This window comes from Arachis ipaensis, chromosome B5 (assembly GCF_059453495.1).
Source record: "Arachis ipaensis isolate K30076 ecotype BB chromosome B5, ASM5945349v1, whole genome shotgun sequence".
In the NCBI taxonomy this organism is placed as follows: Eukaryota; Viridiplantae; Streptophyta; class Magnoliopsida; order Fabales; family Fabaceae; genus Arachis; species Arachis ipaensis.
In genome coordinates this window covers 129,900,652-129,972,740 of record NC_142440.1, presented here as the reverse complement: position 1 = coordinate 129,972,740, position 72,089 = coordinate 129,900,652, and the positions used below count along the sequence as shown (strand labels likewise).

Here is a 72,089-nt window from a genome sequence, read left to right as displayed (position 1 = left end):
ATGACCTAGTTTGTTTGCCTTTGCATGGTCTAGATATTATTTTAGGATTAGAGTGATTTTCCAAAAACCATGTTTTCCTTGACTGTTTTGAGAGGACTACTATTATTCTGTCTAATAATGTACATACTGGACCAGTCTTATCCCATCCTTTCTATTTAATTATGTGAAAGTTACCTACAATAGGAGTGAGTGTAAGAGGTACGTTTTGTTAATGGCTAGCTCGAACAACAACAAACAAATTTTGGAACGGAACGAGTAGTGAAGGAATTTTTTGATGTTTTTCCTAAAAATATACTAGAGTTTTCTCCTCAACAAAAGATAGGGTTTAGTATTGATTTGATACCTAGTGTTGGACCGATTTCGATAGCACCTTATCGTATTCGCCACTGAAACTAGTAGAGCTGAAGAAGTAGTTGGACGAGTTACTTGGGAAGAAATTTATTCGTCCAAGTGTGTCACCTTGGGGAGCTCCAGTGTTATTAGTAAAGAAGAAAGATGAAGGAATGACGTTGTGTGTAGACTATCTGCAGTTGAATAAGGTTACCATCGTAAACAAGTATCCACTTCTCTGGATAAATGGTTTGATGGCTAGTTGAAAGGCGCAACGGTATTCTCAAAGATTGAATTACGATTAGGTTATCATCCAGGAAAGGCGAATGTAGTTGCGGACGCTTTGAGTCAGAAGAGTTTAAGTATTTTTTGGATGATAATAAAGGAAGAGGAGTTGATTTCAGCTTTTGAGAATTTGAAATTGGGAATAAAGGAAACATTAGGAGTTGCTATGGCCCAATTATACTTGACATCTGATTTCAAGACAGCTATTCAACAATCACAAACTCAAGAAACGGAAATGTCAGTGCTATTAACGTGACTAAAAGCAAATCAGCCAAAGAAAATATATCAAGATCGAGATGGTTTGTGGAGATACAAAAGTAGAATCTGTGTACCTGACGGAAGCCCGTCAAAGTAGATTTTTTGTGTATCCCGGTGTATCTAAGATGTACTAGGACTTGAAACATATGTTTTAGTGACCAGAATTGAAGAAGAATGTGGCTGAGTATGTTCGAAGTGTCTAACTTTTTAAAAGATAAAAGTGGAATATCAAAGACCCTCAAGAACCTTACAACCTTTGGATACACCTCAGGTTAAATGGAAAAAGATTACCATGAATTTTGTAACTGGATTACTAAGAACATCGGTAGGACATGACGCTATCTAGGTAATAGTGGGCAGATTGACTAAGTCAGCGCATTTTCTCCCAATACGAGTTGATTATAATTTGGAAGGACTTGCCCGATTGTATATTCAAGAGATAGTACGACTTCATGGAGTACCTTCATCGATTGTTTTCGATCGAGACCCAAGATTTACGTCTAGATTTTGGGGAACCTTTCAGAAATCGTTTAGAACATATCTGCACATGAGTACGGCGTATCATTCCCAAACAGATAGACACTCAGAATGGACAATCGAAACCTTGAAAGATATGTTGAGATCTTGCATGATGGAACATCAAGGGAGATGGGACAAGTATCTACCAATGATTGAGTTTGTCTACAACAACAGTTTTCAGCAAAGTATCAGAATAGTGCCATATGAAGCTCTTTATGGACAGAGGTGTCAATCGCCATTATACTGGTATGACGGAGGAGAAACTAGTATATTGGGACCAGACTTGGTATAGGAAACAACTGAGTAGATTAAGGAGATCCGTGGAAAGATTTAAGTAGGGCAAAGCCGACGGAAGAGCTATGCCGATAATAGACGTAAGCCTTTAAAGTTTAGTGAGAATGACCATGTTTTTCTGAGAGTAACATGTAACAACACTAATTTTTACACTAACGCGAGTTTTTTTGAAAATAATATTTTAAAGCGATTAGTTTTATTTCGACAAGTCGACTTCGAACCCCGAAGTAAAATAAATGGTAATATAATTTTATTATTATGTTATTTATTTATTTTACTTGCTCTAATTATAATAGAGCCTAGATAATTTATCAAGTCCGATATTTGCCGATATGAGTAATTATCGGTATTTCTTGATGAACTTAGAGTTGTTAATGCTTCATCAAAATAACTTTTATCCTTAAGTTACTAATGTCATCTATATTAATAACTCATATATATATATATATATATTACCTGTGTTTTATGATGCGGATTTTACAAACCACAAACTATCGACAAGTGCATCGGATCGTATCAAATAATACCACGAGAGTGGGTTATCGTTCCCATAAGGATTAACGGATTAAGAAAGCAATAGTCATTTGATTATTCTAGTCAGACAATCAAAATTTAGAGTTTCAAAAACAATTGCATAAAAAGACAGTAAATTGAATAAAAGCAAGTCGTAAGTAATTGAGAGGGAAATATGATTCAAAAAAGTTATGGTTTTAGAGATGCTAAAACTTCCGAAAAAACGTTTTCACTCTCCACCTTGATCAAGCAATGAAGTATCCATGGCAAATGATAAGTAATTAAACTCCAATTCTCGGTAATTCAATTTCTCTAATCCTAATCAATTATCAATTTCTTGATTAATTAATTGTGACAAGAGGTTAAGAATGTTCACTGATTTAAAAATCACACAATTCTCAAGAACCAAAGTTGGTTGATTTGATGTCACTTATCAAGTCCAAATTCAAAACCTAAGAACCATGAGAAGAAGTTTTCAAGTTTAATTCAATTAATTTAGTTTTTCAAGATATTAAGAGAATTCAAGTTAGAAGAGAATTGTTTTTCAACGCATTCAAAACCTTTGGAAGAAGAACGAATTTTTTTTTTAATAAAACATCAATGCATTAATCAAGATAGAAAAACTATAACATTAGTTTATAGGAATCAACAGAGCTCCTAACATTGACCAAGGAGATTAGTGGCTTATGCTTCAAAATAAAAAACAGAGTATCAAAAACGGCAAAAGGTCCGAAAGCCCCCCATCAAGGTTTTTTAAGAGCCTTATATAATAAACCTAAAACACAACCTAATCATTAAATTCAAACAAAAAACAAATCAAATCTTCTATATTAAATCCTCAGCTTTCAATTGTGTCTTCTGTTTAAGGCTTCAGTGGTCCAATCTTTGGCATTTTAGTATGCCTGGTGAGTTGTGATGTGACTTATAGAGGCTGGGTCAAGGGGCGTGTGAAACGCCACTTTACAATGTGTAAAATGCTACACTTTTTCTTCACCTGGAAGTGCCATTATTTGGCATCTAAAACGCCCTCTAGGTGGTGTGTAAAACGCCACTTCTTGGTGTCTCTGGAACTGTCATTTTTCTTGGCGTGTGACACGCTTTTGGTGCAGCGTGTGGAACGCCCAAATGGTGCCTTGAAGTAGTCTTCTAGAAAGTTGGCCTGGCGTGTAACGCCGTATCTCGGCGTGTGAGACCCCACAAACAAATCAAGTCCTGGGAGGTGTTATATTGGCGAGTGACATGCCCCATGTGTAGTGTGTAAAACGCCAAAGAAATTCACTCAAAGACGTCTCGAAGGCATTTAAATTTTGCATGCCCATAATCTTTGGTGTGTAAAATTCCAACAATTCAAAGGGGTTGTGCATACGCTTGGAGGATGCGTACACATGACATGCAAAAATCTTCACCTGTGCGTACGCTTGGGGGTATGCGTACGCATAAATCCACAATTTTCCAGGTTTTGTGTGTACGAATGGGTGATGCGTATGCATGATTTAGAAAACCTCAAGTATGATGCGTACGCATGAATGCCTTTTCGAAGGCGTGCCATTTTCACACGCCCATTCATCCTGGCTTGTAAAATGCCACATTTCTCGGCCTCCTAGAGCATGCTTTTTGGGCGTGTGACATGCCCTGCATTTGGCATGTGGCACGATCATTGTTTTGCACAAACACCATGGACTATGATCTATCGTTAGAAAGCTCTGAATGTCAGCTTTCTAACGCTGCTGAAAATACTCTATTTGGACCTCTATAGCTCAAGTTATCTATGTTGGAGTATGAAGAGGTCAATTTGCACGCCAATTGTACACAAAAATCATCCTTAGACTTTTGGCCAAGCGTGTCACGCCCACATGTTGGCGTGTGGCACGCCAAGGCTCCATTTTGGCTTTTTCAGGTATGTGGCATGCCTCCTTTTTGGCGTGTTGCACGCTCTCTCCTCTGCTTCCTTGGAAGTGCTTTCCTGATTGTGCTCCTTTGCTTATGCTTTTCTGTTCTTTTGCTATTATTTACCTACAATTAACAAAAAATCCAAAAATTCAAAGTATTAATAGAATATCATATAGAAGCACATAGTTATCAAGTAAAAACTAAAAAGTCATCAATTTCACCTAAGAAACACCCAAGAAAAGTACATAAGATACTCATGCATCATTTTAACATATTCAGTTTTCATAATTATCCGTTTAAAATATTTATAACTTGAATTGCTGAATCAGAAACTCTAGGCCTTGACATCCAACCCCCTTTATTAATGAATCATGACACCTAGCCAATAATCATTATCTAATGTCATCACCCTTTGATTAGTATATATATATATATATATATATATATATATATATATATATATATATATATATATATATATACACTAATCATCATTCTTCATCATCACCAAACTGAACTTGAAAAAGAGAGAGAGAGAGACCGAGAGTGTTCTTGAGAGAACCGTGAAACCTCTATGACTTCCGGCTTCGATTTCTTGTGATCCGCAAGTCCAATAAAAAATTTAATCCAATTAAAGTGTTTGTATCTTCCTTCTCTACATGTTGACATCACTTTTGTTCAAGAGAAGTTGACGGTGAAGTTGCTCCCCCTCCCTTGTGATTCGGCCAAAGGTGCAACTAGGCGGAGTAGCCGATTTCTGACGTTTTCTTCTTCAGTTGTTCAGTTAGAAAGCTTCTTTGAAGTGTCCGTTATTTTGGTTTCATATGGAGATAGGGTTTTGGTAAATTTTTACTGATTAAATCTGTATTGGATAAGTGAATTGATGTTGTGATTCATTATTGATTGAGTGTGATTGAATTTTGTTGAATTTTTGTGATATATTGTTTATTTGATGATGATGATGGTTCGGCCAATGTTAGTGCAGCCAAGAATCGAATTATTTTGAAGAATTTGGGGCTGAGATTATGTTGAAAAATTGAGTAAAATTTGTGTGGTTAAAGGACAGAGAGATTAAATTAAAAGCTGTGCAAAATCGGTAACTGTGAAACTCCAAAACGGATTAATTTTCAATATTTTTGGAGGAAAAGGAATAAGGGTTTTGGTCTTGGGGAGAGGAGAGATCAGTGTTAGAGTTTTAGTTTGAAGGATAAAATTGTATTTTAATAAAAAGATCGAGGTAAAATTTATAATTATATAAGTTTTTGGGTGTTTTGGGTAATAAATAAAGTATAGGAATAAAATGGATATTTTATAAAAGTTTAGGGTTACTTTAGAAATATTTAAAGAAGTGAGGTTTCAAATACAATTTTATGAAATGTTGGGTTATGTAAATCCTGTAAAATTAACAAATAATTAGACAATAAATTAATTTTTTAATAAAAAAATTAGAAATATAAATTTTATAGTTTTATGAGATAGAGCTAATTAAAATAAGAATGTTGACACTAATTTTAAAGAATTTGGCTTAAGATTGAGCCAAATGGGCCGAACTAAACCCAAACCAGGCCCATGGGCCCAACCAACCCACTCAACTTAATGAGCTTCGGCTCATTCTCCTTCTTCCCCATTGAGAACCCGTGGAGCATGCAAGAAAGGGGAAGGAAAAGCTCCATAACCTAACCTTCCACTTCAATCTCATATAACTTCTCACTCCGAGCTCCGATCACCGCATCGTTTGTGGTCACGTGTCCGCAGTGACGAGCTCTACGAAGCTCGATACTTAATTTGGTAAGGAAGCCACATTTCCAGCTTCAATTCTCTCTTTTCCAATTCGAAAATTATATGTTTTGGGTATTGAGATTTTTTGTTAATTTGATGTTTTAATGTCAAATTGACTTGAGAAATTAGCGGGCTTTTGTTTGATTAAGGTACATACAAGGTAAGGATCCTGTACAGGATGGGGGTGTCTGGGTCCATCAGGAAACAGATGGTGCGGAGCATCTGGGTGAAGCCAAGATAAAAGAAATTCGTAGGGGCATCAGGGTCGAAGAAAGGAGTCGATCGAATGCTGGAAGGGATGGTCATTGGTGCGGAATTCACAATCCACAAACTAACCGGCAAGTGCACCGGGTTGTACCAAGTAATACCTCAAGTGAGTGATGGTCGATCCCATGAGGATTGATGTTCCAAGAAATAATAGTTGAATGATTCACTTAGTCACACAAGCAGAAATTGGTGTTTTGAGGTTCAAAAGCATTAAACAATAATTTAGAGATTTAGAAAGCAAATAATGAAATTAGTGTGAAAAGTATGTGAGAGAGTAGATAAGGTTTTAAAGATGTTTATTTTTCCAGATTTATATTTCTTACCAACTATTTTAATCATGCAAGATTCAATTCATGGCAAACTGTAATTGACTAAATCCTAATTCTTTAGTGATTTAGTCTCTTTTAACCTAATCAACCGCCAATTCCTTAGTTACTTGATATCAATTAGAGGGTTTGGTTCAATTCTAGTTTATTAGCTACAAAAACTCTAACTACCCAAATATAAGAGGATTATATGTCACGTATCCCGTTAAGTCCAAGCGATTAGTGGTTTAGGAGGAATTTACTTTTAAGCTAGTATTCAAGTGAGATAACTTTTCCAAGAATCAACAAGAATTTATGTAGAACAAGAGTTATTTTCTAATACACTCAGATTCATAGGATGAAGAACGAAAGTAATTCTTGAAATTAAATTAATACATTAATCAAAATAGAATGGCAGTAGTATCAATCTATAGAATAAACAGAGCTCTTAACCTTAACAAGGAGGTTTAGTTATTCATGACTCAGAGAGAAAACTAGGGTTTAAAACTATGTGAAAATTAGAATCCAGTAGAAGAAAAGAGAGGACCCCGAAGGGCTAAATCTTTTTCCTTTTATATCTAACCTAATTTGATTTAAAAATAAAATAAAACAATAATTACTGAAGCCCAAAAGATTGTGTTTGGGGATAGAAATAACTAGAATAAAATAAAATACAATAATTATAATCCAAATCTAACTAATAAAGCCTCTTTGTTGAAGTTGGATCCACGCTACTAGCGCTAAACGCTAGAATCGGCGTTTAGCTCCCAAGTGGCAGAAAGCTTCCAAACTTTGCTGTCTTCTTGGTGCTAAATGCCAGACTCGGCGTTTAGCGCCCTTCGAGGCAAAGAGCTCGCATGCGTTATGAGGCACCTGGCGCTAAATGCCCAGGTCCGCGTTTAGTGCCAGATTGACAAAATGGCTGCACTCAATCCAAAGTGCTTGGGCGCGCCAGCTCAACAGAATCAAAATTCTTTTCTTTTCTTCTTCATAGACTCTGTCAAACCGATCCAAACTTTGCCTGAAATAGTCAAAATAATAGAACGACTCAAAGTAGCATCCAAGTAGGCTTCAAACACTAAAATCTCAATAAAACTTAATATATTCATATCTAAAATAATAGGAAAATAAGGAAAAGATGCTCATGCATCAGTCATGCAACACATACCGTCGTACTCGAGGCCTGGCGGCTACTATGTAAAAACTGTGGTGCATCGGGTCCTCGCATATATAGGGATGGTCCAACTCAAAGAAGAATACTCCCGTCTCCATCTAAAGGGGGAAAGAAGGGGGGGTAAGAATTGGGAAGTCCTTAGTAGGGTCGGGGTAGCTAGTTAGGTTCATTTTATTAAGTACTCAGTCACAACAACAGTCAATAAGCACAACCAAGCATAATAACTAAAGAACATAGAAATCAAACACAATACACACATAATCACAGAAAACACAATTCACAGATATATGCGCAAACAATCATGACGCATGTTTATTCCTAGTGAAGGTAATGAGCTCAATTGTCGGTTTCTACCCACTCCTAATGTAACCCAGCAACCTTTGTCTGAGTATGGCTTTCCAATTGGCATAACCTCTGTAAGCAACCTCTGTCTTACAGGTTTGTAACTCTCTTTAGTCGATATATGCCGGACATAACTTCTGTAAGAAGGACGTCGTTTAATTACGCTAAAAAATTAAAACATCGTTTAATTATGAAAAAAATAGGACGTTACATTCTACCCTCCTAAAAAAAAAAATTTGCCCTCAAAATTTTCTTTACTTGTAAACAGGTGCGGATAATCGGCTCTCATCTTATCTTCTAACTCCCAGGTGTGTTTCACTTCTTTGTCGCATCCCCAAGCTTCCTTAACCAAAGAAACCGTATTGCCCTTCAGATGTTTGTCACTTTTATTGACGATCCTGACCAGTGATGTCGGATATGTCAAGTCACTTTGAAATTGTACCGATTCCGGTTGCAAAACATAGCCTTCGTCGGGATTATACTTCTTAAGTTATGAAAAATGAAAAATATCACGGAGGTTTGACAAAGCAGGGGGAAGGGCTATTTGATAAGCTACTGGACCGACTCTTTTAAGTATTTTGAAGGGTCCTACGTACCAAGGGTTAAGTTTCTTAGTCCTAAGGGCTCGACCTATTCCGATAGTAGGGGTTATATAACGACCCAATTTTCAATATGTCTTGGGTACCATAAATGATGATAAGAAAATAGCGCAGCGCCTAACACTAAACTTAGAACTTTTGCTCGTTCCCGAGCAAAAAGAGAGAAAATAGATAATAGAAGTAAGGAGGAAGATAAATGGTGACTAATAGAAAAGTAAGTGGGAGAAAAGAATAAGAGAGAATGGATAAAGAAAAATAAAAGGGGAAGAGGAAGAGGGTTGGTAAAAAGAGGGAAGGAAGGAGGATATGTAATTGAGAAAGAAGGGAATAGGGGGTTATAGAAAGAAAGGAAGGTGGAAAATAATTGTTGTTGTGGGTGTGGTTAAAAGATGAAAAAGTGGGGTATATATAGAGGGGGAAGGGGGGTTCGGTTAGGGGGAGGTAAAAGGGTGGGGAAGGTAGGTGGGGTGGTATATGGAAAAAGAGGAGAAGTTAATGGGGGGAGAGGGGCGAGAGTAACGGTAAAAAGGGGGAGGGGATTGTGAGTGGAGAGAGAGAGAAACTGAATGGGGGTAGTGGGGTGTGGGCCCCATGGAGATTCCATGTCAAATTTCAAATCCCCCTTTCGTATTGACCGTTTCTGCACTGCTTCGGCGTTTAGCGCCACAACATTTGCAAACTTTTTTTTTTTGGGAATGAGGGCTCAATGCTAAACGCCTAAGTCCGCATTTAGCGCCGAGCACATAGAAAGCTTTTTGAAGTTGGTGCCATTTCTGGCACTAAACGCCCACCCTAGCGTTTAGTGCCACTGTCGACGTAAAAACTCCTAGGATTGTATGCCATTTCTGGTGCTAAACGCCCACCCGGGCATTTAGTGTCACTGTCGACGTAAAAACTGCTAGGATATTGTGCTATTTCTGATGCTAAACGCCCACCTGGCATTTAGCGCCACCTAAACATAGAGCTCCCTTGAAATTTGTGCCATTTTTGGCACTGAATGCCCAGCCTGACATTTAGTGCCAGAGCACCTGAGCTAATTCCTCTCCAGGATGTTCTGCTTTCCCTTTTGATTCCTTCTGTTCTTGTTTTAAACCTTTTACATGACTAAAACACATGTAAAACAATGAAAAACTACAGAAAACTATAACAAATAAAATTTAACCAAATTGAATGTAAAATCAAAGGATATGAACGGTTGGGTTGCCTCCCAACAAGCGCTTCTTTATCGTCAATAGCTTGACGGTGCTCTGCCAAGTTAGCATATGAACGGACCTCTAACGATCAATTTCACCTCCAAGATAGTGATTTAACCCCTGACCATTGACTGTGAACTTTCTATCTGAGTTGTCTTCCTGAAGTTCCACATGACCATACGGTGACACTCTGGTTACCACAAAAGGTCCTAACCACCGCGACTTCAGCTTCTCGAAAAAGAGCTTGAGCCTTGAGTTGAATAGTAGAACTTGCTGGCGTGGCTGAAAAGCTCTAGTGGCTATCTTCTTGTCATGCCACATCTTGGTCTTTTATTTGTAGAGCTTGGCATTCTCATAAGCTGAATATCCAAACTCTTCAAGCTCATTCAGTTGGAGCAACCTCTTTTCTCCAGCAGCCTTGGCATCAAAGTTTAGGAAATTTGTTGCCCAATATGCTCCGTGCTCCAACTCTGCTGGCAAGTGACAGGCCTTACCATAAACCAACTGATAGGGGGACACACCAATAGGAGTCTTAAATGCCATCCAGTATACCCAGAGAGCATCATCAAGCTTCCTTGCCCAGTCCTTTCTTGAAGTACTGATGGTCTTTTCTAAAATTCTCTTAAGTTCTCTATTTGATATCTCAACCTGTCCACTTGTCTGAAGGTGATAAGGGATTGCCACCTTATGACGGACTTCATATCTCTGAAGAAGTGAGTCCAATTGTTTGTTGCAGAAGTGGCTTCCTCCATCACTGATTAGTGTCCTTGGGACACCAAATCGGCTAAAGATATATCTCTAAAGAAAGCTCATCACCACTTTGGCATCATTAGTGAGTAAAGCCACTGCTTCCACCCTCTTGGACACTATCTTCACACTATTCTCTAGCCTTCTACTAAATATTTTATGGATAGAAAATCATAAGATTCTTAAATTAACTTTATGTCTCTAAATATTTTAAAAGGGTACTTCTATTTATTCTATTCTATCTTACCATTAATAATATCGATAATAATATCTTTACTAAATAATATTCTTAATAAATTAATAATAATAATAATTATTGTTATTATTATTTTCTTTAATACAAATAAAATTATTTAAGTAATAAATAAATAGTGTTTACAAATTTCTTGAAAACTTAACTCTTTTAAACTTTACTTCTAAACTTTTATCAATTATGTTTTAAACCTCAAACTTTTAATTATTTTACTTGTAATACCCTACCACACAGAGCTTTACGCTTAAGTCGTGGAACAGAGGTAGTGTGGTATTGATGGGTAATTTGGTGGAAAAGTGAATTTCTCCCAAAACACACAAATCTAACCGGCAAGTGTACCGGGTCGTATCAAGTAATAAAAACTCACGGGAGTGAGGTCGATCCCACAGGGATTGAAGGATTGAGCAATTTTTGCTTAGTGGTTGATTTAGTCAAGCGAATCAAGATTTGGTTGAGTGTTTTGTGATTTGCAGAAATTAAATTGCATGGAATTAAAGAGAACAGGGAATTAAAGTGCTGAATCTTAAAGAACAAGAAATTAAATAGCAGAAACTTAGAATGCAAGAAATGTAAATTGCGGAATCTTAAAGTGCAAGAAATGTAAACGGCTGGAATTGTAAAGGGAATTGGGGATTGGATTTGCAGAATTTAAACAAAGAAAAGTAAATTGCATCAAACAGAAGAGTAAAAGAGGATTTGGATCAAATCGGATCTCAGAGCAGAAAAGTAAATGAATATTGAAAATAGTAAACAGAGAATGTAAAATTGGGAAATCAGATCTCAGGACCCAGAGACTAGAAAACCAAGTCTAGATCTCAATGCCTTCCTAGATCCAACAAGAACAATTGCAAGGGAATTGTAAATTGCAAGGAAAGTAGATGAAGAACAATTAACCGAAACTGAAATTCAATTAAGCAGTAAATAAACAGAGAGATCCAAGGATGAGATTGAAACAGAATTCCTTCAATTCTCCAACCCAAGATCCAAGACAATTGCAATTGAAATTGAAAGCAATAAAATGAAGAGGAAGATAGTGGAATTCTCCTTCCCCCAAACTAAGAAATTAAAGATCACTCAATATCCAAAGCTCTCCGAAAACTATTATGAAAACTCAAAAGGAAAGCTCCCCGAAGAACTTGAATTCTATCCTATTTATACACTTTCTTCAAATGATCTTCAAGCCTTGAGTTGGGCCTTTGCTCTTGGTGGAATTGGGTTGAAAGAGGCCTTGGTTGATTGCTCTTGAAGTTTGGAGAAGAACCAAAGTGAATCAATTGAACCGGGTTGGAGTTTTGCAAAAGTTGGACCAAAAGTTGGAGCAAAAGTTAGGGTCTAACTTTTGGTCCAACTTTTCATATCAGCCAACAAAACTTGCTGATACTCACGTTGGTGCAAAAGTTAGGGGTCTAACTTTTGCACCAACGTTGGCCTTCCTTGGTGCACTTGAGGCGCCAACGTTAGCCCAAAAGTTAGGGGCTAACGTTGGCGCAAACTTTTGCTCCTCCCCTTGTAGTTTTCATGTGCCAACGTTAGCCTCAAAGTTAGGAGCTAACGTTGGCGCAAACTTTTGGTGCCCAGGGAGTGTTTTTCTCATGCCAACGTTAGCCTCAAAGTTAGGGGCTAACGTTGGCACAAACTTTTGGTGCCCAGGGGTGATTTTCATGTGCCAACGTTAGCCTCAAAGTTAGGGGCTAACGTTGGCGCAAACTTTTGGTACCCAGGGAGTGATTTTCAAGTTCCAACGTTAGCCCAAAAGTTAGGGGCTAACGTTGGGGCTAACTTTTCACCCAAAAGTTTGTGCAAAAGTTTGAGACTAACTTTAGGTCCAGCTTTTTGCTTCCTGGTTCAATTTCACTTATTCCATTGTCTTCTCTTTACTCCTAGCTATTCCTTCTTGCTTCAACCTTTCTCCAAGCTTTCTTCACCTATCATTAATCAACCAAACACATCAAAGCTATGCTTAAAATCATGAGATATTCATTCTTTCATAATATGTCACAATTATAGTATAAAACCTCATGAAATAGCATGAATTCATACATGGTTGATTAAATCAAAGGAAACATGAAAATATACCCAATTGACTTGCTTGTAGCTCAAGAAAGTGCATAATTCTAATGAAAACAAAAGAAAAAGACTAGTTAAAATAGGCTAAGATGACTTGTCATCAGGTATTACGACCTCTAAAATAATATATATATATATAACAATTGAAAGAATGTAATATACGAGGAGCCTTGAAGGATAGGTAAAGCAAAATCTTAAAATTAAAGCGCCATGCTCAGCCGAAACGTTTACTTGCATATGAAGAAAGCATAAGCATATGTAAAAATATGTAAACAATAAGATTAGGAGGTCAAGGGTACAAAATAATCAAGCTCCAAACTCAACCTGCGAAACTAAGGCTAGCTGGAGAATATTTACATACATACATATAAAGTCCATAACCCAAAAGTCAAACAAGTTTATAAGGAGAGTTCTATATACATGGATATATCTAAACAAAACAAAATGTAATATCCCAAAAGTCCCACTTTGCTGCAGAAAACTCTAGACACCTAGAGAGGTACCTCTCGACCTGCATCTGAAAAACACAAATATCTGTATGGAATGAGAACCGAGGGTTTTTAGCAATGGTAATGGTGCCACATACATAAGATATAAGGTCCCAGGAAAGCCAGAGGAAATCCTAGAACTCTGACACTTAGATTATGAAACTTAAAGATTTAAAACGGTAAACCATAAACGGAGTGGTTCTCTAAGGTTCTTAACTTAACCAGAACTTTATCCCAACCCTCCATCATCTACTTTCCTCCAAAGCCTCCAACTCCGGTGGAACCACACAGACAAATAAGTAAACAATGGCAAACACAATTAGAATACAAGTAATACAGATAGCAAGTATAGTAATTAAGCATATTAAATTCACATAGGCATTCCCAATTAAAGCACAAACAAGCAATTCAAACATATGCATGTGATGTATGCCTGTCCTATGGCTGATGAGTCTCATCTGTCGGTTATCAAGCCAACCCGACATGTCCAGCTGCTAAACCCTGGACAGTCCCTTGACACGCATCCCCAAGAGTCTATGCATAGCTTTTTCTTATTCATATATAAATTCAGCTCATTGGGGGAACCTTCCCAGGAATTTATAAGTGCCCGATCAACCTTGCGACGTAGGGTCAACAGAGTATCGAATCAACCTGGAGCACGTGGTAGCAAGCCACTGCTCTTTACTCAGGGAAACTCATATCTTAGATAAAAGAAGTGCATAAGCCACATTGTCATTCATATTCATTCGTAATCATTCATTATAGCCATAAACATCACATATACATCATATCTTTGTACTTCTCATACATAATTCATCATTTTTCAAGCTTACTTCACCTCCAAGATGCCATTCCTTCCTAGTTTCATCTCATCACTAAGTATACAACTAAGGTTTAAGAGTAAAAAGAGTAAAAACAGAGGTTTAGATGTTCAAAATCAGGTTTTAAAACATAAAATTCACTTTGCTGGAAACAGGAGTTCCGCGTACGCATGGACAGTCTCACATACGCGGGGGTGCATTTTGCCTTGCTCGCGTACGCGAGACACCAAACCCGAAGGAAATGGTCGCGTCACGTGCGAGTATTTGCGTATGCAACCCCTCAAAAACTCAGTTCTCGCGTACGCATACATCTGCTCGTGTACGCAAGACACCAAACCCGAAAGGAATAGCCACGTCGCGTGCAGGTGGTCGCGTATGCGGATGCTGCACAGTAAGCAAAAATGTTAAGTGTTGCAGAATTTCAGTTTTACGCACCAAACTTTCAACACGCATAACTCTCTCGTTTTAAAATATTTTTCATCCATTCTTTAAACGATGTAAACTCCACAGACCCAATTTTCATATGAAATAAGTTTGAAAAAGTTTGGGAATCTAGAAGCTGGGTTATGGCTCACCGAAGTTCAGCCAAAAATCAGATTTTCACAAAGTTTATCAAACCTCTATTTTTACCAATCTCATCTCTCAATACCAAAACTCTAAGATTTTTGACAACATCTAAACACATCAATTTATATTTCAATGCTCAATTCATTTCATAATACCCCAATACACAACTCCAATAAGCTTAACATCTCCAACTCACAATTAATCAACTCAACTTTAAAGTTCACACTAAATTCACAATCATATACTCAACTATCATCGTCATGGTTCATCATTATCAACAATTCACTAATTTCAATATTATCAACACATTCTCAATCAATAGTGCAATTCGACAATTACCATAACATTTATAACACAAGTCCTCAATCTCATCAATCATCATTACACATTATAACAAGTTCAACCTTTCACCAAAACCATTAAACATGCATCAAACACACAGTTCAACTTATCCTAAGTCGTCTAGCCTAAGTTTTCACAAGACATTATATACTAAATACGAGAAACCAAAACTATACCTTACCTGATTTTCTCGTATAATCTAAAGACAACTCAATTAGGCAAGGTCCAAGTCTCCACCACCAAAAATTTAGCAACCAAAGCTCCCATTCAAGCTTCCAATCTTTTCAATTGTGTTCCAAATCCACTTATAAACTACCTAACACATATTATCACATCCATACACATAAAATCAATACTCAATCGCAATTAACTAAGGGATTCACCCAAGGACTATGTTGTTCCCCTGCTAGACCCCGTTGAGCAGCACGTGCCTGAGCCTATACCTGAGTGGGATCTTTCTCTAGCGTTGGTTTCATTACCTTCGTCTGGCACAAACTAGAGAATTGTCTGGACCTTCTGTAGATACTTCGGATACGACACCTATGAATGGACCTGTGTTCGCTGATGGGCCTATGCATATGGATCTGAGCAGTGATAGCAGCATCAGAGATATTTCAAAAGTTATAGAGATTTCTAACGATGACAATGGGAATCCTGAGGAGCAGTCTGATGTCATAGAGATTTCATCTTCTGATAGCGACGAATGACAGTCCGAGGTTGACGGTATATTTTAGGAGCGTTTCAACTTAGTATAGATTTTTGTCGTAGTCTCTCACTTTTGGATAGGTCCACCTGTGAAATTAGGAATTGTATAACTGTGTTGAGGTGGTACACTAACTAATTTCTTTTGTATGACGCTTTATGTATCGTGTACTTGATGTGCTAACTCAACTACAAGCTTAATAATAAATATTAGTTAAGTTTTAGGAAAACAATTTAGTAGCACTTGGTTTTCAATATGGTCGTGACATATTAGAAATTGGGTCATTACACATAAATTTTTTAGCATGCTAAATTTCATTTTTTGGAGGTAATACATCTCAATAAAAAGGATATTCATCTAGATTTTGAGGACAAAGAGTGAGTACACATTGGATAATTTTTAGCATTCTAATTCTTTTTTTTCCTTCATTTTATTCATAATTTCATGATTTTCTAGTTTAACTTTCTGTAATTTAAGGGAAAAAAGCTAATATGTGAGAAATTAGTAAAAGTCAAAGAAAAAAAAAGGCAAAAGAGATAGATTTAAAAAAAAATCATATTATATCAAATTTTGATGTACTTTTTTATTTTGTTTCAAAAATTTTAAAGATTTTTTTTGGTAAATTAAAAGAACACTTAGTGTGAATCTAAAGTAAGTTAATTTAGTAGTTAAAAGCTTTGTGAGAAACTTAAATGATTTCTAGATAAAACTAGGTTGAATATTTTAAAATTGATGAATGTATATAATTTTTCTGAAATTATAGTAAAAAATTCTATTATTATTGTGATGGAGAATAAATGCATGTCATATTATACATAAAGTAACTGAACTAAAATACATAACAATACAAACTGTTCTTCGACTCTATTTTAGTTACTATTGATATGAAACAAAACAAAAATGTCACATGAATTTTCATTTATTATAATTTCTTTCTAAATCTATCTTGATATTTCAATTAAAAAATGACTCTAGTTTCAATCTCCTTTTTCTGAATTATCTAAAACTTTCATGAAAGTTAAAATAGGAATTCCTGTTTTCAAATTGTACGGGGGTGTTGTTTATTATAATTTTTTCTTTCCTATTTTTCTCTATCAATATATCTTAATGAAATTAAATTTTAAAGTTGTGGTTTTTTATTTTAAAAAAAGAAGAATAATTAATTAATAGTAGCATAAGCTTTATATGTGATCCAGCCAACTCTTAAAAATCATTGTATGAGAGACTAGGTAGAAAAGGAACTTTGCCACCACTATAACTTTTTTCTTATCTTCCTTATTGTTCCTTTGTCATCATATTAACAACCAAATAAAGATGCAATAAAGTGATTTTTTTTTTATTCCTTTGGCTTTTCGTTTGAGTTAAAAAACAAGATATTGTTGCATCTTACTATGATATTCTCATCATGATTCGTAAGTAGTAAGAGAAACATTTTAAGTATTTTGGTATTTGATGTGTATAATAATTTTAGTCATTAATTTTAACTATATATTTTTAATTGAAATTAATAATTAAAATCAATAGAATACTAGTATTTTTATCTATAATAACATTAGAGAAATATACATTTTTTAAAATTACGGTCCACTTTGTTTTGATAGTATAGATTATGCATGGCACAAAAGATTTATAAAATCAAATTAATTTTACAAAAAAAGTCGTAGATTGACAAAAATCTCTGGCTAAAAGGACCAAAGTATCTATAGATAAAAAATCAAATAATAAAATTTTTAGTTATTAATTTTATATGAAAAAGTCTAATTTTTTATTAATAATTAATTTTAACATTCGTTATCTAAAATTTGAAATAATTTAACGTGTATGCTTTTACATTTAATTAGGTATTAAACCTATTGCACAAATAAAAATAATTAATTTTTATACTTGTTATTTAAAAATAATATTTTTTCTCTCTATGTATATAAAAATATAATTAGATATTAGCATAAAAAAATTATACTGGTAGTTATAAAATTAACTCAAAATTAATTTTTTTAAAACAATTGAATATTAATTCTAACTTTTAATTATAACATTAGTATTCTCTTCAAATTATATGTAATAAATATTTGAAAGAAGAGAAACGAAAATATAGATTAGAAAGATAAACGGTGAAAATTTAAAACTAAATAAAAAATTAAAAAATATATATAATAATAATAATAATTTTTTATTTAAATTATATTATTTTGTTAATTTTATTTTCTGTAGAACAGAAAAGTAGAAAAAAAATAGAAAATGAGAGAAAAAAGAAAAAAAGATAAAGATAAAAAAAAGAGTGAGAGTGAAAGTTTGTTAATTTTGGAAGAAAAAATTTTATTTTAATTGTAATAAAAAAATATCGGATGACATATTTTAATTTGTCAAATTACTAATATGAAATATAAATTATATATAGAGTAAAAATGGTTGAGAAAAATAGAAAAAAATTGAGAGATGTAGATGAGAGAATTTATGAAGGGAGTTTATTAATTTTTAAAAAAAATATATTTTCTCTCAATTTTAATAAGAGTGTCATGTGACACATTTGATTATTAAATTAGATAGTAATATAGGATACATAATATAAGTATTTCAATTTCAATTTTAATATTTTAATTTTAATGCAATTAAAAATATCATGTTGCACATTTTGATTGTCAAATTAGTAATTAGTCATTAATATTAATATTAATAATTAATAATGATATACAAAATAGATAGAGTGGTTGAAAGAATGAGAGAAATAGAGAAAGGAAGAGGAAGGAGGGGAGAACTCTTTAATTTTTGAGGAAAAAATTTTATTTTAATTACAATGAGGGAGTGACATGTGGCACATTTTGATTATAAAATTAGTATCGAAGAGAGAAGAATTCATTAATTTTGGAGAAAAGATTTAATTTCAATTACAATGAGGAAGTGACATATGACACATGTTGGTTGTAAAATTAGTAAAGAGGAGAGGAGAATTCCTTAATTTTGGAGGGAAAGATTTGATTTCAATTGTAATAAGAAAGTGACATGTGGCACATTTTGGTTGTAAAATTAGAAATATATAATAGAATATAATAGATAATAGAATATATAATAGATAATAGATTTAGAATATTAGAATACTTAAATCGGTAATATTTTATGTATAAGTATTTTTGGTAATCAAGTCCAATTAAATTGATACAAATCCAAAAAAAAAAAGAAGCGTGCGACCATGATGTGATTCTTTGTTTTTGCGTTTTTTCAGTATAGAAATTTTGTTACAAAGCACACAAATTTTATTACAAAGAGCACATAAATTTTTACACCCAGTACTAAAAATTTTGTACATAGTACATAACTTTTTTTACATGACATAAAAATTTATTAATATAGTACATAATTTTTCTATGTTGTGTATTAATATCTTTCTTAAACATATATAGAAGAAGAAGGAAAAGATGATGATGATGACGATGATAACAAAAGAGATTGAGAGAAAAAAAAAATAAAAAAATTAAACAAAAAACTAAGAAAGAAGATGAAGAATGAAAAAGAAAAAAAAAGTAAAAGAAATTAAATAACAACAATAACAAAGTAGTGGCGACAATAACAACGATGACGACAGAATTGTTGAAGAAAGAAGCGCAAAAAAAAAGAAAAAAGAAGTGCGAAGAAAAACAATGGCAATAATAACAAAAGAAAAGAGAAAAAAGGAAGAGGATGAGAAAAAAGAAGCTACAGAAACAAATGTACATATATTTACAGAAAAAGTGCACACTATAACTTAATTAAAAATTTAATTTAAAAATAATTGTGTAAGTGTGACTTTCTTGTAATGAAAGTGCATTTTGTAATTAAAAATATTAGTAATAATATTATTATCTGATGAGGAGGTTATTTAGGAGATTCAAATTCAGTCATATAGTGACAGGAACTAAGATTATGAAAAGGATAAGGGATCGGATGATACTTTAGTCTTAAACTTGTGAATAAAGATAAAGATGATACCCTAGTTACTACGCGCAAGCTGGAACTAAACTAATCTCTGCTTCTCATCACATAGTAACTTTCCTGTTTATTTGCTAGATTCATTTGCAACTTAATATATATGAATTCATTAGCAATATAATTTAATGTATTTAGACACAACTTGCATCCAAATATCTTAAACTACAAATAAATTTAAAGAGTAAAAGACACAATTAGTATCAAAGGATAAGAAGTATTATCTTGAGACAATTCTTATACATATACCTTATTTAACAGTTAAATTTTACATAGACAAAATGCTTTACTTAGGTGAATAGTAAAATAAATGTGCTAGTATTCAATTTAGTTCTCGTAAATATATAATATATAACTAATTTTATAATAAAAATATATCACGTGTTATTCTCTCATTATAATTGGAATAAAATATTTTTTAAAATTAAAGAGTTTTCTCTTTTTCTCTTTGTAAAATCCGGTTAATTAATGACTAATTAGCCCATAAATGAGAATTTATTTTAGAATGTCAAAAAATGTTATTTTTATGGCTTAATATGATAGAGGAGATTGAGACGAGAATTTCGATACCAATTTTGTAGAAATCGGACCAAGACTGGACCGAACGGGCCAAACCGGGCCAACCGGACCCATATTGGGCCCTTGACCCAACCAAACTAAACCTAAAACCCTAATTTTCAGTGCTCTCTCTCCTCACAAAGCACTTATTCAAGCTGAAAATGGAGGCACAAGGGGGAAGAATACTCTCTCAAGTTCTAACCCTTAGTTGATCTTCAAACCACCATAACTTTTTATCTAGAGTTTCGATTGTCGCATCGTTTGCGGTCATGCGTTCACCGCGAAGAGCTCTACAAAATCCACTACATTGTTCTTGAGGTAAGCCATGATTTTGGTTCAGTTCTTCATCCCTTAATTTCGAATTTTATGGAGAAAAGTGTTGAGATTTTGGACTCTTTGATGTTATAGGACCCAACTCTCTTGAAGAAGAAGATTAATCTTGTCTCCTTGAACATTGGGTATGGTAAGATTCTCAACCTTAGTGTAATTTATTGTTCTATGATGTTTGGGTATTGAGATATTGTGTTTGGATATGATGATTGTGGCTTAGGTAGTGTGTATGTGAATATTGGAGCTTGATTGAGATTTTGAAAAGTTTGAAAAGGGGCTTTGGTGTGCAAAAATCTGTTCTTGGAGGTGTTGAGACCTTGAGAGCTTGTGGAAAAGTGGTTTGGAAATGCTCCGGTTAGCAGGAGAAATCGACTAAGGTATGGTCTCGGTTTCTTATATCTAAAATGTAATGTGGTGTGAAAACTTAGGCTAGAGGCCCTAAGATAGAATTTGAATGGTTGATGTTGTTGAATGGTTGAAATAAATTGTGTGGTCATATATGTGATTATGAATAATGATGTTTTGATGGTGTGATGCATGAGAGATATGCATGTTTTGATATATGACTAATGATTGATTGAGGTTGAATTGTGGGTGAAGCCATATTGATGGTGAGGGTGGTATTGATTGTGTATATTGATGGTTGATTGGAAATGGTAATATTGGAATTGGGATGAGAAATTACGTATTATATAGTATTGTGTTTAAAGTTGGATTTCTTGAGTGAAATCGGTTAAAATAATGAATTTGGTGGGTTGTGATTTGATAGAAATGTCAATGTATGTATTGAGGAGGCTTGAAGTAATTTTTGGTATGTTTTGGTTGATTTTGAAAAAGGTTGGAATTGGCTTGTTTTGAAAATGGCACTTTGTGGTTTTGTATGAAAATGTGGTTTTTGGGCATACTTTGACAAGGCATAACTTGGACTCCCGATCCCCGATTTGTGCAAACTTTGTTTAGAAATGAAATTAGATCCGGGATGTTTATGCCATTCAAAAAATGGGCGAAAAATGATTTGAAACGAAGAAGTTATTCCCGTCGGAAGATTGGGGTTTGAAACTGTGAATTATGCAGCTTTTAACTTAGAAACATTTTTAGCAGAAAGCACTCCCACGCGTAGGCGTGGCCGATGCGTACGCATCGTTTTCAAAGTTTCACTACCCACGCGTGCGCGTGGCCCACGCGTGCGCGTGGCCCACGCGTACGCGTCGATGCGCCAAATTGGTTGTCCATCCAAAATTCCCGAGAGTTGTGCCTGAGTTGGGCTAGTTTTGTGCCTGGGGCGCAAAGCGCACCAACGCGTACGCGTGCGTGTGGAGGGACGCGTACGCGTCGATGTGTTTTGAGGCATTCCACGCGTGCACGTGGGCGACGCGCACGCGTGACCCTATTTTCATCCCAAATTTGATTTTTGAGTTTCTAAAGCCAAATTTCATACTTCTGAGCTTCCGATCTCACGCCTTATGTCTTAAATCATTATGATAAGCCTAGCAATGGTAAGAAGCTAGGGGATGCGGTAACTTGTGAATGAAGAAAGGGGAAAATTTATAATCAACGATGGTCAAAGATGATTATACGAGATACGGAGGATGGCGGTGGAAGTGCTGTATGTGCCATGAGCCGAAGGGCTGTATTTATTAATAAATTGGCTGGTTCTGGATTGAACTAAGAGCCGGATAGCTGAGTTATTGCCGAGTTACGGCGGAGCCATTATTGATTATGGCCGAGTATGATTGCATATATGCGTATTGAATGAAATGTGAATGTTGCACTTCCACTATCTGAGATACGAGTTTCCCTGGGTGAAAGCAATGACTAGCCACCATGTGCTTTAGGTGGAGACTCGATACTCTGCTGATCCTATGTCGTTAGTGTGGCCAGACACTGTGAAAGTTCCGGATGAACTCGCCCCCGTAAATATACACCAGTGAGGGTGTTGGATATGAATTATGATTTATGATTGAATATAACTCGAGTTGGGGATACACGACAGAGGGACAGTCCAATGATTAGCTACCAGGACTTGTCGAGTTGGCTATATAACCGACAGATGATATCATCAGTCATTAGGGACAGGCATTCATCATATGCATATTATGTGAATTGTTTGGAATTACCTAATTGACTGCATATTACTTGCTAATTGTCTAAATGTCGTATCTGCTCCTAATTGTATATATCCTTGTTTGATATAACTGTGTTTGCCATATTATATACTACTGCTGGCAGTTGGGAGGTCTGCAGGAATTGGAAAGAGAAGTATTAGTTAGACTGAAGATCTTTAGTCAGTTGCCCTTTATGGTTTAGCCTGTTTATAAGCTTTGATTTTATATGGTGGAAGTTCTAGGATTGCCTTCGGCTTTCCCAGGACATTACATGTTAGATATGTGGGCACTGTTACCATACTGAGAACCTCTAGTTCTCATCCATGCGGATTTTGTGATTTTCATATGCAAGACGTGAGGCTTCTCGCTGAGGCATGCTGGAGACTTCTGGACTTAGTGAAGATCCTTGTTCTCGGGACTTTATTTTTGGTCTTATGTTTTTACTTAGATACTTTTATCTCCACTAAATAATGTATATAAATATACTGTTTTGACTCCTCTTAGAGGTTGTTTTGGGGAATAGGTTTTGTATTTTGTCCTTTGGGTTTCCTTTGGGTTTCTTGCTTAATACATATTTGTATATACTTCTATGCTCGGACCGGTTTTTTTCATAACCGGATTTTGAGTTTTGGATATTTGTGTTTTTGGCACTCTTGTGATATATTCTTGCGTTTGCTTATTCTTTATCTATTTCGTTACGCTAGCGCGGAGTGTTGTGCTTTTCGAGTTGCAGTTTTGATTTACCCCTTTTTCCTTCAAAGGCTCCTAGTTATAAACATTCTTCACAATACTATGTGTACTAAATTTTATTTTTAGAGGTCTTAATACCTCGCCACCTCTGTCTTATGACTTAAGCATAAGACTTTGTGTGGTAGGGTGTTACATTATGGTATCAGAGCAGTTCGTTTCTGTAGAGCCTGAGGGACGGACTGACTATGCTTCTGTGCATTCTCTGTATGTGTGTTATGTGCTATTAGGATATCTAATTGATATAACTGGCATAAACGTTCATGAGCATGCATTTGGGACTTTGAAGCACTAGACTTCCGATATTGAGAATGATCAACTTAATATCGATTGTTTGATGTGTATAGGAACCAGATGGTGCCTCGTGGATGCAGTCGATGTCACGGGAGAGGTCGTACTATTACTCAGGGACCGGGAGCTAACCCGAATAACCCGGTAGATTTCATGGCGGCGTTGGAGAATATGGCTGCTGCTATGCAGGCCACTGCTGCGGCCCTTGGACAATAGATGAACAACCATGGCAATGACGGAAGTGGAGCTCAGGGCCCGATGACACTGGCAACCTTCTTGAAGGTTAATCCACCTAAATTCAAGGGAACCACTAGCCCGACTGAAGCTGATACCTGGTTTCAGGCGATGGAGCGAGCATTGCAAGCGCAGACTGTACCTGAAGGACAGTATTTTGAATTTGCTACCTATCTGCTCACTGGTGAAGCATCGCATTGGTGGCAACGAGTCCAATGTCTCCTACAGCAGGGTGATGACCCTATCACCTGGGATGCCTTCCAGGATGAGTTCTATAAGAAGTACTTTCCGAATTCGGCCAGGACGGCCAAGGAACTCGAGCTACTGCAGCTGAAGCAGGGTGCCATATCCGTATCTGAGTATACTGACAAGTTTGAGGAGCTATTCAGGTTTTTCCGTATGTGTCAGGGAGCTCTGGGAGACTTTAAGGAATGGAAGTGTATTAAGTATGAGGGAGGACTCCAGAGCGATATCTTTAGCTCAGTGGGACCAATGGAGATCAGAACTTTCTCAGAGTTGGTAAACAAGTGTAGGGTTGCTGAAGAGTGTGTGAAAAAGGCAGCTGCTAAGAGAGGAAGCCATAAGGGACCATTCCCACAGAACCGAGGGAAGAACTTTGCACCTAGAGGTCCGCCTTTCAAGCGGGGAGGCTCTTCAGGAGGCCCAACAACAACAACTCCCAAGGAAAGAGATTTGGAAAACAGCCACAGAATGAGCCGGCTTGTGCTAGGTGTGGAAGTCACCATCCGGGAGCCCCGTGCAAGGCCAGATGGGGTTTGTGCTATTCTTGTGGTAAGGCGGGCATAAAGCCGCCAACTGTCCAGAGAAGCAGAAGCAAGGTGCAGGAAAAGCACAGCAGTCTGGTCGGGTGTTCACCACCTCAGATATAGGTGCCGAGGGATCCGAGACACTTATCCAAGGTAACTGTGAAATGGCTGGTCAAGTTTTAAATACTTTATTTGATTCGAGAGCAACACATTCATTCATTGCATTCGAAAAAGCTCATGAGTTAGGATTGAAGATTGTAGTTTTAGGTTATGACCTAAAGGTGTATAATGCCACCCATGAAGCCATGATAACTAGGCTAGGATGCCCACAAGTTTCATTTAGGGTCCAGCAACATGATTTTGTTCATGATATAATCTGTTTGCCGATGACCGGTCTTGATCTTATCTTGGGTTTGGACTGGTTATCTAAGAACCATGTTCTGCTCGACTGTTCTGCAAAATCGGTGTACTTTATACCGGAAGATAAAGAAGGTCCAGTTGTGTTGAATAGTTATTACTTGAACTCTATGATGGTGAATTGTTCTAGAACCGAATGTCAGGATATTTTGTTGTTAACTGTGGGTGTTTCGGGTGATGATCAAAGATTGGAGCAGATTCCGATTGTGTGTGAGTTTCCGGAGGTGTTTCCTGACAATATTGATGAGTTTCCACCTAACCAAGAGGTTGAGTTTGCTATTGAGCTGGTGCCAGGGGCAGGGCCAATCTCGAGTGCTCCTTATAGGATGTCATCACTGGAAATGGCCGAGCTAAAGTCTCAATTAGAGGATCTGTTGGGTAAGAACTTCATCCGACCAAGTGTTTCTCTGTGGAGAGCACCAGTGTTGCTGGTGAAGAAGAAAGACGGGAGTATGCGACTCTGTATGGATTATAGGCAGCTGTACAAGGTCACAATAAAGAATAAGTATCCACTGCCGAGGATTGACGATCTCATGGATCAGTTACAAGGAGCTGGGATTTTCTCCAAGATCGATTTGCGATCCGGTTATCACCAGATAAGGGTGAGAGGTGAGGACATCCCTAAGACCGCTTTCAAGACTAGTTATGGTCATTACGAGTACACTGTAATGTCTTTTGGGTTGACAAACGCTCATGCAGTGTTTATGGATTATATAAACAAAGTTTTCCATCCGTTTCTGGATAAATTCGTTGTTGTCTTCATTGACGACATACTGATTTATTCCAAGACTGAAGAAGAGCATGTGGAACACTTGAGGACCGTGTTGTAGATACTGAAGGAAAAGAAAATTTATGCGAAGCTGTCTAAATGTGAATTCTTGACGAGTGAGGTGAAGTTTCTGGGTCACGTGGTGAGTAAACAGGGGATAGCTGTAGATCCTTCTAAGGTGGAGGCAGTGATGGAGTGGAGGCAACTAACTTCAATTACTGAGATAAGGAGTTTTCTGGGCTTAGCTGGCTACTACCGAAGATTCATTAAGGGATTTTCACAAATAGCCTTGCCATTGACAAAGTTAACCCGCAAGGATGCGCCGTTTGTTTGGACTCCTGAGTGTGAGGAAAGTTTTCAAACGTTAAAGTGAAAGTTGACCACTGCACCTGTGTTGGTGTTACCTGAGCCGAACGAACCATTTGAGGTGTACTGTGATGCCTCACTAAAGGGGCTAGGGTGCGTGTTGATGCAGCATCATAATGTGGTGGCCTATGCCTCACGACAGTTGAGACCTCATGAAGCTAATTACCCTATGCACGATTTGGAACTTGCTGCAGTTGTGTTTGCCTTGAAGGTGTGGAGGCATTATCTCTATGGGGTTAAGTTCTAAGTTTTCTCTGATCACAAGAGTTTGAAATATCTCTTTGATCAGAAAGAACTTAATATGCGGCAGAGGAGGTGGATGGAATTTCTGAAGGACTACGACTATGAGTTGAATTACCATCCGGGGAAAGCTAATGTAGTGGCGGATGCGTTAAGTCGGAAGTCGTTGTATGCGACTTGGATGATGCTTCAAGAAGAGAAGTTACTCAAGGAATTCGAGAGTCTGAAGATTGGTGTTCAAGAAGTGTCTGGAACTCTATGTCTGAGTCGATTGCAGATCTCAAGCGACTTTAAATCCGAACTCCTAAAGGCTCATGAAAACGATGACGTGTTACCGAAAGTGTTGCCAGCTATTGAGCAAGGAAAGCGGTGGAGAGTGTCAGAGGATTAGGATGGACTATGGAGATTCAAGGATAGGATCATTGTGCCGGATGTTGGCACTTTGCGGCAAGATATCTTAAGGGAAGCACACAAAAGTGGATTCTTTATTCATCCGGGAAGTACTAAGATATACCATTATTTAAAGGCGATATTTTGGTGGCCGGGTATGAAGAATGATGTGGCAGAGTTCGTCTCAAAGTGCTTAACTTGTCAGAAGGTGAAGATTGAACACCAGAGACCTTCCAGGATGTTGCAACCTTTAGAGGTTCTGCAATGGAAGTGGGAAAGCATTGCGATGGACTTTGTGTCGGGATTGCCAAGGACTAGGACTGGTTTTGATGCTGTCTGGGTGATCATGGACCGACTGATAAAGTCAGCTCACTTTTTATCCATTCGGATGAATTACACTCTTGAGGAGTTAGCACGGTTATACATAAAGGAGATTGTGAGACTTCATGGTGTGCCTACTACTATAATTTCTGATAGAGATCCTCGTTTCACTTCGAGAGTTTGGGGTAAATTTTAGAAGGCTTTCGAAACCCGATTAAGCTTGAGCACGGCTTCCCATCCTCAAAGAGATGGTTAATCCGAGAGGACGATCCAAACACTGAAATGTATGTTGAGGGCTTGTGTTTTGGACCAACCGGTGAGTGGGATCGGTATATGCCGTTAGTAGAGTTTGCATACAATAATAGCTATCATGCGAGCATCGGAATGGCTCCATGTGAGGCTTTGTACGGGAGGAAATGTCAATCTCTGCTATGTTGGTATGAAGCTGGAGAGAAAAGCTTGTTGGGGCCGAAGATGATAGCTGAGACCACCGAACAAGTCAAGAAAATCCGAGATAGGATACTCACTACGCAGAGCCATCAGAAAAGTTATGCCGATCAGAGGCGAAAGCCCTTGAAATTTAAGGAAGGAGACCATGTTTTCCTCAAAGTTACTCCAACCACAAGAGTAGGTAGGGCAATTAAAGTAAAGAAGTTGAATCATCAATATATCAGTCTGTTTCAGATCTTGGAGAGGGTTGGACCGATGACGTATTGGATGGCTCTACCACCCAACCTTTCAAACCTGCACGACGTATTTCATGTGTCGCAGCTTCGGAAGTATACTCCTGATGCTAGCCATGTGTTAGAACCTGAATCGGTTCAGTTAAAAGAAGACCTGACGCTTCCGGTGACTCCAGTCAGAATTGACGAACTAGTGTCAAACGGTTGCATGGAAAAGAGGTTTCGTTAGTCAAAGTGGCATGGAGTTGAGAAGGTGTTGAGGAACACACTTGGGAACTTGAGTCGGAGATGCGAACTGATTACTCGCACTTACTCTCAGGTAATTGAATTTGAATTTTGTGGGCAAAATTCCCAACTAGGTGGGTAGAATATAAAACCCGGTTAATTAATGACTAATTAGCCCATAAATGAGAATTTATTTTAGAAAGCCAAAAAATGTGATTTTTATGGCTTAATATGATAGAGGAGATTGAGACGAGAATTTCGATATCAATTTTGTAGAAATCGGACCAAGATTGGACCGTACGGGCCAAACCGAGCCAACCGGACCCATATTAGGCCCTTGACCCAACCAAACTAAACCTAAAACCCTAATTTTCAGCACTCTCTCTCCTCACTAAGCACTCATTCACGTTGAAAATGGAGGTACAAGGGGGAAGAACACTCTCTCAAGTTCTAACCCTTGGTTGATCTTCAAACCACCATAACTTTTGATCTAGAGCTCCGATTGCCGCACCATTTACGGCCACGCGTTCACCTCGAAGAGCTCTACAAAATCCACTACTTTATTCTTGAGGTAAGTCACGATTTGGGTTCAGTTCTTCATCCCTTAATTTCGAATGAAAAAAAGTGTTAGATTTTGGGCTCTTTGATGTTATAGGACCCAACTCTCTTGAAGAAAAAGATTAATCTTGTCTCCTTGAACCTTGGGTGTGGTAAGATTCTCAACCCTAGTATAATTTGTTGTTCTATGATGTTTGGGTATTGAGATGTTATGTTTAGGGATGATGATTGTGGCTTAGGTACTGTGTATGTGAATATTGGAGCTTGATTGAGATTTTGGAAACCTTGAAAAGGGGCTTTGGTGTGAAAAAATCTGTTCTTGGAGGTGTTGAGACCTTGAGAGCTTGTGGAAAAGTGGTTTGGAAGTGCTCCGGTTAAGCGGGAGAAATCGGCTAAGGTATGGTCTCGGTTTCCTGTATCTAAAATGTAATGTGGTGTGAAAACTTAGGCTAGAGGCCCTAAGATAGGATTTGAATGGTTGATGTTGTTGAATAGTTGAAATAAATTGTGTGGTCATGTATGTGATTATGAATAATGATGTTTTGATGGTGTGATGCATGAGAGATATGCATGTTTTGATATATGACTAATGATTGATTGAGGTTGATTTGTAGGTAAAGCCATATTGATGGTGAGGGTGGTATTGATTGTGTGTATTGATGGTTGATTGGAAATGGTAATGTTGGAATTGGGATGAGAAATTATGTATTATATGGTATTGTGTTTAAAGTTGGATTTCTTGAGTGAAATCGATTAAAATAATGAATTTGGTGGGTTGTGATTTAATAGATATGTCAATGTATGAGTTGAGGAGGCTTGAAGTGATTTTTGGTATGTTGTGGTTTATTTTGAAAAGGGTTGGAATTGGCTTATTTTGAAAATGGCACTTTGTAGTTTTGTATGAAAATGTGGTTTTTGGGCATACTTTGACGAGGCATAACTTGGAGGTTATGCCCCACATCAGGAGGTTATGCCCCAGATAGAGGCTGCAGATCCGGAGATCCCGCTCCAGTCCGTCCCACCTCCACAGCAGCCAGACCCCCAGCCCACCACCGCCACAGAGACCCCAGCTACCATCCCTACCAGTGATGACACTCCTTCACACCAGGCTTGATTGAGCATCGAGGACGATGTTTCATTTTAAGTGTGGGGAGGTCGCCATCTCTGGCGTTTATTTTGGTGAACCACTACATACTTTTTCTTTTATTTTGGATATTTTTCTGTATTTTTCTCTTTTTCTTTTATTGTTATTTTCTGAGTACTTATACATTGCTACTTGTGTATTTTACTCTATTTTCTGCATTTTGCATCTTTAGTTCATATCTTAGTTATTTAGTTCATTTTAGTTATTTAGTTTAGTTTGCAATTCTGATTTATTAGTGGATTAATTAGTATAGTTTACCCTTTTTAGCATAAGATAGTGTAGTTTAAATAGAAAAATATAGAAAGGAAGTAAACTAGAAACTTTAACAGAATCAAAACAACCCACACCTTGTATATATAGCATTACATGTTAGTTGACAACATTTCATCAAGGAGGAACATTAAAACTTTAAAAGCTACCCTAAATAATTTTTTCAAGAGAATAATGGGAATTTTTAACTAATCCTGCATACAATATATGAATGATATATGATGCTTGAGTTAGAGAACACACAGCCTGTGAGTCTTGAGCTTAAATTGTATGGTTGCATTCAAACCATAATTTCATTTCTGTGTGTCACATTTCTTTTTATTCTGATGTTCTTTACTTTGCTTTAATTTATATGTCCAATTATAGAATATAGAATAAGATACATACCAAGAGAATGATTGAGGCCATCATTTGATTTTAGCTCACTTACCCCAAATTAGCCTACCTTTTATATTACCCTTGTTAGCCCCCTTGAGCCTTTCAAAACCCCTTTATTCTATTTAGCCAAATTACTAGCCTTAAGCAGAAAAACAAAATAAAATCCCAAGTGAATCCTTGGTTAGCTTAAGATAGAAAATTATAAATAGAGTTAAATACGGGAAACCTTTTGGGAACATGGATAATAGAAACAAAAAGGTAGAAAAGTAAAAGGGAATAAAATAAAATTTGGGAAGCATGCTCATGAGAAAATCTAAATGATTCAATTATCATGTGCATCAGTTATAAAAAAAAAAAAAGAAATTTCCCAATGAAAACAATGCACATGAAATAAAAATAAAAAGTAAAACATGAGCATGTAACAATAAGTGGGAAATTATGGGAAATTAGGTAAAGAAATTTTACTTTGCTAGATATGTATGTTAGGTGAGATCTTAGTCTAATTAAGGATTCACTTATTAGCTCACTTAACCCTATACATAAATTCTTACCCTTACCTTGGCCCCATTACAACCTTAATTAAGACCTCATGACTTTTTGGTATGACTATATTCTATAATTGTTGATTGGTTAGATGAAAAATAAAGCTGTAAGAAATTAAGAATAAAAAGAAAAATAGAGTGAATAAACCCAATAAACACTGAGTGACCAGAGAGTAAACACAAAATCCAGTGAGGGTTCAATAACTCATCAACATATATCTGTGCTCAAAATTTACTAATTGTTTTGCAAGTTTGTACAATGTTTCCTTTCCCATCTCATTTGCTAAAGTGCTTTATTATTTAAGGGTTGGCTATATATATATACACACAACTCCTTGAGAATGTGAATTAACTTAGCTACATATAAGCTTTATATATGAGTGGATGAATTAGAATTGCATGACTCATTAGGTAGATGCATTTAGCATAGGTTGCATTTCATAACATTCCATCACTTTAACCTTAATTATTTACCTTGGATTTAGCATGAGGACATGCTAGTGTTTAAGTGTGGGAAGGTTGATAAACCCATATTTCATGAGTTCTTTTGTGCTTAATTAAAGTGATTTATTCAACTCTTCACCTACTTATTCACATTAATTGCATAGTTTTACTTTCCCTTCCTTATTATGTCATATAATGAAAAACATGTTTCCTAAGCTTTAAAAATTAATTATTTTAATTACATTTATTTCCGTTCGATGCCGTGATTAGTGTGTTGAGTAGTTTCAGATTTTCTAAGGCTGAACGACTTAAAGGATGAAAAAGGAAACATGCTAGGATGGAAGGAGGAAGCAAGACGGAGCTTTAAAGAAACTGGTATCCACGCGATCGCATGGATGATGCGATCGCGTGCCAAGCACGAATCAGCAGTGACGCGGCCGCATGACTGACGCGACCGCGCGCCTTAAGCAGAACGCACATGACGCGGTCGCATGACTGACGCGACCGCGTGGCAAGGAAAAGATCCAATTGACGCGACCGCGTGACAGAGGCCACGCACCAGAAATTGCAGAAAACGCTCATAACGAGTTCTGAGGCCCTTTTTGGCCCAAATCCAAGTCCAGAAGGCATAGACCAGAGGTTATGAAGTGAGGGAATGCATCCATTCAGAGGGAGCTCGCATATTTTCACCTTTCAATGATTTAGATTTAGTTGAGAGGGAGATCTTCTCTCTCTCTCTTTTAGGATTTAGGATTTCTTCTTGTTTTAAGAGTAACTCTGGATCCAGGTTTAATTTTATTTTAATATTACTTCTCTTTATTTATTCCAATATTTGAATTGATTATTATTATTTGTGAATTATTCCATGTTACAGATTTCTATTTGAATTAATGATAATTGAGGTATTTTCAGTTTATGATTGTTCTCTTTGACTTAAGTTACCATTGCTTCCCATCTAAAGATATTTTTACTATTATTCCAGCAACTTTACTTTTTTCCCTTTTGGTTCTGGTTAAGAATTTAGTAACTCAACAGTTATTAAACTCAATACAATTGATAATCGTGATCTTGCTAATTGAGCTGAACTTAAATAATCCCAACCTTTTCTTAGGAAATAATTAGGATTCAAAGGTCAACATAATTAGTCCCTTGACTTTCCTTTGCTCTGGTAAAGGTTGACCAAGTGGAGTTTAGATTCAACTTTCATTATTGTTGAGAGAGATAACTATGTTGGACCTCTAATTTCTCTACCTTACTAAAAGTCGCTTTACAGTTATTATTTATTCTTAATTGTCATTTAATTCACTCGTCATTCAGATTACTTGCTTCTCACCTTCTAAACCCCGATTATAACCTTTATAGCCAATAATAAGAACATACTTCCTCGCAGTTCCTTGAGAAGACGACCCGAGGTTTGAATACTCAGTTAACAATTTTTAAAGGGGTTTGTTACTCATGACAACCAATACGTTTGTACGAAGGGATTTTTGCCGGTTTAGAAACTATATCTACAACGCAACCGTTTTTATGAATTTCTTTACTGACAAAAAAATCTGACGTCAACATGCTAATGTTTAAGTGTGGGGAGGTTGATAAACCATTATTTTATGATTTATATTGTGTTTAATTGTGTGGTTTTATCAAGTCATCACCCACTTATTCATATGATTAGCATGATATTACAAGTCCTTCCCAAAATTGTTCCATGGTTGAAAACTTGCTTCCTAAAGATCTTTTAATTGTATATTTTTATTCTCCTTTATACCATTCGATGCCGTGATCTGTGTATTAAGTATTTCAGGCTTCATAGGGCAGAAATGGCTTAGAGAATGGAGAGGAGGCTGACAAAAAATGGAAGGAACACAAAAAATTGAGGAGATCACCAGCGAGAAGCGACGCGGACGCATGGCTCACGCGACCGCGCGAAATGGAGGAAATCGCAGTGACGCGCTCGCGTGCCTGACGCGAATGCGTGAATTGGAAGCCACACGAGTGACGCGAATACGTGGACGACGCGCACGCGTGGCAAGGAAAAACGCTGGATGATGCGAACGCATGGATGACGCGATCGCGTGACGTGCGCGATCTGCAGAATTTGCAGAAATTGCTGGCGTGGATTCTGGGCCGCATTTCAACCCAGTTTTTTGCCCAGAAACGCAGATTAGAGCCAGGGAACATGCAGAGACCAGGGAGAGGACATTCATTCGGCATAATTTTGAGTTTTAGATCTGACTTTACTCCTCCTCTAGGTTTTCTCTCTACACATTCATAGTTCTTAGGATTTCGTTTTTATTGCTTTTAGATTGGGATATAGAGAAGAGTTATTACCTCTGCAAGACTTCATCTCTCTAGTTTGTTTTCTCTTTTTTTTTTACTTACTCTTTCATATCCTTAATTTATTCAAAGTTACCATTGGATTATTTTTAGAATTTATTAATACAAGAACTATTTTTATTTTTAATTGGTCTTTTTGATTATTATTTATCATGTCTTCCTTTATTTCCCTTTCTTATTTTGTGAAGTTTACATTCATGATGAGCGAGTAGTTCTTTAACTTGATTGGGAGTTGATTGAAAGGAGAACCTTGAGTTGGAATGCTCAAGAGTAAAATTGTAATTGGGTTTATTGTTGGATGGCTCTCTAGTCACTGACACTAATCCTTCCCTAGGGAGAGGATTAGAACTTGTGAATAGAAGTAGACTTCCAACTTACTTGACTTTCCTCTACCCAGTAAAGGATAACTAAGTAGAACAACCTTCAATTATCAATTGATCTTGGGAGAACTCCAACAAGGATAGAACTTCCGATTAATCTACTCCCGGTCAAGATCTTTATTTAAATTACATAAATTCTCTGATTTAATTTCCTGTTTATCAAACTTAAAACTATTAGGAAAACCTCTGATTGATAAAATAGCACATCTTTCTACAACTCGTTGGGAGACGACCTGGGATTCATACTCCCAGTATTTTAATTCTAATTTTGTGACAACCCTTCTAAATTGATAAGCAGATTTTTGTTGGTTAAGAACTGTACTTGCAACGTATCTCTCATATTAATTTCTTAATCTGCCAATTTTCGCCATGTCAATTTTTGGCGCCGTTGCCGGGGAGGTGCAATAGAGTGCTAATTTATTGATTGGAATTTATTTATTTGTATTTTATTTTATTTTATTTTTGTTATCATGAGCTATATGTCTCTTCCATTGAATGACACGTTCACTTCCTGATCCAAACTTGCCAGTATTTGATCCTGAGATTGAAAAAACTATTTCACGTATAAGGCAAGCTCGGCATCGGTTAGTCATCTCCGAGGACGAATCTGAAACGTCACTTAAGGAAGAAACAAGCTCCCTTCCTACTGATTCCGTTGATTTACGTGCAGGTAACATGGCAGCACCTAGGAGAGTTACTATCCAGGAAGTTGGAGCCCCAGATTTCACACTGCAACCGTTTCAAGCGCATCACCCAGCGGTGGCTATAGATTTTGAAATAAAGACTGCACTACTCAACTTGATGCCCAAGTTTCACGGCTTACCTGCTCAAGAGCCTATCAAGCACCTTAGGGATTTCCAGACAGCTTGTTCTACTGTTAAGCGTGATGGTGCTGATGAAACTTCTATTCTGTTAAAAGCCTTCCCATTCTCTCTTGAGGGAAAGGCAAGAGAGTGGTACTACACTCAATCCGGAGCAAATGTTTCTAACTGGAATACGCTTAGAAGAGAATTTTTGGAAAAATTCTTTCCAGCTGAAGTTACCGATAAACTGAGGAAAGACATTTCCATGATTGTTCAGGACAAATCCGAGACTCTCTACGAATACTGGGAGCGCTTCAACAATCTTCTGGAAGCATGTCCCTACCATATGATTGACAAGATAGTGTTGCTCGGCTACGTCACACAGGGCATGAAGCCTCAAGATAAGACCACATTGGAAGGTGCTAGCAATGGGTCTATGAAAAAGTACAAAACCACTCATGAGGCATGGCAATTGATCAGCGACTTAGCTGAATCTACTCGGAATCACAAGCAGAAATAAAGCCGGTCAAGAGTTGTTGCAGAGGTATCCTCTAGCAGAGAGACTACTGCTCTAACTCAGAGTATCTGTGAAATGACCAACTTACTAAAGCTGATGCAGTTGAGTCAACAACAAGCTCAGCAAGCTAAGCCTTCTCCACCACAGCAAAGCCAACAGTTGGTTCCACAAAGAGTATGTAGGATCTGTGCTGATTATAGTCATTATACTGATGAATGCCCACAGCTCCAGCAGGAAGACAACACTGTGGCAGCCACTCATAACTTCTATGACCGCCCCAATCAATGATACAATCAAGGTGGTAGCTACAACCATGGATGGCAGGACAATTCCAACCAAGGTTGGAGAGATAATTCTAACCAGGGTTGGAGGGACAATCATAACAGAAGAGGCAGAAATAACAATGGAAACCAGATGTGGAATAACAATAACAACATCAGACAACAGAATCAGAATCAGGCCTACAGAGCACCTCATCTAAGGCAGCCTCAAGCATCTCAGCAGACCCCTCAGATCACTTATCCCTCTTCATCTCCTAATGATGAGTTATTACACTCTATTGATCAGAGACAGCAGGTCATGGAAAACAACCTTACTTCTACTCAAAATGGTCTGAACTCTACCTTACAAGCTCTTGTCTCACAGATTGGATCACTAAATAACTCCACAGACCAACCTTCAAGCTCCGGTGGACTTCCTTCTCAACCCTTACCTAATCCCAAGGGTGGCATCAATGCCATTACTCTGAGATCTGGAACCACACTGTAGGAGAGGAACCAAGAGGAGCCAAGTCTACTAGAACACACCCCAGTTGAAGATGCAGTGGAAATGGAAGATGCTGAAGAGGAAGAGGACATATAGGACATAGTTGAAAAAGAGGAAACTCAACCACAGGGTGAAGCACCAAAGAATGTTGAAACTGCTGATAATACCCATCCTGTCCCCTTTCCACAACTCACAAGGAAGCCCAGGAAGTAGATGGAACTCAATCCCAAAATGGTAGAAATATTCAAAAAGGTTGAGGTAACCGTTCCCCTTTTTGATGTTATTCAACAGGTACCTAAATATGCGAAGTTTCTAAAGGATTTATGTATACATAAGGATAAAATTAATAAATTAGAAGCCATTCCTTTAGGTAGTTCTATCTCTGCTTTAATGGGAGGTATACCTGAAAAATGTAGTGATCCAGGTCTATGTATGGTTAATTGTACTATTGGAGGTATGATATTTTCTGACTGCATGTGTGATTTAGGAGCATGCGTTAGTATAATGCCTTTGTCTATATATAATGCTTTAAGGCTCCCTCCCTTAAAAAGGTCAGCAGCTCATTTTGTGTTAGCAGATAAAAGCATTATTACAGTGATTGGAGTTGCTGAAGACGTATTAGTGAGCATCAAGGAGCTCATATTTCCTATTGATTTCTATATCCTGAAAATGCCCCCTAATGACTCCGGGAGGCCATCATCAATTCTGCTTAGAAGACCATTCCTGAAGACTTCAAAGTTCAAGCTGGACGCATTTTCAGGAACTTATTCTTTTGAAATAGATGGCAGAATAGTAAAATTCAGTTTAAATTAAGCTATGAAGCACCCTTCAGAAGATCATTCTATCTCCCAGTGTGACATCATTGATGAAACCGTAGCTGAAGTTCACCAGGAAGAATTAGAAAAGAATTACATAGGGCAAGGTCCAAGTGTGGGGACATTCTCAGAGGACAATGAGAGCACTTTACCATTATCACAGCTCCGGATAATCCAGAGCTTGGCCATGAGCAGAAATTAGAATTAAAACCCCTCCCTCCACACCTTAAGTATGCTTACCTTGAGGACAAGCAGAAGTTTCCAGTTATTATTGCGAGGGAGCTCACTTCCTAACAAGAAGAACAGCTATTCAGTGTACTGAGAAAACATAAGAAAGCGATTGGATGGAGCTTGGCGGATATAGTGGGTATCAACCCTCAAGTTTGTGAGCACAGAATATTCTTAGAGGAGGGAGCAAAACCTGTCCGTCAACCTCAAAGGAGATTGAATCCCACCATCTTAGAAGTTGTCAAGAAGGAAGTGACCAGGCTACTTGAAGCAGATATCATTTATCCCATCTCAGATAGCAAATGAGTTAGCCTAGTACAAGTGGTGCCCAAGAAGTCTGGAGTCACAACAGTAAGAAATGAACAAGGAGAGCTTCTGACAACTAGAGTGTAGAATTCATGGAGAGTTTGCATTGACTATAGGCATCTCAACCAAGCCACTCGCAAGGATCATTACCCCTTGCCATTCATTGATCAGATGCTTGATCGTCTGTCAGGTAAATCCCATTACTGCTTTTTAGATGGTTATACAGGCTACTTTCAAATTCATATAGCCCCTGAGGATCAGGAAAAGACTACTTTTACATGTCCTTTTGGAACTTATGCTTATAAGAGAATGCCCTTTGGTTTATGCAATGCACCAGCTACTTTCCAAAGGTGCATGATGAGTCTTTTCTCTTACCTTATTGAGACTTGTATGGAAGTCTTTATGGATGACTTTTAGCGTATATGGTGATTCATTTAGCCTTTGCTTGGATAGTTTATCTAGAGTATTGGACAGGTGTGTTAGTTCAAACCTTGTTTTAAATTTTGAAAAGTGTCATTTTATGGTGAAACAAGGAATTGTTCTAGGGCATGTTATTTCTGATACTGGTATCTCTGTAGACCCAGCAAAGGTGAATGTTATTTCTAGTTTACCTTACCCCTCTTCCGTGAGGGAAGTCCGTTCGTTCCTTGGCCATGCAGGTTTTTACAGGAAATTCATTAAGGACTTCAGTAAGGTAGCATTACCTTTATCCAGATTGCTGCAGAAAGATATCGAGTTCGAGTTTAGTGAAGATTGTGAGCAAGCTTTTGATAAGCTGAAGACTGCCCTGACTCAAGCTCCAATTGTGAGAGGACCAGACTGGAGCCAGCCATTTGAAATCATATGCGATGCTTCCAATCATGCAGTAGGAGCAGCGCTGGCTCAGTGCGAAGGTAAGGACCCTTTCGTCATTGCTTATGCATCTAAAACTTTAGACGCTGCTCAATCTAATTACATTACTACTGAAAAAGAGCTCTTAGCTATTGTGTTCGCTCTGGATAAATTTCGAGCCTATTTACTTGGTACTAAAGTAGTAGTGTACTCAGACCACGCAGCTCTAAAGTACTTATTAGCTAAAAAGGAGTCCAAACCAAGGCTTATACGTTGGATACTGCTACTACAAGAATTTGATTTAGAAATTAAGGATAGGAGTGGTAACCAGAATCTAGTGGCAGACCATTTGAGTCGCCTTGAGCACATTAAGGATGCATCCACTCCTATAAATGATAATTTTCCATTCGACAACTTACAAGCAGTATCTGAAGTAGTCCCTTGGTATGCGCCTGTAGCTAATTATCTAGTCAGCCGCACTTTTCCTCCAGACTTTACTAAGCATCAAAGAGACAAGCTGAAAAGCGAGTCCAAATATTATATATGGGATGACCCATATTTATGGAGGTGTGGTGCTGACCAGATAATTAGACGATGTGTGCCTCAATCAGAATTCCAGTCAATTTTAGAGGCCTGCCACTCATCTGAGAGTGGAGGACATTTCGGTCCTCAAAGAACAGCTAGAAAAATTTTAGACTGTGAATTCTGGTAGCCTACTCTTTTTAAAGATGCTGCTGAATTTTGCAAATCTTGTTCCTCATGCCAAAGGTTTGGTAATATATCCAAGAGGGATGAGATGCCTCAACAGATTATGCTTTTCTGTGAAATTTTTTATGTTTGGGGAATTGACTTCATGGGTCCATTTCCAAATTATAATGGTTACTTTTATATATTGTTAGCTGTGGATTACGTTTCTAAATGGGTGGAAGCGATTCCTACCCGCACCGATGATGCTAACACTGTTGTTTCCTTTGTTAGAAACCATATCATCTATCGCTTTGGATCACCACGAGCAATCGTGAGCGATCAAGGCACCCATTTTTGTAATAGGAAACTAACAGGATTACTGAAGAAGCATGGAATAATTCACAAAGTGGCAACAGCCTACCATCCCCAGACTAATGGGCAAGCCGAGGTGTCTAACAAAGAGATAAAGCGTATATTGCAAAAGATAGTCAAACCTCATAGAAGAGACTGGAGCACCAGACTACAAGATGCACTCTGGGCATGCAGAACGGCATACAATACACCCATTGGGATGAGTCCCTTCCGCTTAGTTTATGGAAAAGCCTGTCACCTCCCAGTTGAGGTAGAGCACAAAGCCTTTTGGGCAGTGAAGGAGTGCAACATGGGATTTGAGAAGGCCGGAGCTGAAAGGAAGTTGCAATTGCAAGAATTAGAGAGCCTTCGCCTAGAAGCTTATGAGAACTCCAGGCTTTACAAGGAAAAAATGAAGGTTGTACATGATAAGCACATCAAGAGGAGAGAGTTCCAACCGAGGGACTTAGTCCTCCTTTACAACTCCCGATTGAGGCTCATGCCAGGCAAGTTGAGATCAAGATGGGACGGCCGGTATCGAGTAGAGAAGGCTGAGCCATACGAAGTTTTCCACCTGAGTCATCCTTCAAGCTCTGAATTCATCAAAGTCAATGGACATCGCTTAAAGCTTTATCATGGTGAAAAGATGAAGAATAAGAAGGAGCTAGAGATCTTCCTCTTGGAAGATCCACCCACAGCAGAAGACTGAGCTAGTGGAGCGTCCAACTTAAGGACGTTAAAGCAAAGTGCTGGGTGGGAGACAACCCACCATGGTATGATCGTTCCTTTCTCTCTTCTTAGTTTTCTTTTTCAATAACTCTTCTACGTACTAGTGCATATAGTTTGCATTTGCATACTGCATAAAACAAAATATATAAAAAAATATAAAAAAAATAAAAAAATATAATATATATATATATATATAAGGGGACAAAATTACCCCAATGCTAAATTAAACAATCAATGCACATGGGAGAAAAATTAAAACAAAGGTTGATGCATGAGTATGGAATGTGAAAAGGAAATTCTCGATAGCTAGGTATGAAATTTGAAGTTATATAGAATATACATATATGATTAGGTGAAAGCTTGGGTTAATTAAAGATTCAATTTATAAGCTCACTTAGCCATATATACCCTTACCCTTACCTTAGCCTCATTACAACCTTGAAAAGACCTCATGATGTTTGCATTAGTACATTAAATGTTGTTGATTGGTTAGGTGAAGAACAAAAAAATTAGAAAGCATGATTAGAGAAGGATAGAGTGATTACCCTATACACTAGAGAGATTAGAGTGCACACACACCATTAGGTGAGGGTTCAATGCTCGACTCCATGTCCCCTGCTTTTACGAGCTGTCTTCTTACAAATTCACCTGCTTTTACTGTATGATTTAAACTAGTGGAATCTGCTCTATGTTCTGTCTTAGAGAACTCATTTATTTTTAATCAGATAAACAAAATCATATAGTTGCATTCATATACATAGGTTGCATTGCATGAGTCTTATATGTCCCTATTCATTCATATTTATCTCCTTCAACTAAGCATGAGGACATGCTAATGTTTAAGTGTGGGGAGGTTGATAAACCATTATTTTATGATTTATATTGTGTTTAATTGTGTGGTTTTATCAAGTCATCACCCACTTATTCATATGATTAGCATGATATTACAAGTCCTTCCCAAAATTGTTCCATGGTTGAAAACTTGCTTCCTAAAGATCTTTTAATTTTATATTTTTATTCTCCTTTATACCATTCGATGCCGTGATCTGTGTATTAAGTGTTTCAGGCTTCATAGGGCAGAAATGGCTTAGAGAATGGAGAGGAGGCTGACAAAAAATGGAAGAAACAAAAAATTGAGGAGATGACCAGCGAGAAGCGACGCAGACGCATGGCTCACGCGACCGCGCGAAATGGAGGAAATCGCAGTGACGCGCTCGCGTGCCTGACGCGAACGCGTGAATTGGAAGCCACACGAGTGACGCGAATGTGTGGACGACGCGCACGCGTGGCAAGGAAAAACGCTGGATGATGCGAACGCGTGGATGACGCGATCGCATGACGTGCGCGATCTGCAGAATTTGTAGAAATCGCTGGCGTGGATTCTGGGCCGCATTTCAACCCAGTTTTCGGCCCAGAAACACAGATTAGAGCTAGGGAACATGCAGAGACCAGGGAGAGGACATTCATTCGGCATAATTTTGAGTTTTAGATCTGACTTTACTCCTCCTCTAGGTTTTCTCTCTACACATTCATAGTTCTTAGGATTTCGTTTTTATTGCTTTTAGATTGGGATATAGAGAAGAGTTATTACCTCTGCAAGACTTCATCTCTCTAGTTTGTTTTCTCTATTTTTTTTACTTACTCTTTCATATCCTTAATTTGTTCAGAGTTACCATTGGATTATTTTTAGAATTTATTAATACAAGAACTATTTTTATTTTTAATTGGTCTTTTTGATTATTATTTATCATGTCTTCCTTTATTTCCCTTTCTTATTTTGTGAAGTTTACATTCATGATGAGCGAGTGGTTCTCTAATTTGATTGGGAGTTGATTGAAAGGAGAACCTTGAGTTGGAATGCTCAAGAGTAAAATTGTAATTGGGTTTATTGTTGGATGGCTCTCTAGTCACTGACACTAATCCTTCCCAAGGGAGAGGATTAGAACTTGTGAATAGAAGTAGACTTCCAACTTACTTGACTTTCCTCTACCCAGTAAAGGATAACTAAGTAGAACAACTTTCAATTATCAATTGATCTTGGGAGAACTCCAACAAGGATAGAACTTCCGATTAATCTACTCCCAGTCAAGATCTTTATTTAAATTACATAAATTCTCTGATTTAATTTCCTGTTTATCAAACTTAAAACCATTTGGAAAATCTCTGATTGATAAAATAGTACATCTTTCTGCAACTCGTTGGGAGACGAGCTGGGATTCATACTCCCAGTATTTTAATTCTAATTTTGTGACAACCCTTCTAAATTGATAAGCGGATTTTTGTTGGTTAAGAACTGTACTTGCAACGTATCTCTCATATTAATTTCTTAATCTGCCAATTTCTGCCATGTCAGAGATCAACTTGGGAAAGAAAACCTCCCTCATATCTTAAAGATTTTTATTGCTCACAATTGCACAAATACTCAGCTCCTCAATCCTCTTTGAGACGATGCAAATATCCACTGTCCAGTGTCATTTTTTATGACTCCTGTTAAATCCACAAAAGAATTTCTCTTTAGCTTTGTCAACCTTAGTTGAACAAAAAATCTATGTGAAAGTTGTTGCATATACCTGCTGGAAGCAAGCTATTAGTGTAGAGTTAGAAGCTTTAAGACAAAATAATACCTGGTTCCTTACTACTCTGTCTAAGGGGAAGAAAGCTATAGGGTGCAAGTGGGTGTTCAAAATGAAATTGAAGGCTAATGGCACAGTTCAAAGGTATAAGCGAAAGCTGGTTGCTAAGGGCTTCACATAGGTTTCTAGGCAAAATTATTTTGACACATTTAGCCCCATCGTGAAAATGAACACCCTAAAAATCCTTTTAGCCATAGCTGCTGCTAGATCTTGGATTGTCCATCAACTTGATGTCAACACAGCATTCCTTCATGGTGATCTCCTTGAAGATGTTTACATGTGAGTCCCACCTGGTCTCAATGTCTCTGATCCAACTCTGGTTTGCAAACTCACACACTCTCTCTATGGCCTAAAACAGGCCAACCGCTAGTGGCATACCAAATTGGCCTCCACTCCTACTGCTTATGGTTACTCTCAATTCAGACACAATGACTGTCTCTTTACAAAAGGAACAAATGACTCTTTCGCTGCTATATTAGTCTATGTCGATGACCTTGTACTAGATGGCAACAACATGGATGAGATCAGGTCTATTAAATAACACCTTCACAACCTATTTCAGATTAAAGATATTGGTGAATTGAAATACTTTCTAGGCATTGAATTTTCAAGAAGTAGGGAGGAAATTACTATGTATCAACAAAAATATTGCCTAGAACTTCTAGAGGACTATGGAATACTCACAGCAAAGGGGTCATGACACCCATGGACTACTTAACACAATCTAAGTCAACGAGTACACCACTTGAAGACAACAGTGAATATAGAAGATTGATAGGAAGGTTACTCTACCTAAAACATTAGGCCAGAGATAAGCTACGTAGTCAGAAAGCTCAGCCAATTTCTTAAATGCCCCACCGATAAACACTTTGATGCTAGATTAAGAGTATTGCACTACTTGAAGGTAGCACCAGCCCAAGGACTACTTTTCTCCACAAAGTCAGATCTTGAAGTGATAGGGTATCTGACGGCAATTAGGCAGCATGTCTAGACTCTCAAAGATCAGTTTCATGTTTATGTTTCTTCTTAGGCACAAGCCTTATCACTTGGAAGAGCAAGAAACAAAGTGTGGTAGCTTGCTCTTCAGTAGAGGCAGAATATCGACCCTTGGCAGCAGCCACTTGTGAAGCTCAATGGATAACCTTCATCACAAAGGAACTAAAACTAACATTGATAAAACTTATAGCAATATATTGTGATAGCCAGGCAGCTCTACACATTGTTGCAAATTCTATCTTTCATGAAAGAACGGCAGATTACCATATTGTGTGAGACAAATCAAAGGAGAATGTGACAAATTTGTTACCCATTCGAACTACAGAGAAAACTGCAGACATACTTACAAAATCTTTGAGTCCAAAGATGTTTGCAGTGTGTCATGACCAGCTACGACTCTTGAATATTCATGCGCCTAGCCTGAGGGAGGGTGTGACTTGACCCATGTGAACAAGTTGAGATGGCTAACCATTTTTTTTTTATGTTATGCTTTGTAACTGACTATTGGTAGTATAGCTAACTGAATTAGAATAGGCTAATTATAATTTAATCTTCTAGAACCATAATTACAGCAAATGTATATATACATGCAATGTGTGATTGGGAACAGTTTACTTATCAACCATTTTCTATCTGTATTTTCTCTTCTTAGTAATGAGAATTGATTGCAGAAAAATTCTTTTCTTCTAATTCTCTCTGAGTCACTCCCTTGTTTCAATCATCTCGAGCACTTCTTACAAGATGTTCATCTCTAAGTCTTTAATTTTACATTCTTTCTGAGTTACAGTTTTATTTTCAACAATAGGAATGATATTAAAATCTTTCACATTCATCTATGTCACACTCATCTATCAAAATATTTCAAAAAGAGGTATTCACATTTTTATAAAGCATATTTCATTTTCCACTCTAATCGATTTGCAACTTGATTATAAAATTGACTTGGTTACCCAACAATTTTTTCTGCATTAATTATTTAAACTAAATAAGATAGAAACTAAATATTAGTATTTTTCAATTTTGATTGGATGAGTGCTGCTACACATCCAAGCATTATTGTTATCCAAGTTCATCCAAATAGGTTTAACACTAACAAAAATTACTCTCATTAAAAGAGCATGATTACACGCACGAACGGCTTCTTCGCGTTCCTCCTCCTTCTCCTCCTTCTTCGTGTTCCTTCTTCTTCACGTGTTTTCTCCTTATCGTCGTGTTCTGTTTTTTTTTTTTTTGCTTGATTTTTTTTTCTTTTTCTTGGTTTTATTCCTCACAAATCACAATAGAGTGAAACAAGAAGAAGAAGATTTCTCCTTATCGTCACGTTCTTTTTTTTTTTTGCTTGATTTTTCTTTTTTTTTTCTTGGTTTTATTCCTCACAATAGAGTGAAACAAGAAGAAGAAGGGTTTTGAATTGTACAGAACAATGAGACCAAATGAACCTTAATTCACTCTAAAATGAACCGAAATTATATTCGGAATGAACAAAAAATTAAAAAATCATAATGTAAATTTATTTCAAAACAAGCACAGACCAAGTGCACCTTATTTAAATCCATAATGAACTGAAATTACTTAATGATTGTGGCACACAAACTCAATTTAAAAACAAACACACAAACAAATTTGAATCATGAACAAAAATACATCTAAATCCATCAAGTAATTTTGCAATATTATGCATTTCTTCTTCTTTGTTTGATTAGATGAATAAGACAAGAAAAAGATAAACATGATGAGAAGTTTTGAGGAGTTTTTTTTCTTGTTTCTTCTTTTTTTTATTCCTTTCAAGAGAGTGAAACAAGAAGAATTATGACAAACTAAAATAAGAAGAATATGATGAAGAAGCAAAAAATGAAAAAGAAGAAGAAGAAGAAGTAGTAGAAGGTGAGGAGGAAGAGTTTTAAATTCTACAAAACAATGAGACCAAATGAACCTTAATTCACTCAGAAATAAATCGAAATTATATTCAGAATGAACAAAAAATTATATTAAGAATGAACAAAAAATTGAATCATGAACAAAAATGCATCCAAATTCATCAAGTGATTTTGCAGTATTATGTGTTTTTCTTCTTTGTTTGATTAGATGAACAAGACAAGAAGAAGAAGAACATGATGAGGAGTTTTGAGAAATTTTATTCTTATTTCTTTTTTTGTTTGATTTTTTCTCTTTTTTTTTTTTGGTTTTATTCCTCTCAATAGAGTGAAACAAGAAGAATTATGACAAAATGAAAACGTTTTTCAGATAAAAAGACGGTATTTGAGTATTTGAGCGTCTTTATAAAAAAAACATCTTTATTAGCACATCTTTATGAAAAACAAGAAGAATTATAATAAGAGTATTTTAATCATTCTCTATAATAAAGGTATTGTATTTATTTTTTATAAAAAAAATATTAATTTAGACCAATTCAAAATTTAATTTATCATTTTTTCGGTTAAATCAATTTGTTTAATTTAATTTTAACAAAAATAACATGATTTAATCGATTATATATATTAAATTTTAATTACTAAAAAATATTTTAGAAAAAAGGCGTTTGTTCCTATTTTTTATTCTCAGTTTCTAATATTTGGATTCGCTATCTTCTAATTTTGACTACGAGAAAACAAGTCACATGCATCTCCCAACTTTTGAAAATCCGAAAACGACCACTACCACTCCATCATGCTGCTGTCTAATTAAGGATATTTATTATCAAAATAAAGGAGGTTTATTACAAAACGACATCAACTCTAATTTAAGGTGTATCGTTTTATGCACACTGGTTGCCTTCTTGGTATTTACTATTTAGAGTGTCTTTAGAATAACTTTTAAAAAATATAGTTTTTTTTTTTTTACATTTTTAATAGAATATTTTTATTATAAATAACTATTTTATGTTTGAATACACAATATTAAAAAATTTATGATAAAATGCTTAGTTTTTATCTTTTGATCTAAAGAATTTTTTTCAAAACCTATATTCATACACTTTAAAATATTATAAACACATCTAGAGCAATAAATAAATATTATAAAAGATCCAAGATCGAAAAATAAATATAATAAGTAGCCCTCGGGTTGAACCATTAACTCTGCATTGAAGGGGAAAAAATGTTAAAAGTAGTACCGATAAACTTTCGTAATAACTAATAAAGGCTTTTTGCAAAATAATTTAATATTTTGTTAATGTTTATTCAATAGAGGCAGCAATGTGCCATAGAATTACTTTTAGAAGAATATTAAGGAGTCAAATAGGAGATCTTAAAATTAAGGTTTAATTATTTTGCAGATTTTTATAATTTTATCGAATTTTTATTAGATTTTTATATTTTTTAATTGAATTTTTATATTATATAATTTTTTTAAATTTAGTTTCTATTAATATTAAACGTTCAGAAAATATTAATAAATTATAAATTTAATTATTTATTCATGTCTTTCACATATAATAAATTTATATGAACTGAAATCTCTATTTTTCATTTTTTTCTTCTGCTTTTTTTTTTCACTCTTCTAACAAAAAATTTTGTACTTTTTTACTAATTAAAAAGTAAAATTGAAGAATTAGATAATTTCATAGTGGTGTATAAACTCCATTTCACTTTCAAAAACCAACAAGACCCTGGCAATAGATTTTATCATTGTCTTTCTCTACCTTAGAAAAAGAACAAATATTTTATAAAATTTTCAACACAAATCAAACTATAGCCACCTTTACACGAGCATAAAAGGGCAAATGATATTTTTCTTGACCTATCAAAATTACATTACAAATAATAATATACAAAACCATTCACTTTTATTTTCTTGGTAATTGGTAAATACTAGATATCACGTCATGAACATAATTTCATTGTTTTAATTAATTTATTTATTTTTCTTTTTCAATATCAGTTCTATCATTTATCTTTTCAAAATCTCTAACAGCAAGGTTATATACTAAATTGTCAATGGAATATGAGTTATCACTTATCATCATACAAAACTTCAACCCGATATACAAATCTTAATATTCATAAGAAAGACCACACTTTCCAATAGAGAACACGACTATTCAACTATGCAGCAACATTCAAAAAGAAAGTATAGAGCACTAGATCAGACTACTATCAAAACACAAATTACTAAACTCTATCAAAATCAAATTACAGTAATAATAATATACAAAATGGATAATAATTATCTCTTAATTATGAACTCCAGCAAAGTATCTTTCACATATATTATTATGAAGATTACATACATCATTACCCATTTATATAATACACACTATTATAGTTACGAAGTTCCTTCATCAAGTATTTTTTTTCTTATATAAATTCTAGTTTCTTTACAATTATAAAACAAAAATGTTTGAAAACAATAAAAATCAATTCAAATTAATTAAAGTTATTTTATTTTATATTTATTAATTATTACAAAAATAAATAAATATATATATAACATTAAATATAACAAATATATAATTATAAACGTTACTATTAAATAAAATAAAATAATTTTGAACCGTATAAAAAACATAAAAATTTACGTAATATCATATAATTTTTATTGTTTATAAATAAATCAATTTATGAACTTTTTGACAATTTCTTTTAAATAGAATTAGACAAATTTTTTCTTATGAAGTGATATCATTGCTCACAGATGACGTGTATGAGAAAAAGAATGGCTACCTAAAACATATGCTCATGAACATCATGTTTGATTTTCACATCCAAGCATGGCGCCGTACATAGCAGAACAATCAATGTGAACAATGTTTGTTGGAAAAGTAAGTTAGGTCAAGAGAGATGAGGTTCATTTCATTCACAAATTAGTAATAGATATTAATTGGTAATAGAATTTTATAGATTGATTTGTACAGAAATTATTTTTAATATGTTGATAAAAATTGTGTTTTGATTAAATATTAATATTTAAAATATATTACAGAATTATAGAAGTATAAAAAAAATGTCTAATATATATCTATATATTATCAGAATGATGATACATAATTAATATGTATTTTGTGTGTTGTCAGAATAATAATATATATTTTATATTAATTTTTTACTTATAAAAAAATTCATCCACATATAATTATACTAAATAATTTTATTTTTAACAAAGATACTAATAATTTTTTATATAAAAAAAAATTAGCCTGATTTGTAACTGGCCCTTTATAATCATAGAATAGAATATATCATTCTCTTAAGAGTAATACGTCATCTTATATTTGTAGCATTTAAGGTGAAGATTTTACATAAGTGTATAATTTGCTTTCTTTTATCATTTCTTTGATAAAAGAGTTAGCAGAGAAGGTTTTAAGTTGTAACGACTGAGGAGAAATGTTTACAAAAATAATATATATAAAAATTAACCATCAAATTAAGTATTATATATATATATATATATATATATATATATATATTATTTTATAAATTTTAATATTATTTTATATTTTAATATATATTTTATATTTTATACTTTTAATGTGTATTATTATTATTTTTTTCTATATCTTAATATTTACGTGGGACGATTAATCCCTTGCTAGTTCAGTAGTTCTTAAGCAGCTTAATCAATGGGATGACTGAGACTTGAGCGAGACTTTTAAAAGATTTTTTATGTTCCAAAAAGAAAAAATATTGAAAGTTTGAAACCCTACTTAGTTAACTAGAAAGAATAAGCTCATTCAATTAAGCTACACGCTTACATCTCCAAATTAGAAAAAAGGATAAATAAATTTTTGATTTTTTATTCTGTAGATATTTTTATTTTTAATTATTAAAAAATATTTTTAAATTTTTGATCTTTATAAAATTTGGACGGATCAATTCTTCTATCTAAATGTTTACGTCAGATTTAATGAAAAGTCTAACGTGATTTCTGTAATGCTTATCACGCATACGCGTTGCCTGACAGACTTCCTTTTTACGCATACGCATAATTCAACAAATCTCCATTTCTTTATAAATTTTCTACTTTACATGCTTTTTTTTATTTATTTCAAAACTTTAAATCACTCAAACAAACATATCAAGACATCGAATGAGAGATAGAAACAACCCAGAAGTTTCAAATCTAAAAATGATAGCTTTTTCTTTTTCTAGGTGAACAAATCTAATTATTATACATCAAATGACTTTACTTATTTCTATTTCATAAATAAAAAATATTATTTATATATCAAAATTAATCATTATATATTTATATATATTATATATTTTAAAAGAAAAAAAAAGGTTTATACAAAATCAAACAAATCCAAAAAAAGGCTCTTGTTAAAAGAAAAGTATTAAAGATATAACCATTAATATTACCTTTTCCCATTAACTTAAGTTTTTAGAATGAGTGGTTTCATAACATATTTTATATTATAATATATAGTTTTATACTAATAATTAATTTTAATTTATACGAGAGAGAGAGAGAGAGTGTCTACACTCCTTTTATGGTTTCTGTTTCTGCTACCATTTTTGAGTTTCCTTTACTCCACCACACGCTCCACAATAACAACACCACCTCTCTCTTTCTCTTCTCCTTTTGAGGGTGGTGGGTGGCTTAGTGGGGGCAACTTAATATATTGCATTTTGACTTTATAGCCCCTCAACTTAATCATTTTCCTCCTCAAACTTTAATTTATTTACAAAAAAAGGTACCTTTTTTTAATCTCCCTTAACATCGATGTTAAATACCTATGCTATGATTATCAATATCACAAACCATCGCATTATATTCAACAAAAATAAAGCTAAAACTACACTCTCTAGTTACACTATCATTTTCTCTTTACTTCGTGGTGTCTCTTTTGATAAAGGATCTTGGTCGTTCTCTAAGATTTGGCCATTTTGAAAGCTGTCTAGATTGTTAGAAAGGAGAGACAAAAAGAAAGAAAGAAGAGTCATGGCAGGAGGAGGAGGAGGAGGAGGAGGAGGAGGAGGAAAATCAGATGAGCCACAACCACATCCACCGAAGGATCAGTTACCAAATATCTCTTACTGCATTACTAGTCCACCTCCATGGCGTGAGTCTTTTTATTAATAATATTTAACCTTAGATTAGATTCAAAAGAATAAAAAGCTCTTTCTTTTTCAGTTCCCAGAATATGCCATATTAATTCTTTTTTGACTGACTAAAAAATCAGCTCACTTTAAAGCTGTTTCATGTTAAAGAAAAAGAAAAAGAAAAAGAAAGGACAAACTTCAAACTTCTGGGTTCTTTAATTCATGAGTCCCTGATTTTTCACCAACTCTTTTATTATTATTTCTTAAAAACAAAAAATGTTTATTATTTTTGGTTTTGCATTTGGGGAACTTGGATACTTTATATTTTTATGCGAGTCGAAGCATGTTTAAAGTTGTGTATGTCTGTGTGACTGAGTGCTCTTTTTTTTTTTTTTTAAAAAAAAAATATATTTTCACATTATTTTTTATCTTAATACTACATTCATGTTTGAGGTTCTTCGCAGTTGTTTCCAGATCCAGATTTGGTAACAAAAATTTTCATTCGCTGCTTTCAAATTTAGGCCCTTTATCTAAAATTTCATTTTTTTAGGACATATTGCTATAATTGTTGCTTCTATATTTTCTTCAAATAAAAGGAATAATGATTTTTTTAAGAGAAACAAAATCTATATTATTCATATTGTTGGATTTAGGTACATTTAAGAACAGCAGTACAGCACCGACACTATACAGTGAACTATTGAACAAAGTAGTCAAGTTAATCATTTATAATTGCAATAATTTACTTTATGGGGAGTGTGTATAGATGAGGCATTCCTAAATTTTAGTGTGTTTTAAACATAAGGTAATTTAATTGCTGTAATTAAATTTCTTTTAATTTTAAATTGTGTTCGCTTGACATAGTTATATTATTTTTAAAAGGTGGTTACTTTTATGAAGACATCTTCATGTGAAAATAATTTGGCAAGCAGTTAGATGGTTCAGTCAAATATGTCAAACTAACTCACGGTTCATAATATTATCTTCACACAAAGATATCGAAGTAGCCACCAAAAATGCTTTGTTTTGAAAAATATTTTTGGATTACTTTTATTCATAAAATATGTAGTTAATTACTGTGCAGTTACAATTTTAAGAATCTCTTTACCATGGGATTTCAATTTTGTTTTTGTGTTCTTTTTATTCTTAAACTAATTTGATGAGAAATTTTGGTGACATTATGATGCAGCTGAGGCCATACTTCTTGGTTTTCAACATTTTCTTGTGATGCTTGGAACAACTGTGCTTATTCCCACTGCTCTTGTCCCTCAAATGGGAGGTGGCAATGTAAGTGATAATTGATTATACAGCATTTTTTATTTAATGTGGAATATTATTGACTATACTATACAGTCATAAGGTTTGATACTACATTCTCATCGTAGCCAAAAGTTATGTGAAAAAAAAAAAAAAGATTCATTGTTCTACTTTGTGCAGGAGGAGAAGGCAAAAGTGATCCAAACATTACTATTTGTAGCTGGTATTAACACATTGTTGCAAACACTGTTTGGAACTCGACTACCTGCAGTCATAGGAGGATCTTATACCTTTGTTCCGACCACAATCTCGATTATTCTTGCCGGTCGATTCAGTGGTGAACCAGATCCCATAGAGGTCTTGTGTGATCAAAACTAAAATGTCTCACTCTTTTTATTTTTTATTTTTTTCGCTTTTTTCTAAGCTCTCATGAAGATTTTAATTACTAACTTTGGCCCAAAATAAGTGTCCATTGAGAAAGAAATTAGGCAGCACTAATTAAAATTTTCCACTAGTAAAACTATTAAGAGCATATGATTATAAGGAAAAGATTAATAATTTTGCCAATTTAACCTCAACTATCAAATGTTAAATAATAATATAATCAATCATTTTATATCCATATTTGTAATTATACCACTTAAAATAGCTTTTTCTCACATTCCAAATATAATAAATTGTCTTAAAACTACTTTTCAGCTAAAGTATCAAACATACATAAATGGATTATGACATAATTAATCATTTTAAAAAGGCATTATACAAATAAAAATTTTTGACATAAGTTTAAATTTTTAGCCTATGAGAGGATAAGTGGGAAAATAATATCAATAGAGAAGAGTTAGTGAGAGATGACTTTTTACAGTCAATCTAATTTATCTATAATCAAGATATTTTTAAACTCAACAACCATGTTGGGCGTGCACTAAAATCAGCTACCATTATGGAATACACATTAAAAAAGTAGTTAAACTACATATATATTTATACACAAATATATGATGGCTGATTTTTTGTGTGTACAAAGTATTTTTGTAAACCTAATTATTGTACGTAATTAATTTTGGACACATATCTGTAGTACTTTGTCATGGAATGAGACTTAAACTGGATGGAGACTACTGTGTTGCTACTTGCTTGTTAATTGTTATTCTATTATGCATATTTTGTTTTTATGTTATGGTTTTTGCTAACAAGTGTCCTAAGCGCTCTAGCTGGGTTACCTGTTTTGAATAGTTTTCCTAACTTGTATACATGTTTTGTTTGTTTGTTTGTTTGTTTGTTTGTTTTTTATTACAATAATTGGAAAGTTAGAAGCTTGCTATGCTTAATTTGATTGTAAACAGATGAATATCAATTCAATTCAAGCACTAAAGAAAGACATGGGATTTTGTGCTGATTTGATTGGAACTGTTTGATCACATTTTTCTGTTTGATTTGCTTATTTATGTAATCAGAAATTCAAGAGAATAATGCGGGCAATCCAGGGTGCTCTTATTGTTGCTTCAACACTGCAAATAGTACTAGGCTTTAGTGGCCTCTGGCGTAACGTTGCGAGGTTGGTCTCTGTTCTTTGTAAACAGCTGCAATGTATTTTCTTTATCTTTATGTTTATGGCTTTAACATCTCTGAGCTAAAATGCAACCCAGATTTTAAGAATTCCCTTTTCATTTTCCATTGTTTCATGACATGATGTTTCTAGTACTATTGAAAAGATTAAAGAATGTATTATTCTTGTGAATCGGTACAATTTACCATGTGATGTAACTTATTTTCACTAGGTTCTTAAGTCCTCTTTCGGCTGTTCCTTTGGTATCTCTGGTTGGTTTCGGCTTGTACGAGTTAGGATTTCCTGGGGTAAGTCTTTTGATTCAGATTTAAAATGATTATGTTCACGACAAGTTCTAGAAAGTCTCAACATTGATGTGTCTTTGGATTTAGGTTGCTAAATGTGTTGAGATTGGACTGCCAGAACTTGTATTGCTAGTATTTGTCTCACAGGTATAGTTCCTCGAAGTTTCATACACTCATTGTCGAGCATTACAATCTTAGTTACTTCAGTTCTCTTGATTTTATTATTTTCCTAGCATGATGGTTTCTACAAGTCCAAATTTGTTGTTAACTAGTGGCTATTGTGCAGTATGTGCCCCATGTGTTAGGTTCCGGGAAGCATATCTTCGACCGTTTCGCAGTCATTTTTACAGTTGTAATTGTGTGGGTATATGCTCATATACTCACCGTCGGAGGGGCCTATAACAATGCCGCACCCAAAACACAGTTGTCCTGCCGCACCGACCGTGCTGGACTTATTAATGCAGCTCCTTGGTTAGTTGTTTGATTTCCTTTAATTTTATCCCTTAATTGTATTTTTTATATGTGGAAACTATGTCATTATTAAACGGTTTTTATATTAATCTCATGGTATATAAGTATAAATTATCAGCATTTGGATGAGACAAATCCGATTGAAAATATATGCATGGGGACTAACTTTAAAACTTAGTTATTTAATGCCAATAGAGCCTTAATTTTATTCATTCAACAGTTTTCTCCTTTTCCAGATTCATATTCTTATATTCTAGAATGGTTTATGAATGTGGATATATGTGATGTGTAATTCTTAAATCTTTTGGGGGTACTTACTAAACTTTGAAGCAAGGGCAGAAATATATATTTGATATCCTCAACATAGATTTCTCATGGATTTTGAGTTTGCAGGATAAGAGTTCCATATCCCTTCCAATGGGGAGCACCTTCGTTTGATGCAGGAGAAGCCTTTGCCATGATGATGGCCGCTTTCGTTGCTCTTGTAGAGGTAATTATTTTCTTTAATCTAGAATTCCGAAATGGTGTTTATAAGAAAAGAAAATAGGACAAATATTTTGCTGATGACATAGGGCAGCCTAGTCTCTCCCTCCATAATTTCCCTACTTTCCTTTTCTCAGTTCATCATCTTGTACACACTATATGTGCCACAGTACCATAAGACATAGTACACATAATGCAATACATTCAGGTACGGGTATGCCGTACGCGATACTCGACATGTGAAATATATTAGGTGGAAAGTATATTTATAACATACCAATTAGTTGAATTGGTCATGTAACTATGCCATAAGACTCTGCCTTATTCGTTTTTCCCCTTCGGTGTCTATGTTTTGTGGAATTTCCTTCTAATGTATGCATGTCACCCTTGGGAGGCATTTGGTAACTGTCTCAACACATAAAGTAAGAAGTGCGGAGACATTGGGGTCAGAAACCTGTTGTCAATATTGCTGCTAGCTTGTTACTATCATTTGTACCAATTCAATTTAGTAGCCAGTCCTTCCCAAAAAGTGACAAATATAGTAGCTTCCTGTGACCAAAGAGTTTTTAATTTTATTTATTTTGAGTCTAATTTTGATGCATTGACAGTGTAAAACAGTCGTTCAATCACATTAGATGCAAAATTGTTTTACACTGACAATGCATCAAAACCTAAATTCTTTTTTTTTTATAGGTAACTAATAATTTTTTCTTATATTTGTCTTGCATCTCAGCTAACACTAGCCAATTCTCTATTTTATTTTTTTTAAATAAAAGTGTTAGCTCCTAATATATTTTGTTTTCTTTTAAAAACTAATGGAAGCAATTATAACCAATTCTCAAATTTATAATTCTGTAAAATGACAAAGTGTACACACACTGCATGAAAATTAATGTCAGCATTGTCGTGTAGTATGTAAGCTTTAGAATTAATGCAGTTGGTGATGTGCATTTTCAAATTAAATTTCCTACTGACATGTTTTTTGTTCCTTACAAGTAGTCCAGTGGAGCTTTTATTGCTGTATATAGGTATGCCAGTGCAACTCCTTTACCTCCCTCTATTCTCAGTAGGGGTATCGGTTGGCAGGTATAAACATTTAAATATTTGGAAAACAAATTAAATTTCTTGAATTTATAAAATAATAATAGTGGTAAGGTTATAGTTGATTACTAATTTGCATCTTCTATCTGCTTACAGGGAGTTGGCATTCTGTTATCGGGATTGTTCGGAACTGTGAACGGATCCTCAGTATCTGTGTAAGACTTAATTGTTCTACTTGTATTGTATGCTCTACCTATGAAAGATCTTTTTTCTTAGTTATTTTTTTTTAAAGATCTTATAGAAAAGTAGAAGTAATTTTATATTTGGATATCTCATACACAAAGATCTTTTTATTTATTAATTATGTTTGGATATAATGATATAAAAGTACTTATTTATTTATTTATTACATGAAAAACATCTTTGTTTTTAAGGAAAAATATCTTTAAAAAAAAGATGTAAATTACAGCTTCTAAAAAAAAGATGTTTTTTTATTTTTCTAGTGCTTTTATTTTTACTACTGAAAATTGTCAAACACGTTAAAAAATAAAAAAAATATTTTTCATTGAAAAAATCTTTTTTTTTATTAAAATAATGACATCCAAACAAGCATGAAAGGAATTCATATGTTTTCTCTCCACAGAGAAAATGCAGGCCTGTTGGCTTTGACCAAAGTTGGAAGCAGAAGAGTTGTGCAAATATCTGCCGGATTTATGATTTTCTTTTCAATACTTGGTGAGTTGATGAAAGCGAAATGTGAATGCATTTTCTTCTGTTGTTTAACACCGCTAACTTTTCCTTTCCCTTTAGGGAAATTTGGAGCGGTTTTCGCATCGATCCCGCCTCCCATTGTTGCTGCTCTTTACTGCTTGTTCTTTGCTTATGTCGGTAAGTTCGTATTTTGATTATTTCAACAAACATCATAATAATGTAATTTTTTAAAAGTTTGTGTTAATATATATATATTTTTTTAACATTTTTCATCAATTTTAGGTGCTGGGGGTATAAGTTTCCTTCAGTTCTGCAATCTCAACAGTTTTAGGACAAAGTTCATACTAGGCTTCTCTGTGTTCCTTGGCTTGTCAGTGCCTCAGTACTTCAATGAGTACACAGCAATTAATGGTTTTGGACCAGTCCACACTGGTGCCAGATGGGTATGCATAACATTCATATATAGTAATATTGGGAAAATGCAATTAACTCATCCAAACTTCTAACCCCCTAAACAATTTAAAATGTGCAATTCGATGCGGTGAAGACTTGACAATACCTTTCGTTAACTGTCCTTTTTAAGGGTTCTTTTGCAAGAAAAGTTAACAAGATATTTAACAAAGAAGGTTAATTGCATTTTTCCCAAATAATAATATTTACTCCATCCGTTCGAAAATATCCGTCATTTTGAAATTTTGATACATTAGAAATTAAATTCAATGTGTTTACATCAAAATTCCAAAGTGACCGATGTTTTGTTTAATGTTATTTGAACACAAAAATTAGTCATTATAATCAACCGCCAATGTATGTGTATAAATATATGTGGTTTAATTTATTTTTAATATGTATTTATATTCTAATATATATTTTATATTTTACAATTTAAAGAGTCAAATTGCACGTTTCGAAAGTTCAAAGAGTAGAATATTTGTTTTTTAACCTAGCTTGTAACAAAAGAATCTTTGTTTTTTAAGTGATCTTTTCTTTTTAAAAATGTTTTGAAAAAGTAAAAGTAATTTGATTAGATATTTCATGTAAAAATATTTTTTTATGTATCAATTATGTTTGGGTATAATAAAATAAAAAAAATTTTTTGTTTAGTTACTATTTTAAAATATTTTTTTTCTAAAGCAAAAAAGATTTATGCAAATTGTAGCTTTTGAGAAAAAAAAATTTCTTTTAACTTTTCTAGTACTTTTACTTAAAAAAATTTGCCAAACACATAAAAAAGGAGATTTTTTTAACAACTTAATGGTAGCAAAGATGCTAAGATGAAGGAGCTGTTAATAATTATGCTATGTTGAGTTGCAGTAATAACATTTTATGTACCTTTTGGCAGTTCAATGATATAATAAATGTGCCATTCCAATCAAAGCCATTTGTTGCGGGTGTTGTGGCATATTTCCTAGACAACACACTACACAAGAGAGACGGTGCTATAAGAAAAGACAGAGGAAAACATTGGTGGGACAAGTATAGGTCTTTCAAGGGTGACTCAAGAAGTGAGGAGTTTTATTCACTTCCTTTCAATCTAAACAAGTACTTCCCATCTGTTTAATTTCTTTGATTCAAGCTTATTATAAGTTGCTCTCTCTCACATTCACCAAAACTCTGCTTGTTTCTCAGATTTGATTGGATCTGATTACAAGCTATAGTCTATATTATTTAATTGTCCCACTTTGTTATAGATTTTTTTTTTTTTGTAAAACGTTCTATTTTTGTTGCTGGTGTTTTTATGTATATTCTAGTCAAGAAAATGGATTCATGTAGTAATGTTCATCCTTAATTTTATCTCCAATTTCTGTCATCATACTTTTATGAATAATTTGATGTCAAAGAGTAATCCTCCAAATTGGTTCTTAATAATTTTGTATTAGGCTAATTAGTTCTTAAAAAAGTAAAATTGATAAATTAGTTCCTAATATTTTAAGGTGAGAAACTAGTCCTTTGTTTAGTGTGCGCGTGTGTGTTCTTTTTTATATATTTTTTGGTAATGGTAGGGTGTCTAAACTCTAAACTGTAAATAATGTCTAATTTGTTTAGGATTATAAAAAATAAATTGATTTGTTCAAAGTTCAAACAATATGTTGGAAACAAAAATTAATATCAAGGGAGTGTTAGGTAAATAATGACCATCTTGAACAACATGAACAACTACTAATCAAATAAAAATATACTACATCTTAATTTAATGTTACTAATTAAATATAAGATTAATTTATTCTTTTAACCTTATTAATTCACATTGTTTACACATTGTTTAAAAATATTGTTGGTTATCTATATTTTTTCATAGATTATTTCAGATATTTATTGGACATGAAATTATTAGGACAAGCTATGGGTGTGGTATTTTTTTTGGTGTCTTGCTGTGGGTGTTGTATAAATAGTTTCTTACTTTATTTTTAGTAAATTTGTAAATTTGAGAGTAAAGTGATAAATTGATAATTAGGTCACGAGAATTTCAACTTCGGATTATTTAATTATTCAAAGCCTTAATTTATAAAAGTGAGGCCAATTAATTAATTTTACACACTCATTTGATTATACTGAAATTTTAATTGTCACTTTATTGTTGAGGATGCTACGTCGATACTGTAATGTTCCACATGAATACTGTGTACAATTAAATTAAGAACAATGAAGATTCACAATTCGTAGACTCAGGATCAATTTGGTTATTTCCAAACGTCAGAAATTATTTTAATAAGTAAGAAATTTCAGGTATCAACCTAGACATCACTCCTACATACTCAAAAAAGCAGAGTTATGTATAGTTGTATCCTAATTAAAAAGATATTCTACGTATATTTGGCTGTGTTTGTTTACTGAAATAAAGAGATATTAAATTAATATATTTTATATTTATCCTAACAAAAAAATACAGAAATTTTAACAAGAGAAATAATTTATTTTTTATTTTTTTTATTATTTTTGTTAATTTTTTATAATTATATTTTTTATTATTATATTTTTTTCTTAAAGTTTTTGAATGAAAAAATGAGGATAAATTAAACTTTCATAATTTATTCTAATTTATTACTAAACAAAATATAAAAATACTAATTTTTATGTTTCTATCTTTTGTATTTTATTATCAGTGTCTTATCTTTTCTTATTCTAATCAAACACAGCCTTTTAGAAGGTTTAATTATTTTGTTGAATCTTATAGTTTTGGAAAATTTTCTGTTAGATTCTTATACTTTTTTTCTTTTTAATTGAGTCTCTGCACTAAATTTTTTTTTTCAATTAGGTCCCTCTTAGTAGTAATTGGTTTAATTGTATAGAGACCTAACTAAAAAAAAGAAAAATTGGTGCAAAGACTCAAATAAAAAGAAAAAAATATAGGGACTTAATTGAAAAAAATTTAGTGCAGAGACCAAATTCAAAAAAAAATATATAAAAACTTAATTAAAAATTTATAAAATTATAGAAATCAATAGAGTAATTAAACCCTTTAGAATGTATAGTGGTCCATGCCACAGTCTTGCCTTCCCCCATTTAATTTCATATTGAATGTGAAAGCGAGATTCACCACCTTTTATTATCTATATCATATTTCATGCTTGTTGCTGGCATGCCATAGTAATTATACATACTAGCATGCATACTGGATTAACTTTCAAGCAATCTATGTTATTGCAAGGGATTTGGATTCTTTAAAGTTTGAATTTCTTTTTAGAGGATAAAGTAATTTTTCACCATTTATTTCATAGGTGGAACCAAAAGAAAATAAAAAAGAGAAATTATTCAAGGGTGAGAGATCGCACTTTTTCTTCTAAAGTGAAAATTTAAAATTTAGAGGATCCAAATTCTATTGCAAGTAGCAAGAGACAGGTACAGAGTTCATATAGAATAAATGTTTAACAACCCTGCATTTAGTTGAAATTTCTCCCACTATACCTTTACAATGCTTTGATCTTATACATATATTTTTTCATTTTGCGGTGTTTTCTATTTTCTTTTTTCTGAATTTTTTACAAAATTCTAAAAGCATTAAACACTAGAAAACCATCAAACCTAAACAAATAACTTCAAATAATAAAAAAATAGAACTTATTGTTCCCAAATATAAATTTATTTCGATTGTTCAAAATTTACTTCCACAATTATATTGATCAAATATAACTTTACAAATGTTCCATAGACAATAGAAATTAGAGATAATACTTCCCAAAACTTGCATATGAGTCTCAATTTAGTTTTTAAATTTTCAATTACATTTATTTAATTCTCAAACTTTGTGAATGCAACTCATGTTAGTCTCTAAAGTAATTTTATTTCGATGCACAAACGTTAACAGAAGGTTGACGTGAACAACCAGATGTCATATTAGACTCTATAAAACGTCGTTTTGATTTCGGCTCTTAAAATAGCCCAAAAATAACATCGTAAGTGATGTTTATTAAAACTTTTCTACCCAAATCAAGTGATACGACCTTATTTTTAGGCTATTTGAGCGCCAAAACTAAAACTACATCATGTTACAACACATTCCAAAAATTGTTACAACGATTATGTGAGTCATGTTTGTAAAATTTAGAAACTAAATAGAAGTAATTGAAACTTTATGAACTAATATAAATTGAAGGTCATATAAGATATAGGAAAAGTCTAGGGGGCCAGCAACTTTGTTAAATTTTGGCCAGCATGTAACCAGCAAAAAAAAGTGAGTCATTAGATGAAATCTCACACCAATCTCACACCATTAAAACCATCATTGATGGCTATTTGATGGCTACAAATCACAAAAGTTGCTAGCCCCCTAGCATTCCTCTATTTTATATATTATCATGTATTTGCGTATATTTATGTATACTTCATATACTATCACATTTATATATTTTTTCATATATTGTTTAGAAAAATGATCAACTATATACTAAAATAATAAAAATTTTATAGCAAAATAATCAAACTATTCATACTAAGATAATCAAACATTTTATAAACACAAAAAAATATTCTATTCACATTTTAAATATTGATATATTTAAATAATGGTTTGAATTGAATATGTTTATATTCTATTGATATTTTAAATTTATCTTTTTTAATTTAAATAGCTCATCCATAATTTAATATTTAAGCAGTACTCCAAATTTTTAAAATAAATTTAAACTATATTTCAAATTTTTTATCAATAATAAAATACAATATTCAAAATTTCTAAAATATAATATATATAATTCTATTCACATGAAGAAAACCATTGTCGAGTATGTGAAACATTATATGGAGTATGTTAGCGGAACAAGCACCTTACTTTATCTCTTATCGGTTTGCTGTAGCGGTTGTCCATACCCAAAAATGGGTGAGTTTTAGCCTGGGCTTCCCTGAATTAGGTTCCCTATGAGCCTCGTACGGTCTGACACAAGTTTTTGCATTCGTGTCCTATTTTACGGTGAGTTTTAGCCTGGGCCTCCCTGAATCAGGTTTCCTATGCGCCTTGTACGGTCTGACACAAGTTTCTGCATTCGTGTCCTGTTTTACCATTGGAATTATTGATATTAGAAGGTTGCCCTAAATTTAAAGACAATTTCTTAAACATAACCACAAAGCTAATATGGGCCTGAAATCACTTAATGGGTGTGGACTGTTAGGTAAAAAAAGTGATGAAATGTGATAGGGTAAGTTCCCCAAACTATTACGTGCACAACAAAATAACCAACATCTCAATTTAGAATTAAGGTTCAAAAGGTAAGTGGTCGGCCATGTCCATGGTACTCAAGGTCCAGGGACACAAGTAGTGATCCATTCAGCGGCCTCGTTGGCAGGTGACATCAACAGAGTCAATGCTGTGTGTATTCTCACCACTTTATCGTCCATAGAAGGTAGCATATTATGTTGGAAAGCGCCAGCCATAGCCATCCAACTGAGTACCCAGATTGCACATGCTTCCCTAATGGAAGTAAAAAGTTAAGTAACTGAGCCAATCAATAACTAGCAAATAGCAGGAAAACATTTTGCATAAACATAAATAGTTTACCTTGGCTGTCCCACAGGTAGGCCATTTGCGCTAGCAATGCTGAAGCAGGTAATCTCTGCATCATTCTTAGCTAATGGGGGTGAATACTCCCCAATAGCAACCAATTGGGAAAGGGCCTCCCCCAGGTTTCTGACGAATAGTTTCCTACTAACGCTCCCCTCTTCATCCATACTAGCATCCAAATGATACAAGGTCCGCTCTCGGAATGCCACAACCGCCAGATACCAGTGTCTACATGCATCCTTTACGGGGATATAAACCTAAAAGAATACCAACAATTGTGAGGCATGAATTGATTGTATTTGCCAACAACGATAACTGCAACAACAACTTACATAATTGAGGCTATTAAAGTGCCTCATCCATCTCTCCTTGTAACGACTGGCCAGTTCCTCAGCAGAGCTTCCCTCCCAAAAATCAATATGTACATTTTGTTGCTAATCATCGATAAAGAAAATTATATCACACATTTTACTGTGTCATTGGCCGACTTAACGTGAATCCAGGAGGCAAGGTCCAGAATTCTACCCTATCGTTTTCGCGAGTGGCTAAACTTAGCCATAAGGCTAACATTTCAAAAATGTTATCGTCCGGCATATGAGGGGGCTGGAGGGTGAGTATGTTGTGGCGCTGCAACACAAAATGTCCAAACCTAACCAGTTCTTCCCTGCAAGATAGTGTGTGAATCTCAACTTAACAAATTAGAGGCCAAATAAATACAGGTCACAAACAAGTATCGTAATCAAAGAGTTTCACGATCGAAACTTACATGGGATCTCCCATTGGGTTAAATGCATATGCAGCAACTGCTCTCTGCAAGTCAGTGAGTTTGTTGTCCGTTGGCTTCAGCAATCGCTTGTCTGCGGGAACCCCTGAGAAGGCGTCCAAGCACATTGTGTTCATCAGACTGCCAAACAATCTAACAAAGGTGGATGGCCGCGGCCGTGGTCCGTTTAGATGACCTACTAGAGGTGGGTTCACTGGAAACCCATGTATTGGATCAGCAGGTCCTAGTCCAAGGAATTTTGAGTTCCCACCAATGGAACGCGTTCTTATCAAATTTGCAGAGGTGCGCCCGTAGTTATTCTTGGGCATCATTGTTGGGTATCCATACAAACTTCCACGAGTGTTTTGTGAGGGTCCAACTGAGCGGGTAAAATGCTTCCCTTGGGTGGATATCAGTTTCGTCTCTTTGTGTGCCACAACCTCTGCTGCCGTCTGCAACAAAGTTATTATGAATTAGTGTTCCTATGTAGAGCATGGTTGTTCAATAAAATATTAATTTTGTTTGAAATTTTTTTCCCTCACAATTTTTTGTAAGACAAAATAACATTACGATTTGGATTCTAATTCGGGTAGTGGCCTAGTCTCACCCTTAATGGGCCTTATAAATAAATCACGTATCATAGCCTTTCCCATACCCAAAAAATTATAAAAAAGGTCATTGTCAAGTTGGCTTTGAATCTAAGATGTAAAAATGATCTGAATCTAGATCAAGCACAAATTATGTGTTCAACAATATTGGATAAAAATCAAAAATAAAAAGAAAAAAATAATCCTTTAACATCTGAAAAAATATAATTAATTAATTTTTTCATTAATAAGAAAGGCCAGAAAAAATAAAAATCAAAGTCAACCATTTGACCAAGGAAAAAAATCTTTCTAGCCTAAATATTACGTAACTGTAGCCTAAACATCACCATACCTTGAACGAACCTTGTTGGCCGGCACTCTTCTGGTTTCTATTGTGGCTGCCGGTTGGCCTCTTCGGTGGGTTTGCTGCTGATTTGTCATCATCAAGGATGGATATTGGTACCCGAATAGTTGTGTTGAAGTCGTCCACATTATCGTAGCTCTAACTGTCTGCCTTCCTCTTAGGTGGTGTTGTTGCACACAAATTCCCGGTAACATCTGAATATTCCTTCTCTATTGCAATCTTATTTGTGACGCTAGCTTGGATACTCAGAAGAATAGAACTCATAACATCGATAGCTGAGTCGCGCTCAAGTTGCCGCCTTTCACATGCTTCTACCTTCGACGCTAGGTGGTCCACTGGAGCGGTCAAAGCGTTGATGGATGATGAGCTATTACATGTTACTTGGCTCTACAAAGAATACATTACCATACAGGTTAAACGAGGATGCAATGCTTAAACGTTACATGCCAAGTTTTTCATAAAGAGACAAACCTATACTTACAACCTGAGATGGTTGTGTTAAGGTAGTTCCACCAGGACTTTCTGCCATCAGGTGCGTAGGGCCGAACTCTTTCTCCGGAGGAAGTGAACCCTTGTTGGCCATGTCTCCATCAGTTTATGGAGTTTGGTCCTTCATGTTTGCGTAACCGCTTTCTTGGCAGGACGGCATTAGAAATTAGAGAATGGCTTAGCTTTGGTGCCTCTTCTATGACTCCAACGGTGCTTTTAAAGTGTTCCCAGAAAAACAAGGGATCGCCTCACCAAAAGTCACTTGTCTCATCACACAGATGACCGTTGCCGTTACCACAGTTAGAATCTAGCAAAGGTGGAGAAAAATATCGTTAATGTAATTCCGTTATTGTGCAAAATGCAGGTGTCCAGCACCTCGAAATATCAAATATGGCAGCACTGGCGCCTTCTCGACAAGATGGTACGATAATGTTGTCGCATCTATTGGCAGCGATTAAGTAAAGTACAAAGGTTGCGTCTTTGACTTTTGATGGGTTAATGGTATGTTAAACCGAAACCTATTCCAATTTAAATTTATTAGGAATCATATTTATGCTTTGCACCAAAATGACTAACTAATGCTACAACAGTATTAATTGAAATTAATTTATGACATAGTAGTGGAGTACGTTATTCCTTTTTGTTAGGAAATTAACTTTATTCCTAATCAGTAACTAGTCAATAAAATAGTGAATCGCTAAAAAAAATTTAAAACGAATATTATTTATTATTATATAAAAAGTATTAATCTTTGATTTTTACTTTTTATATTTATTTTCATGTTTTTGTGAAATTATGGATTAGCAAATTTTTATACTATAATACCTTAATATTTTTTTTGTATTATAAAAATTTTAAAGCATGATAATTGATCTTAATAGATCAAATAATTTATATATTCATATATCTTATATTTATTATTTAAATATACAAAATTAAATTAATGGTGATTGCATTTGTTTAGATAAAATAATTTATATATTCTATATTTGTATATTTTATATTTATATATTTTATCCATGCTAGGAAATCAAATTAATGTTAATAGATAATGTAATGGTTATGTTTGCATTTGTTTATCCTTCTGAAGTTAAATTTACTAGGGCAACATGTCATTTAAACCATAAAATTAGTATTAATTTACGCAGTGACCCATATTTAAAGTGAACCACACACAGGATAACATAGATGTTAAATTCATAACCAGGGGACAATTCATGCAAAGGCATAAACTATCTAGACAAAGGAAATTTAATGTTCAAGAACAAAACAAAATAACTGTTGACAAGGACATGTACAGACCCTGACAACCTTATTTCTCTCATGAGCTTATAGGCTATCATGAGACCTAGGACCTACTTCACCATGATCCCTACTGATGTGTCCCCATTGAACTATTTCTTTGTTGCAGCTTTGGACCATGGAACGCCTTTGCCATTGTCTAGCCCTGATCCTCACGGTGCTGGCCATGGTGTTGAAAGGGCCTCCAACAAGAGATATCGCAGTCAACCCTCATATGTTCGAATCTTCAAGCTATTAAATTTGATATCAAATGCATAATTTTACATATAAACCAAAAATGTTATAATACTTAAACACGTTATATTTAATTAGTATACACTCACCACCCCGCTGATGTTTGAAGCATTAAACTTCCCATCCGAGTTGAGCCAGGAGATAACCCACAAACCTGAGCTATCACTAAAATGGATAAACTTATTGACGTGTTAGTATCACATTGCAAGCTATAACATTTCCTGATTACCATATATACTACCTTGTGTTGCAGTTTGGAACTCCCTGGCCTCTTCTAACAGGCCAATCCGCAAGATCACCTGGAATATACCTCCGAAGATGTCCGTACGCCTCGGAAGTCATGATTTTGTGTAGTTTACCCATCTAAAAAAGATTACCATCATTTCAAATGAGCATGCATTTCCACAAGAAAAAAATGAAAGACGTGAACTATTTGGGTTTACTTACTGTTCATACCCTGGGTAGAGCTGTCCGACACAAGATGTTCTACTGACAAGTCGACAGACCTTTTCAGGTCAGGACAATCCGACCTCTTCTCAAAGAGCTCGGTCAAATCGCTACAGAGGCCCAATAAAGGCCCAAATAGAGGAACACGATCCAAATCCAAAGGCAGCCCAAAACTACAGAGATAAGGGCGGTTCCCTTGAAGATAAGCTGACCTCACCCAAAGATAAAATAAGATAAGATAACTAACTTATCTTATCTAAAAAGGTCACTCCACACCATTATAAATACATTGGAGCACCCAGGTATAACTCATACTCTGATTCTACTAAAAACCTGCTTAATATCCTTGCTAACTTAAGCATCGGAGTCCCTTGCAGGTACCACCACCCTCCGGTGACAATGGATCAGCAACGCAGCAGTCCAACAAGTCGGACACGACTACTCCCGCCGCCATCCACCAGCCGGAGACGTCATCTCCGACCAGTATAGAAGATCTCATCCGAGATTGACCTATAGTTTCAGGTAACCCTCGGAATATTGGCGCCGTTGTCGGGGAATCTGGAAGTCATCCCATCACCATGGCGGACGACCATGACGACGACCATGATTCAGATCTAGAAGATAGAACACCGCACAAAAATGCGGAGACTACACCAAAAGATACCCCGGAATCTAACGGGGACAAAAACTCAGCAAACCCGGGAGCTCTAGAGACGCTTCAAGATCGTTTAAAACAACTTGAAAAAGAAGCCCAACATCAGCGAGAAGCTGAGAAGGATCTACAAAGGGAGATAAGGCGGCGCCGGGAATTAGAAGATAAACTTCTAAAACTCGAAGCCGATCTCAAAACCAAAGCTACTTGATCCATCCATGAGGACAGCTCTCGCAAGGATCAAGATCCATTCACTAGGGAGATCATGAAGACCAAAATCCCTAAAGACTTTAAACTCCCGGATATGCCTTTATATGATGGCACTACAGATCTCGGTCATCATCTCAGCAATTTCAGAAGTAGAATGTACCTCACCGACGCCTCAGATGCAGTTCGCTGCAAAGCCTTTCCGACTACCTTAACAAAGACAGCGATTAGATGGTTCGACAATCTACCTCCTAAGTCCATCTCAAGCTTCGACGACTTAGCTAAGAAATTTCTGGCCAGATTCTCCATCCAAAAAGATAAGGCTAAACACACCCCAAGTCTATTAGGAATCAAGCAAGAAGATCGGGAAAGTCTTCGCAACTACATGGAAAGATTCAACAAAATATGCCTGGACATACAAAGTATACCAACAGAGGCCGCCATTATGGGCCTCATCAATGGCTTACGGGAGGGACCTTTTAGCCAATCTATATCGAAAAACACCCCGAATCTCTGAACGAAGTGCAAGAACGAGCAGAGAAGTACATCAACATGGAGAAAAACTCCCGACTAGGAGAGATCGCAAAATCCGGATTCACCTACCCTTCCCGGGATAAGGACAAGGAATCCAAAAAGAAGGAAGATCGACATGGGGAGAAGATAAAAAAAATATCACAATTACACCCCTCTTCGGGTGTCCCTTGTGGATGTCTACAGAGAAGTCTGTCACACTGAAAAAATACCCCCAGCTCTACCACTCAAAGGCAAAAAAGGAGGAGGAAATCAGACTGAATATTGCAAATACTATCGAATCCGTGGACATTCTACCAACAAATGTTTTGACTTAAAGAACGTCATAGAAAAACTAATAAGAGAAGGGAAATTAGATCGGTACCTAGCCACCCGAGACGATGAGCAAAGAAAAAGAAGAAGGGACAAAGATATCGAACGAACCGAGCGATCACCTCGTACACCAGAAAGACATGTCCACATGATACACGGCGGATTTGCGGGAGGAGGAATCTCCAAATCATCTCGCAAAATATATCTTAAAGAAGTATATCATGTCGAGGGAAAGGAGGAAGCACCCGACATCCCCGCAATTACTTTCACCAAAGAGGACGCAGCCGGTATCATCTCAGGACACGACGATCCCATGGTCATCACTATTATATTGGCAAACGCAAATCTCCACCGCACACTAATAGACCAAGGGAGCTCCGCCGACATCTTGTTCAAAACTGCCTTTGACAAGCTCGGCCTGGAAGAAAAAGAACTTAGAGCATACCCAAACATCGGACTGGGAGACACCCCAATTCAACCACTTGGATACATCTCTCTACACACAACCTTAGAAAAAGGAAACCAGTCAAGAACACTCAAGATAGACTACATCGTGGTCAACGTGAGTTCAGCCTACAACGCCTTAATAGGTCGGACAACATTGAATCAGCTCGGCGCAATAGTCTCGACTCCACATCTGTGCATGAAATTCCCAACTACAGAAGGGATAGTTACAATAAAAGCAGACCAAAAGATAGCGCGCCGCTGTTACAACGAAAGTCTAAACCTCAGAGGAAGAGGAGAAGAATTTCACACAATCGAACTCGGTGGAGTTCAGAGGCGGGAAGAACTCCGCCCACAACCTGAAGGTGAAGTAGAGAAAGTCCAGATCGGAGACATCCCGGACAAAACAACCAATATTAGTACGAGCCTAAAAGGAGACATAAAAGAATCACTCGTACAGTTCTTACGAGATAACGTCGACCTTTTTGCATGGAAGGCTGCAGACATGCCAGGCATAGACCCCAAATTAATGTGCCACAAGTTGGCGGTCTACCCAGGATCTCGGCCGGTACAACAGAGACGAAGAAATCTCGGACCAGAATGATCCCAAGCTGTGGAAGAGCAGGTACAAGCTTTACTGGAGGCAGGATTCATAAGAGAAGTCAAGTACCCACTATGGCTAGCTAACGTTGTCTTGGTGAAAAAATCAAATGGAAAGTGGCGAATGTGCACCGACTACACTGATCTCAACAAATCCTGCCCAAAAGATCCTTATCCACTCCCAAGTATCGACATTCTGGTAGATGCATCCTCTGGATATAAATACCTCTCGTTTATAGACGCATATTCGGGATACAATCAAATCCCAATGTATCCACCCGACCAAGAAAAAACTTCATTCTTAACCCCAAAAGCAAACTATTGCTACATCATCATGCCTTTTGGTCTTAAAAACGCGGGAGCTACTTACCAGAGATTAATGAATAAAGTCTTCACGGATCACATCGGAAAAATTATGGAAGTCTACGTGGACGACATGTTAATAAAGACACAAAGTGAAGAGACGTTGCTGTCCGACCTCGCCCAAGTATTCGACACCATAAGAAGGCATGGCATGCGACTTAATCCTGCAAAGTGTACTTTTGCAGTAGAAGCTGGAAAATTACTGGGTTTCATGCTCACACAAAGAAGAATTGAGGCAAATCCGGATAAATGTCGGGCCATACTCGACATGAAGAGTCCGACTTGTGTCAAAGAAGTACAACAACTCAACGGAAGGTTAGCAGCCTTGTCCAGATTTCTAGCCGGGTCGGCAATAAGATCTCTCCCCTTCTACGCTACTCTAAGGAAAGGGAAGAAGTTTGAATGGACCACCGAGTGCGAGCAAGCCTTCCAAGATTTCAAAAGATTCTTGGGACAACCTCCTATCCTATCTCAACCACGAGAAGAAGAACCACTCATATTATACCTCGCGGTAGGAAGTCAGGCAGTAGCCTCAGCATCAGTTCGAGAAGACGACAATGGGCAACAACCTATATACTTCATTAGTAAAGCATTACAAGGATCCGAGTTGAACTACCAACAAATAGAAAAATTTGCCTACGCACTCATACTAACATCTCGACGACTTCATCCATACTTCCAAACTCACACCATTAAAGTTCGGACCAACCAGTCCATAAAAGGGATTTTACAAAAAACAGACCTAGCAGGTAGAATCTTGCAATGGACAATCGAGTTGTCCGAATTTAATCTTCAATATGAAGTTCGGACAGCCATCAAATCACAATACCTGGCCGACTTCATTGCAGAATTTACAGACACCCCAGAACTCCCCCACAAAATGGAATCTCTACGTGGACGGTTTCTCAAATAAAATTGGAAGCGGCACAGGTGTGATAATTGAAAGCGACCAAGGGACCCAAATCGAACTCTCCCTCAAATTTGGGTTCCCCGCCTCAAACAACCAAGCGGAATATGAGGCACTACTAGCTGGTTTGAAGCTGGCTAGGGAGGTTAGAGCTCAAAAGCTTATCATCTTTAGCGACTCACAAGTAGTCACCTCACAAATAACAGGGAGCTACCAAGCCAAGGATCCCACCATGAAAAAGTACTTGGATAAAACCAGGGAACAGCTCGGACAACTCAGGGAATATGAGATCCGCCACATACCCCGCGAACAAATTTCCCGAGCTGATGCACTCTCAAAGATAGCCAGCACCAAACTAGGTGGCAACAATAGAAGCCTCATCCTGGAAATGCTGCAGAACCCATCAATGTCGGAAGAGGAAAAAGTCCTAGCCATAACAGGCTTGGATCAAGGATAGATGACTCCCATAATCAACTACCTCAAAACAGAAACGCTTCCTACAGATGAAAAGGAGGCAAAAAAGTTAAAACAGGAGGCACAATACTACACTATCATAAACAATACCCTATACAAAAGAGGGATCTCAATACCATTGTTAAAATGTGTACCGACTTCCAACACAAAAGAAGTCCTAGAAGAGATACACAGTGGCACCTGTGGCAATCACCTTGGAGCGCAAGCACTTACCAAAAAAGTACTCCGGGCAGGGTTCTATTGGCCAACTCTACAAAAAGAAGCCACGGAGTTCGTAAAGACATGTACACCATGTCAGAAACATGCTAACTTTCACATCGCCCCGCCAGAGGAACTCATCAGTGTGACCTCACCTTGGCCATTCGTAAAATGGGGACTCGACCTTCTCGGACCCTTCCCTCAGGGATCGGGACAAGTTAAATTCCTCATAGTAGGGGTAGACTATTTCACAAAGTGGATCGAGACAGAAACCCTAGCTAATGCCACTGCTCAAAGAAGTCGAAAATTCCTATATAGGAACATTGTCACAAGGTTCGGGGTTCCATACTCCATCACCACAGACAATGGCACTCAATTCACAGATGCATTCTTTAGAAAGCTAGTGGCCGACCTGAATATAAAACACCAGTTCACTTCCGTAGAACATCCCCAAGCCAATGGACAAGCCGAAGCTGCCAACAAAGTCATACTGGCGGGGCTCAAGTGAAGATTACAGGACGCAAAGGGAGCCTGGGCTGAAGAATTCCCACAAGTCCTGTGGGCATATCGAAC

At 35.6% G+C, this 72,089-nt stretch overlaps 3 protein-coding genes across 6 annotated transcripts; 1 reads left to right on the top strand and 2 right to left on the bottom strand.

The window, feature by feature from the left end:
* Positions 1–10,078: 10,078 nt before the first annotated feature.
* LOC107640968 (uncharacterized) lies at positions 10,079–15,509 on the bottom strand. The gene is made up of 3 exons (XM_016344475.1): positions 15,477–15,509; positions 14,434–14,508; positions 10,079–10,453 (listed from the first exon to the last, which is right to left on the bottom strand). The coding sequence occupies exons 1-3, from the start codon at positions 15,507–15,509 to the stop codon at positions 10,079–10,081; spliced, it is 483 nt and encodes a 160-aa protein (XP_016199961.1).
* A 34,768-nt stretch (positions 15,510–50,277) lies between these two features.
* On the top strand, positions 50,278–58,457 carry LOC107643938 (nucleobase-ascorbate transporter 6). Of its 4 annotated transcripts, none has more exons than XM_088486398.1 (15): positions 50,278–50,680; positions 50,737–50,850; positions 52,020–52,117; positions 52,268–52,444; positions 53,545–53,645; positions 53,869–53,944; positions 54,029–54,088; positions 54,228–54,412; positions 54,806–54,902; positions 55,895–55,981; positions 56,093–56,151; positions 56,580–56,671; positions 56,747–56,824; positions 56,930–57,090; positions 57,990–58,457. In XM_088486398.1, exons 3-15 carry the CDS (start codon positions 52,058–52,060, stop codon positions 58,206–58,208), a joined length of 1,452 nt encoding a protein of 483 aa, XP_088342524.1. In that variant the 5' UTR covers positions 50,278–50,680; positions 50,737–50,850; positions 52,020–52,057; the 3' UTR covers positions 58,209–58,457. The 4 variants fall into 4 exon arrangements, with proteins under 4 accessions (XP_088342524.1, XP_088342523.1, XP_088342522.1 ...); XM_088486397.1 differs by having other exon boundaries at positions 50,305–50,481; positions 50,690–50,850; XM_088486396.1 differs by having other exon boundaries at positions 50,305–50,481; positions 50,682–50,850.
* A 3,604-nt stretch (positions 58,458–62,061) lies between these two features.
* LOC107642025 (uncharacterized) lies at positions 62,062–63,737 on the bottom strand. The gene is made up of 5 exons (XM_088486401.1): positions 63,409–63,737; positions 63,168–63,306; positions 62,975–63,076; positions 62,640–62,899; positions 62,062–62,134 (listed from the first exon to the last, which is right to left on the bottom strand). Exons 1-5 carry the CDS (start codon positions 63,735–63,737, stop codon positions 62,062–62,064), a joined length of 903 nt encoding a protein of 300 aa, XP_088342527.1.
* Between the last annotated feature and the right edge of the window lie 8,352 nt (positions 63,738–72,089).

Excerpts from the sequence above, each read along its gene's own strand:
- LOC107642025 (XM_088486401.1), bottom strand. The coding sequence starts at position 63,737 with ATGATGCCCAAGAATAACTACGGGCGCACCTCTGCAAATTTGATAAGA. Across the intron at positions 62,900-62,974 it reads ACTTTAATAGCCTCAATTAT|GTTTATATCCCCGTAAAGGA; the intron begins GTAAGTTGTTGT and ends GTATTCTTTTAG. Across the intron at positions 62,135-62,639 it reads CTACCTGTGGGACAGCCAAG|GACACGAATGCAGAAACTTG; the intron begins GTAAACTATTTA and ends ATGGTAAAACAG.
- LOC107643938 (XM_088486397.1), top strand. The coding sequence starts at position 50,730 with ATGGCAGGAGGAGGAGGAGGAGGAGGAGGAGGAGGAGGAAAATCAGAT. Across the intron at positions 50,851-52,019 it reads TACTAGTCCACCTCCATGGC|CTGAGGCCATACTTCTTGGT; the intron begins GTGAGTCTTTTT and ends ATTATGATGCAG. Across the intron at positions 54,903-55,894 it reads CTTTCGTTGCTCTTGTAGAG|TCCAGTGGAGCTTTTATTGC; the intron begins GTAATTATTTTC and ends CCTTACAAGTAG.
- LOC107640968 (XM_016344475.1), bottom strand. The coding sequence starts at position 15,509 with ATGAAACCAACGCTAGAGAAAGATCCCACTCAG. Across the intron at positions 14,509-15,476 it reads TAGAGAAAGATCCCACTCAG|CATCCGCATACGCGACCACC; the intron begins GTATAGGCTCAG and ends CTTACTGTGCAG. Across the intron at positions 10,454-14,433 it reads TCTTGCGTACACGAGCAGAT|AGATATGAAGTCCGTCATAA; the intron begins GTATGCGTACGC and ends TCACTTCTTCAG.